This window comes from Thermobia domestica, chromosome 15 (genome assembly GCF_964235325.1).
Source record: "Thermobia domestica chromosome 15, izTheDome1.hap1.1, whole genome shotgun sequence".
Lineage (NCBI taxonomy): Eukaryota > Metazoa > Arthropoda > Insecta > Zygentoma > Lepismatidae > Thermobia > Thermobia domestica.
Genome location: NC_137468.1, coordinates 159781473 through 159853561, shown reverse-complemented (window position 1 = coordinate 159853561; position 72089 = coordinate 159781473). Strand labels below are relative to the sequence as shown.

The following is a 72089-nucleotide window of genomic DNA, read 5'->3' as shown; positions in this document are numbered from 1 at the left end:
GGCTGAAATAAGTAAAAAGAAATAATTAAAAGCACCCATGTGTGTAATTTAATATGTATAGAAACTATAAAATATGTATGTTTTCATTGAAGTCAATTTACCTTTAGCACAAGAACTGCCAGACCACGATTTATTTTGAGTTCCACTTGATTCGCGGGAATTGCATCGTCGTGGAATCAGACGATTATCACTAGATGACCCAGCTGAATACGAGGCAACACGGGCTGAAATAAGTAAAAAGAAATAAATAAAAGCACCCATGTGAGTAATTTAATATGTATAGAAACTACAAAATATGTGTGTTTTCATTGAAGTCAATTTACCTTTAGCACAAGAACTGCCAGACCACGATTTATTTTGAGTTCCACTTGATTCGCGGGAATTACATCGTCGTGGAATCAGACGATTATCACTAGATGGCCCAGCTGAATACGAGGAAATACGGGCTGAAATAAGTAAAAAGAAATAAATAAAAGCACCCATGTGTGTAATTTAATATGTATAGAAACTACAAAATATGTGTGTTTTCATTGAAGTCAATTTACCTTTGGCACAAGAACTGCCAGACCACGATTTATTTTGAGTTCCACTTGATTCGCGGGAATTACATCGTCGTGGAATCAGACGATTATCACTAGATGACCCAGCTGAATACGAGGCAACACGGGCTGAAATAAGTAAAAAGAAATAATTAAAAGCACCCATGTGTGTAATTTAATATGTATAGAAACTATAAAATGTGTGTGTTTTCATTGAAGTCAATTTACCTTTGGCCAAAGAACTGCCAGACCACGATTTATTTTGAGTTCCACTTGATTCGCGGGAATTGCATCGTCGTGGAATCAGACGATTATCACTAGATGGCCCAGCTGAATACGAAGGAACACGGGCTGAAATAAGTAAAAAAAAATGAAAATAAACAATTAAAATCATCAATGTATGTAACGTAATATGTATAGAAACTACTAGAATTTATGTATGTACCGCTACCTTAAAATCAATTTACCTTGTAGAAACATGTGGGTCTCTTTTCTTCTACTTGCCGAATCACTATTTCGTTCAACATAAGTAATATTGTTTTCGTTTTCAGTATGAGGTGTGTTGTTTTCTGACCTAGACGACGATTTACTTTTCTTGGACATATTTCTATGATTTTTTTCCATTTTGGAGTTTTATATTTTCTGGAAAATAAATAAAAAATCTTATTATATGGTTTGGTTTGGCTTACACAAAATATGTTACATGTGATTTAATCAGAGATCATGTTTCCATTAGAGTTTATGATATACGTGATGTTTGCTTAATATTATACTTTCTGGTTTGTATTCAGTTTTTTTCCTCTATAAAAGTTTTAGAAAATTGAATTTATAATTGTGTTGAATTTTAAATGGAATACATATATTTATTATCATTGGTTACTTTTTTTTATTAATTGTGTGCTTCTTCGGAAGATGTACCAGTGCGCAAAACGTAAGGACAAGATAGAGGAAGTAACACAAAATATTGCGTAGTCGGAGAAATAAATTAAGCCTGATAACATATTGCCAAAGGTCTGCCACATATGCACAATGAGGAAGGTGTTGCATAGCGTTACGTAAGCGTGACCATAGCGCAGAATGTTTGCTTCTCCAATACGAAGCAGTTGAAATGACATGGACGAAACCACTTGTGCCAGTCAGAGAGATATTACGGTGCATTATGGTGGTGTTACTCACAGTACCATGGTTCGGATGACTTCACATGGGAAAGAGGCATCGGGAAACGTTAAGAAGGAACGAAGTATGACGAGTGTGGCCCAGAATTTGATATTATTAACAGATTTGCAAATGACAATCATTGGAAACCTCAATCAATTCCGTGCGAATTAAAAGTGGTTGTCGACTACAGTCAACTGCAGCACAAAACGACCACTACGTTGTGAAACAGGCAAGAGAGACCAATGTCATACAACGGATACAATTGCAGATACATCTAAGAAGGCTGTAAATCACCCAATATCACGTTCCGCAGTGAAGCGTCTCTGCATTAAGTTGGCATTTATGTCCGACATGTATTAGTTGTGTTCCATTGACACACGCACATCGGCGGCATCATTTATGGCGATGTCAAGAACACCAGATTTGGACTGAGGAGGACTGGATCGCGTTCTCTTCTCAGATAAGATGAAATCCAGTCTGAGTAGTGATTCTGTACGTACACTCATCTGGCGAACACGAAATGAACATAACAACATTGTCTAGCATGACCACTTTGGTGGTCCGGTGTTCTTGTGTAAGAAGGCAAAATGTTATGTAAGCACACCGACCTCCCAAGTTCTGAATGCGATACACTCACCGGTCAACGTTGTTGTGACACGATACTCCTTTGTTTTTGTTTTTTTCCAAAGATGCAATCGGGTCGAAGCTCTCCTTTATGGATGATAATGCGCGACCGCGTCGAACAGCGCAGCTAATGGAGTTCTTACAATGAGAGGATATTCGGCGAATGGACTGGTTTGCCTTTCCCCCGAGTTGAATCCCATGCAGCATGTATGGGATACTATGGGGACACGTCTTGCAGTACTTCCAGATGTACAACAACTATCCATCATATGTCAACAGTGCAGATGGAGTAATAGAACTCAATACCACTACAAATCATTACAAACCTTGTGAGTAGCGTGGGAGCGTGCTGCAGAGCATGGGTGCTATCCGTGGCGATCACAAACCCTTTGAGGACCATTTCACCCCTTCTATAATAGCAGGGACATCATGAATGGCAGTATTTCCAGTGTAAATTATTGTTTCAGTAGAAAAGTGCTATTTTTTTTGTGCCTAATCACGTTTTTTTTTTTTTAAATAATAATTCCTGTTTCATGGAGTAGCACCACTTTGTACGTATGGTTCTAGTACATGAGGACCTATTTGGACGCGATGAACATACGGGGTCGGGTTGCACGGGCGAAACTGCTGATGAGAGACCAAATGCTTTAGCGAGACCCCTATGGTTCCATGAAATGAAACATGAACTGCTAATGACTAAGAATTTGTGATATGGTGGCATGAGTCATCCTTCAGCTTATTTCAATCATAGGCCGTGTTTATGTGTGTGGAACGCCCAAAAAAGCGTACGATCCGCAGTCTCTCCGTTCTACTGTGAAACATGGTTGCAGCTCTGTGATGTTGTGAGTAACAATATCTTGGTTTTCAATGAACGGTACTGAAGTTTACTGGTCGTCTGATTGCTTGTGATTATGCAATTTTCATTAAAATACAGTTAAAAAGCATGATTTGTGTAAAATACATGGTTGGATGAATTTGAGAGTAGCGTCTCTTCCAGCATCGAGGTTGTATGAGACGAGAATCTGAATCCGAGTCACACGATCTCCCACCGGAAATTATAATATTTTTGTGTATTTTATCTGTTGCAATTGATTTTAATGATTCTGCTCCAGTTTTCCAATCAAAATTATTCTGCGATACTATGTGAAATAATATATACTACATTTGTCGTACGTGAATTTTCAATATCACATATCTTCTGTTTTTCCCCTAAAGGTTTTCCTCTTTCTTTCTGAAAAACTTGACAATCCTAGTTATTATACCATTCCAGGTGCAGCATACCACTCAGTTCTATGAGAGAGGATGGACATATCTGAATTGGATTAGTGCCTCCAACGCGAACCTCAGATCTTCAATTATGTTCAGGTCCGGACTCCGGAGGTTAAGAGGCCTAGGCGAGATATTCAACTTCATTACGACGTTCCTCAACCGTCGCTACTGCTCTAGCAGTGTGATTGGACACATTATTATCCTGGAACATGGAATTATTGCTCGGAAACAATATCTGAATCATAACATGCATATGGTTCCCGATCAAAAGTACTTGCAGGTCAAATCACAAGCAAGCACTTGGAATTCTGCTTTCATTAGTTCTCTGTAGCTTCTGTTTCTGACATAAGCATATCACGAACGATCGAAACTGTAATCTGATCGAGACGATGTTCTCAGACGAAGATACTATAACCAAATTATTTTTAATCACAAGACTGGGGTAAGGCTAGAAAGGAAATAAAAGAAAAGCAACCTGTTGTATTTTCTCTCTGAATACTAAGTTAACGTTGCGTTAATAGTGTGTGAGTTCCTCTAATTAAATTAAAATAAAATAAAATCAAAAAAGACATACTAACAAAATCGTATAGAAACATTTTAAAAATATCCAGGGCGATCACTTCTTACATTGAAAAGGGAAGAAATCGTTTGAAGGGGAAATAAAAACGTATAACTTAAACGTGCCAGTAAAACGTAAAACTGACGGGAAAAACCTAAGATCTGCCAAGTCTTGGTGTAATATTCTGCTTGCTACCATTTTCGATCTTTCTGACTCCATTCTACGTCGCATTAGAGTTGTTCTGTGTGGGCGCGATAGGTTCTCTAATGCCATATTAATATAGTAAATTGCACTTTTCATGTGTTTGTATTAAATTGATAATTATTTATGGCGACAGCTATATTTCGCGGACTCAAATAAGACTCGTGAATATATATACTTGTAACTTGTACAAAATTTTAATTTTCCTGATATTGTATTTAATGAACTTTTGCCTATACGTTAGTTCTCTGGTGTTATTTTCGTTCGGGGTTGGAAAAACGTCCCGCACCTAATCTATTGTCATTTGCGAGACAAGAAAAAAAAAAAAGAAAAAAGAAAAGATATATGATAAGAATTTTTGATTCGCAAAACATGATAATGAAAAGAAGTCTGGCATCTAGGAAAGGTTTGATAGACATTAGTATAATATAAATTGTGGTGACGTAATCTATTTATCGTATATTTACAATCAAAATGTACAGATCTTTGTCTGCACATCAACCCATCAGGCACGCAGAAATTCAAAGATTCCTATGTAAATAACACATTGTGTTTTGTCGTAAGTTATAAGTAAGCAACATAGATACAAGTTATTTTCCAAATTTTAATTTATACTATGCACATTAAACACTTTTGCAAATCAGTTTTATTGGTGTTACGAGCCTAGTAGGTTGATTTGCCGGTGATAAAACTTTAGTATTCTTTGTTTTTATATGTATTTGCAACAGTGCTTCCCTCAATTGTCTTTCTAATTGCGATCTCTTCTATTTTTAGATTAAAAAATGTCATTCAAAACCAAAAGATCAAAATCGGCAGTTGAATCAGCTGGAAAAAAGTTAACACAGAATTTAGCGACATGTAGAAAACGCCGTCCCAGTATACCAGAAATGAAAACGAACGTGAGTGAAATGTGTAAAATGCCTACAAACAGAGACATAGTTGGTAGATATTTGGGGTTGTACGATGAACTGAAAGGGCAGTCGGATAGAATGAAGATAATCTCTTAAGAACTGTGAAGACTTTGGGAAAAGCTGAATTTTCTTTTGCTTACTATGCAGCAAATTTCAGCAAAAGTTGCCAAGCTGATACAGTTGTTCGTAAAATATAGAAAAAGGAGGAATGAGGTATTTGAAAAATCTCTCACTAGTGTCTTCGATATTACAAAAGAAAAAGGAAACTGGCTTTGCAGTGAAGACAAAGAATTGTATAGAAAACATCTTGAATCTGGTGACCGAGTCGGATACACTACCGCGAAAGTTGCCTGTATATCAACGATCCATCCTTCAAAAAGGCGAAGTAGCTCAATTGGTGGGTGTACAAGCCAAGTGCAACATGTGAGTATCAGTGAAACTCAAGAACGTAAGGTCAGTAGTGACTCTGAGTTTTCAGAAGAGCGTAATAAAACATAAGTATCATACTGCTTCCCCCTATGAAACGTAAGTATCAAGCAACAAAATCTGCAGCCAAACTCGTGTTAAAACTGTATCTGTCTACAAGATAAGCAGCGAAAGTTCTTCAGAACTTGGCTGAGGAAGAAATAAATGTACCCACACCTTCACAATCGGGGATTTTGCGTCGAGTGATCAAGGAAGCTGAAACAATGAAGAACCGACTTAAAGAAATTTTCGGTGAACAGGAATTCTGCTTGCATTTTGATGGGACCAGAATAGGAAGAAAAGATTATCAAGTGCAGAATTGTGAAAGAAGTCTTCGCCTTGGAATTTTGGTTTGTGAAAGCAGATCCGCCGAGAACATCTATATCTTGCTGCAAGCCTTGTTGGATGAGTATAATGCATGGATGAATATTAAAATGATCATTTCTGACACCACAGCATTGAATATAGAACACAAAAGTGTTGTTGTTGTTAGACTCCAGAGATATTTTAAACAAATGGGTTTCGATTAGCCTCAGTTTATAGGATGTCAGCATCATATTCTTGACCTGGTTCTGCGACAGTGGATGGATTCAGTATTCCCAATAAAATCACGGTCATCCAGCTTCAACTATCAATTCATTGAAGATGTTTTGGCTGGGTATGAGGACTTACAAGAAAACTATTCTGGCACAGGAAAGGTACCGCCACGTGAAAACCCAGAATGGAGAAATAATTTTCGCTTTCTGTTTGAACTTTGTGAAGGATATAATTTCTACCGGAAGGAGAACAAGTGGCCTCAGTTGAACTGGCAGAAGCTACCTTCCTCAACAATGATAGATGGACGTCACGTGCAATCTATGCATGGTTGCCTTTTTTCTCCTTCCAAAATGGAGAGATCAGCTACAACGTACTTGCGATTTCATCGCAACAAGATGGACAAAGATATGGTTTTCAATTCATCACTATACAGAGGACATATACAATGAATTGCATGCTGCTATCTCCGACCTAATGTGTCCTAAAGCTTCAAAGTGTTTTTCTGGTCACTTGGTAAAAGAACGTTCTATGCTGGATGTGCCTCGCTCAAATATGGTGGCCGAGCGAGCTGTGAAAGTGATGCAAGAGCATCACAACACTTGCAAAAGTGACAAATATCTCAACAGCAAGTTCATTAACAGTAATTCACAAATTTAAAACCATTTTACTAATGTACTGTATAGAATATTCAGTGCCAAATGCAGACTGTATAAGTAGGCCAATTTTCTTCTAATGCTAAAACAGCATCAATATAGGTAAGGGAGGTTTTTTTACAATTAAACAAAATCAGACATTTTCGAGGTTTGCAGCCAAATGTTCATTGTTTGCCTGGCTTTCCAATTTAAAAAAAGTCATATACCTAGTATATATATATACAGGGGGGACAAAAAATCTAAAACGTTTGCAAAAGTGTAAAAATCATATCTAGTACTAGCAGCGTTCACCCCGCTTCGCTGGGGTCACCCCGGAACGCAATAAACTTTGTTACTTAGATAATTTTTACTTTTTCGCTTTCAAGTGATATGATAAAAACCATAGAAGATTGCAGTAAATGTTAACATTATATCGCCTGTCATTTATGTTAACCCGCCGAGTGACACGGTCATGTGGGTTGCATATAAATACGGTTAGATTTAGCTATGATGAGCTAACAAAGGATTTCTACGTTATGGACACTTGAATGGTCAATTATCTCAAGACACTGGTAATTGAAAATTAAAGTGATATGATAAAAACCATCTAGGGTCCAAATCTTAATAACCCCCCAAAAATGAAAGAAATTGGTTCAGCCGTATTAGCGTGATGAGCTAACAAAGGATTTGTACGTTCTCTTTTATATATATAGATAGTGTGGGACCTCGTTTTGTGTCCGAAACAGCTTGTATCCGACGTGGAATGGACGTATGCAACTCCTGAATCGTGGTGTGTGGAATTTTGTACCATTATTCCTCCAAAACATGCTCCAGTTCCTTTAGGGATGCTGGTGGAGAGTAATGAGACAAAACACGCCTTTCCAACTTAGACCACAATGGCTCAATGATGTCCAGATCTGGTGATTGTGGGACCGAGTGGAGGTGTGACAGCTCCTGGTTATGCTCCTCAAACCATAATTTCAGCGTTTTTGCAGCGTGACAGGGTGCCAAAACAACTTGGTAGATGCCATCACCATCAGGGAACAATATTTGGGCCATGGGTAGAAACTGGCCCCCAAAATGGCCTCATACGCCTTAGCATTCATCATTCCATGCAGGGCTATGATGGGACCTGCAGAAAACCACGATATCACTGCCCATACTGTAACAGAACCACCCCTATGTTTTACAGTTGGGAGCAGACAGTCTGTATCATAGGCCTGCGACGGTGTTCTCCATACATAAACACGACCGGTTGTTGGAAACAAGGTGAAGGTCGATTCATCGGACCACCATGAATCTACGCCTTGTGTTCCTTGCACCACTGGATACGCTCTTCACATTTACTGCTGTGACCAGGGGTTTGGCGATAGCGCCCCTGCCATGAATTTTCATTTTATGAAGTTCCCGTCGTACTGTTTTCGACAAAACCGGATTTTGTAGGCTGGGATTGGGTTCAAGCGCAATTTTCATTGCACTGGTCTTCTTTTTAACTGCTACAATCCGTTTTAATGCCCTCCGGTCCCTATCTGACAGGATTGTCTTTTGACCACTGTTGTGCTTTGCAGACGTCGTTTGCCAATGAATTTTGCATGCACTCGTGACATTGGACACAGTGCCTTTCGACACCCCCACAATGTTCGCCACTGTTGTCACTGAAGCTGCAATCAGACGGGCAGCAACGATCATGTCTCTTTGGAAGTCTGTCAGGTCGCCCATTTTACCGCACCACTTTCACACGCGACACTCACAGGTGAATTGGTTATTGCTGAAGGAAGAGGAAGGTCCACATGACACATTGAAAAGAAAAAAACGATCGGCAACCGCAAAACGTGTTGCACAGTGGAGAGCCAAACTTACGTGTTCTGTATGAAGTGTTTTTAGATTCTTTGTGTTTCCCCTATATATCTATCTATCTATCTATCTATCTATCTATCTATCTATATATATATATATATATATATATATATATATATATATATATATATATATATATATATATATATATATATATATATATATATATATATATACCGTGAGCATAAAGTCTTGCCCTGATTATAAAAAATTATTACGGGATAACCGTTGGACAGAATAATGTAAATTCTGGCCCGTAGACCAATAGATTACACTAGTGCTACCCAAGAGTGACGCAGTACGTTACTTGGCGCGCGCGGGTTAGTTGGCGAAATGGCATCGAAGCAGGAGAAAGCGCAATGCGTGCTGTGATATCACGAAAGCAAATCGCCCATCAGTAACGTAAATAACATAAGTGGTCTTAAAAAAAAAAAACTTGTAATACTAACCAAACTGACTAGTATTTACATTATTATGTCAAACCGTTATTCTGAAATAAATTTTTGTAATCAGGGCAAGAGTTTATGCTCACCCTGTATATCTGTGGCTTGGGTCTAAAAGGGGCAATGTCGCTTGTTGGCAAAAAAGAGATGTTCGTCGAATTTTAACACCTATAAATGGATATTTTCTTGTGCAAGAAAAGCAAATGTTGATTTGAATTATATATATTCCAAACTATTTCGTATTTGGTGCACCCCCCTCATGTCCATGACACCCCCCCTCAATTGTCTATCCGTAGGTGTTCTTCCATAAAAAAATCTTATCGATTAATTTTTACACCCCCTCAAACATATTTATATAGATTTTTAACCCCCCCAATATTTCAATGACGCAGTTTGCGTCATAGCCCCCTTTGTGGGCACCCGTGCGTATTGACATTTGCTCTTCTCGCAGAAGAAAACATTCATTTATAGACGTTAAAACTGAAGAATATCTCATTTTTGCCAAAAAGTGACATTGGCCCTTTTAGACCCAAGCCACACACATATATATGTTTGTTTGTGTGTCTGTTCGCGGCTTGGGGACAAGACGAGTGGACCGAGACTTACCAAATTTTGGTCACAAGTACCTTGGTCCAGGCCGCAGGTCCAAGACGAAGCGTTTTTTTTTCTTTGAAAATTCGAACTAAAGGGTCTCAGGGTGGCGTTTACCGGGACATGTAAAGTTGTAGAAAATGAGCGATATTAGTGTCGAATTCATAGTTTTCGTGGTCGCTGAGATCAACGGTGAACCTCTGATCACATTAACTTCCAAATTCACCCCATTCGGCCGCGGGCCCGGGGTTACTGGGAGGAGATACAGAGACATGTAAAAATAATTTAAAATGACCGATATTAGTGTCAAATCCATAGTTTTCGCGGTCGCTGAGATCAATGGTGATACACAGGCGTTGACTTCTAAATACAGTTGCCATCAGCTGGGGGTCAGAGGCGTTTGTTTTTCAAAATTCGAACTAGAGGGTCTCAGGGGCGTTTACCGGGATATGTAAAAGTATCAAAAAAATGACTTTTTTTCTTTCGTTGTTCAGTTTGTTTACATAGATACGAGGGGGGATCAAATATAAAGGAGCCTTGTGTTGAATCAAAATATATATTGTAGGAAACAGAGACATTGCCACAAAATATTTTTCTACATAATCTCCGCCTTTACGGATACATTTTCCCCAATGTTTTGCTAAGTTTTTGATGTCGCTTTGGTAGAATGAAACTAGGCGGGTAGCCAACCACTTGTGCAGGAAGGTTTTCACTTGATCGTTGGTCGCAAATCGCTGGGGTGTAATTATGCACCCATGTCTCGTCAGAGGTAGCGATGCGATGCAAAAAAGCTTCCCTTTCCACGTCAAAAGAAGTGTAAAACACTCGAGCAATGCGAGCTCGTTCAGCTTTTTGATCATCATTCAGCATCTTGGGAACCCACCGAGCTGTGATTTTGCGGAAGATCAACTGCTTTGTGATGATTGATTTGGACACTTCCATAGCTCACACTAAGTTCTGCCGCAATTTGACGCACAGTGACGCGTCGATCCCGTTCGATAATATCACGAACACGTGCCATGTTGTCATTAGTTACACTGATGGGAACAGGGTGGGAAGACGACAAGGGTGAACTTCATTTGTAACATGTTCACGGCCTTGCGATGAATTCGTTGCACTACACTTTCACCCTTGCCCACGAAAGGGTATCATTCCCGAACTGGGCCTGCAGTCTGCGGTAAACTTCGACCGGTTTGACGTTTTCCTGGGTGAGAAACTTGATAATTATGGGTTGTGCAATAGACACTGGCACACTCTTCTCACTAATCGTGAGGGTTACCAAACGAAGCATGCGACAAGTCAGCTGTACTGGTTCCTGACTCTCGGCAGCCCCACCTACCGACCGCACCTGCCCAATCACACCCAGCTACCCGTTCCGATCTCTTTCATATTTGATTCACCCTCGTATTTTATCTGACCCATGCGAAGAATGGGTATTTCAGGTAGTATATATATATATATATATATATATATATATATATATATATATATATATATATATATATATATATATATATATATATATATATATATATATGAAGAAGAAAGAAACAATGTACAGTGAAGCAAGAAAGAATTCTGACTTGAAAGTCAGTCAAGAGGGTTTTGTTTACTCTCATCCTGAAGAGACAGGGAAAGCGAATGGGAAATGTCTGTGACATTTATTTAACATAGATAACAAAATAAAATATGATATTTAACAGCTCCTTGGCATTTAGCGTTTGAAAGCCCGTTTGGGAACACTACTTTTTGAGGTGAGTTGATTTTGGGTTTAACATCCCATTCAGCAGCGAGGCTATATGAAACGTAGACCTACTGATTAACGTGGAATCCGAAGCACATGAGCTCCCGCCGCGAATCGAACCCGGGTCTCCCAAGCCAAAGGCGCGTGTACTAATCGGTTAACCACGAAGGAGCTCTACCTTTCAATTCCCCTAAAAGAATAAAGGAAAGTGTGTAATAGTTCTTTGACAAAGATAACAATGTTGACAGTTCCATATGTTTAGAATTTTTTCTACACTTGAACACTTTGCATCTCCATATTAGCATTAGTTTTGAAGAAAACATTTTCAAATTTAAAAAGAATTTAAAAAAATTAAACTGAATAGCGTGTCAACACTCTATGATTATCGTTCTCCGAAGTCTTCTGTTTTTATCTATCTTATTGTATGCAAAAATTAGTGTTGCTTCTAGCACACTTCTGGAGGGGGTAAAACCCTCCCGGATATGGACAACCGCACCCTCCCAAGGAGTCAACGTAAATTAAATTGAGATTACTTGTCATTCTTCTCCAGCGCACGTTCTTTAGTGAATAATGTCCAATTGCATCCCTCGAACTTTCTGATTTTTCCTGTAAACAATTTTTTTTTTTTTTTTTGTGGAAAAAAGCCTGATTGTATTTCCAAAATGATTTTTTACTCTTCATTCCTTTGGCACTAACAAAACTCACAAGCAAGGTTTCCCAAGTGTCACACTCCGATTTGCTTGAAACTCCTAGAGTGAATAAAGAAATCAAAAGTAGGACATACTTGTCTTTTTATATCGGCCAACGTGGGAGATGAAGGGGGTAAATACCTCCTAAAGTGCGAACATAGGACAATATGACACCTTTTAGCAAGGTCATAACTAGCACACTGCAGGATCTCTGGAACTCAACTTTAATGTCATTCAATGCCCTCTGTTAAAGTCTTTTTACAATCTCCACATCATTAAAACGCTTCCATTTTTAGATGTTTTCATTCTCAGGAACATGAAAAAGTCCCACGGGGCTAGGTCTGGCGAATACGGAGGGTATAGTACGATAGCACAACGCTGAGAGCCCAAATATTGGTTCACAGACAGGGCCGTGTGTGCAGGGACGTTGTCATGGTGAAGGAACAATTCAACTGATCACCAGATTTCCGGGTGTTTCCTACGCACATGCTCCAGCAAATATCTTATAACTTCCAAATAAAAGTGCTGGTTAATAGTAGGACCAGGGTGGACAAATTCCCGGCGCATAATTCCACAAACTTTAAAAAAAGGAAATGATCATTATCTAAACATTCGACCTCACTTGTCTTTTTTTTCCGAGGCACATATATAAAACAATTGAGTGTACAGTAGAGACCTGCGCGGGCCGAATGTTTCGGCCCGAGCCCGGTCCAGCCCGAATGTGCCTAGACCCGGCCCAGCCCGGACCCGAAAGGTTTTGGAAATTTTTGGCCTGATCCCGGTCCAGCCCCATAAGTTTTTAAAAATTCTTGGCCCAAGCCCGGCCCGGGCCCGATAAATTTTAATTCTCATTTTGTAACATTTTTCACGGGCACACTTCTTCAATGTTATTCTAATTATCGTTTAACGAAAGCCAATAATTATTAAAGAATTGCAATTAATCGGCCCCAACCCGGCCCGACCTGAAGAGAAATCGGGCTTTGCACCTCTTGCCGAGCCCGGCCCGTGCAGATCTCTAGTGTACAGAAACCAGAAATTCTAGCAATACTGTACATTACTGCTATTTGGCTTAACTATTGACCATCTCTAAATTTGAACTGGTATGTAAAAATAGCATTATACTTTGTTAAAGTAAAAGAAATTTTGTAAGCGCAAGCATTTTAGTTACACATATCGTGTTTGTTGACAATTCTATTGAACTAATTTATCTATTTTCTTGAATAGAAGTTTTATTTTGTTGTATTTCATTTCTTACAGCATTCTAGTTGGCATATGACATCCAAGAAGTAAGTAAGCTTTTAGGTATCACTAGCAATGTGAAGTCCAAGCAATTAATAGAAAAGCACTAATTTAAATACGATTTAAATCTAATTATTGAGGCTAAACTAACTACCACGTAGCATATTTATATGTATTACTTATTTACCTTTAAGTGCTTCTTTTCTCTTTATTCTTTTCACTCTCTATTGGCGGAGCTATTCTCTCTATCAACCGTATCACACAAAACTATAGCGCTTTCTGAAGAAATTGTTATGGTAACAATTGGATCACTCATCGCTATGAAACAATAGCAACAATCACAATTCTTTAAAATATTTTAAAATTAAAAATTAATTAAAAATAAAAATAAATAACTTTCAATAAATTATATTAGAGCAACAAGTGTGACGGATGACCACTAGATTAGATTTATTTTTAAGAGGACGACCTGTAGGGGGGGGGATATGAAAGTGTGTTTTCCCTTTAACTTGATCATTCAGCACTTTAAAAGGAAAGAGAAAACTTATTAGTTGTCTATTTTTCAGTAGACTATCGTTTGAACACCTTCAAACTCAATCAGCTGAAAATTCGCTAACATCCAAAAGGGAAAAAAAAAATGAAATATTTAAGTTTTACGTCCCATGATTATGCCGGTGAGACTAAAGGAGGCGGTGATGATGAGAGATGAGTGAAATGGTGGAATGAAGAAATGGGAGGAAACGGGAGAACCCCGAGAAAACCCAGGAGCACGGTGTTTGTCCACCACAAAGTCCACACGGAGCAAGCTGGGATCGAACCAGGGACCCCAAGCACCGGATAACATCCAAAAGGGTCTTTGAATTCCCTCCTGCTCTGTCTTTTTCTGCTTACGGGGGTTGACACCAGTAGTTCTTTCAGAAAAAATGTTCCGGGGGGCACATTTGGTATTCCAGGGGGCACTGCTAATCCTATTCTATTTATTATTATATTGTAGATATATTATTTTGGTCTTCTCCGGGGGGCACTCCCAGAGCTCCGTGGGGCAGTGCCCCCTCACAAAAACATGTCTGTAAGAAACACTGTTTGACAGTTTTGACGATTTGCTACCATCAGACTGTCCCAAATTATCTTCTATTAACCCCTTTTCTCCTGTCACCACGGCATGGCGCGTCCTCAGGTTGCGGATCGAGGAGAAGGCCTCTAGATATAGAGGTTAGCTGCGAATATACTGAATAAGCAGTCGCGGACAGCCGACTAGGAGTGGTCCTCCAGCTTGGGGGTTTGGGTAGGGCTAACAACCTCATCCTGTAAAAAAAAGCACTTGTTCAGACTCATATTCACAAAAGCCTCGGACAAGGACTGATAACTTGGCACGACCTCAGCAAACGAAAATGGACATGAGATTTGGAACATGGAATATTAGGAGTCTTTATAGGGCAGGCGCGTTAAAATCCGTAACGAGTGAGTTAGAGAAATACATGGTGGACGTAGTAGGAGTTCAGGAAGTTAGGTGGGAAGGAAATAAATCTGAGAATTCCGGAAATTTTACGTTCTTTTACGGGGAAGGAAATAAAAGTCACCAGTTAGGAACAGGGTTTTTCGTTCATAAACGTATATTACCAGCAATTAAACGGGTTGAATTTGTCACTGACAGACTTTCTTTTATTACTTTTAAGGGACGGTGGTGTGATATTATTGTTTTAAATGTACATGCCCCAACTGCACTGAGAAAAATCCATTATCCGGACAGCGGTATATTGTACAAATACAAGGATTCGTTATGTTTACTAAGGAAATCTGTACGGAGCGTACTTTATCCATATATTACACAGGTACTGCCTTTTACCCGCTTAGATGTTACATCATGTGGCTGCAGGATGTCTGACATCTAACAATCTTCTGTATTTTACATACGTATACGTATGTTAAATACTTCAGCTATATGTTATATATTCTACGTCCATCTGTGTGTGAGATCCAGACTGCCTATAGACACTCTTTCCTTCTCCATGGCTGACGTCATTGAACTACCGTCTTTTGCTTACGAAACGAGGTTGTTTACAAACGGAGTAGAAGAGAGGAAGAAAACAAAAGCCTGGGTAAGTACAATAGTTAACTATTACTTTAGTTAAATATTCCATTAACTATATATTCTTTTAGTGTAACTTGCTTTAATATAGTACTAAGTAAGTAATGTAGTTTATGACTACAATTCTTACTATTGTAACTCGTTAATGATTGAGGAGAATGGAATGGGTGTATCTGAATTTTGAGAAATCTTTGAATATTAATGTTTTGAAACATTTTACGTTTCAAGGTAGCAAAATGAATGTTATGTGTTTATTTATTCCGTTTTATGTGTGACGATTTATTACTTGGTGCAGATTTTCTACAGGACTGCTTAACATAATTGCTAAGAAACCGTTTTCAGCGCGAAAATTTCCTTGTTTAGAGAAGATTTAGGATTTAGATTTCTGGGCTTTCGGCATCAATGGTTTTGTTAGCCCGTCACATATGAGGGATGACTTCCCTCGGTGAGCACACTATCCGGGGAAAGGAAGGGAAGAAAGGATTGGGGGAGGAAGAAAACGGGCTGGGATCTATATATTAGGTACCGCTCCGGCATTTGCCTGCTGTGAATGAGCAAAACCCAAAGAAACCTTATTCAGGATGGCTGGACTTCAAGTCTTTTGATACTTTTTTGACAGAGTTCCTCCACCGGGATCGAACCCGGGACCATTCACACCGAAGGCGAAAGCATTAGCGACTACGCTACGCGAAGCCACTTGTGTAGTCTAGAAAACTCATTTTTACTAGGATACTTGCAAGATTTTTTTTTTGCTTTTAGTTTAACGCCCCATGATTGTACATCAATGTAAGTGAAAAGGTGACGATGAGATACATGATAATGGTGGAATCAAGAAAATGTAAGGAAACTGGAAAGTCTTAAGAATAATCACACGCACAGTGTTCACCAAAAGCCTATTTGTCGGGAGCAGGAATCGAACCAGGGACCTAACGGGTCAGAGGTAAGCGCTCTACTACAGAGCTTTCTTTTGTTTAAAGAACTTGTTATATTGAAATATATATATATATATATATATATATATATATATATATATATATATATATATATATATATATATATATATATATATATATATATATTACGAAGATATTGACATATTTTACAGCCTCACTGAAATTTAAAAAAACAAAGACTCGTCAGGGAGAGCTTACTTGTCAGGTTTTTATTTTTTAAATTTAATTTAATTTAATTTTTATTTATTTATTTATTTTTGCTTGTATTTTCCCTAGTTAATTAATGTTTGGGTTACTGAGAATTAAAACCTTTTTAGTATTATTGTCATGTCATCACTTTGGAACCAAAAAGTTAGAATTTTTTTTCTTGTGTTTTCAAATAGGAAATTGGTGAGTTTGTGCCTTAGCATTGGTTTGATTTCTAGAACGTAATTGAAGGTCATGTTGAGTTGAGTCTTGGCGGGTTTGAATTCGTGAAGTGTCAGGCACTGCTTGTGTCCCTGGCTTCTGTCTGTGATGTTTCCTGGCTTTGGGCTGTGACGTATTTATGTTGAGGAGTACCAACGCAGGCCGCGTGATATAGCTACTGTAGCTACAACACAGCTTCAACAGCTACGAGTGCCAGGTGTTTGAATTTCAGCTTTCGTTACGACGTGACTAATGCAGTATAGTACTAGGTTCCAATTCTATGGCTGGTAAAAACAGTATATTACTTTCGTGGTGTGGTAAGAAATACAACATAATAGTTATTAGTTTAATTAGTGTTTCTTCATAGTATTGTTTCACTATTTCTAGAAGGAAATAAGTATTAACGAAGTAATGAATAAGCAAAAGCACACTTTGATTGACGTTTACTATTTCTCATACTCCATTAAGAATGTTTTGATCCTCAGTTGCGCAAACATCCAGTGTGCTTTTTTTTTGCTTACACTGCCTTACAGATGAGCTCCCTCGTGGCTAAGTGGTTAGTGTACACGTTTTTGGCGTGGGACACCCGGGTTCGATTTCCGGCCGGACCGTATGTGGTTCGGATTCCACGTTAATCTGTAGGTCCACGTCTCATACAGCCTTGCTGCTGAAAGGAACGTTAAAATCAACTCAGCACTGCTTTACAGATGCAATTGTTCGATTTCGAGTTCGAATGAAGCTTTTTACGGGCAGGGGGCGACTTTTATATATACAATCCACGCATTTTAGTTATCAGTTATCAGCATTAGTTATCAGCATTTTAGTTAGTGATGCAATATATATATATATATATATATATATATTACACAATTGAAAGTGACTATGTTTGTGACTCTTAATCTCTTAGGGCCGAGGTGGCTCAGTGGTAGAGCGTTCACCTCTGGTGCTTGGGGTCCCGGGTTCGATCCCAGCCCCCGCCAAATGAACTTTGTGGTGGACAAACACCGTGTGCATGGGTTTCCTCGGGGTTCTCTCGTTTCCTCCCACTTTCTTCATTCCACCATTTCATTCATTGCTCATCATCACCGTCTTCTTTAGCCTAACCGGCATAACTGTGGGACGTAAAACTCAAAGGTTTCATTTCATTTCATTTTTTCTTAATCTCTTGAACCATCCGACCGATCTCGATCAAATTTCCAACGTAGATGCGGTTCTGGACTGGGAGTGTTTTAGCTATTTACTTTGACAGTAGAACTTAGGAAAGGGGGAGGAGGGGGACAAAAAAATAAATAAGACTTAATTTACTTTGAAGTGTAAAAGTTCGAGCGTTTTCTTCTCTCTCTCTCTCTCTCTTTCTTTCTTTCTTTCTCTTCAGTCCTTCAGTCTCCTCTCACTTTGATGTAACGATTTCGCACTCTGATGAAAAGTATTAAATACCACCAGGAAAAGTACTAATATATAACCTCTCTTTTAGGCGCCCCTCCAACCACGCGCCCGGGGCACATGCTTTGCTTGCTCGCCCATAGCTTCGGCTCTGTGAGCTACATAAGTAATCAGGGGTGTAGCCAGCAGGTTTATGTAGGGGGGGCCCGTCGTTTTTGAGGGGGGGGCCAGCTACAAAGCCAAAAGAAATTATGTAGCAGCTAGTGTTTTTGAGGCATGAAAAAAGCGGCAAATTTTGGTTTCCAGCTTCTTCTTCTTCTTCTTCTTCTTCTTCTTCTTCTTCTTATTATTATTATTATTATTATTATTATTATTATTATTATTATTAATATTATTATTATTTTCCTTACCGGACCCGGAATATACCTTTTGCATAACTAGTTTAAGCCCTTGTACGCAGAACCTATCTACATAAGGCTAATTTTCTTTGAAATTTCACTTATTTTCTTTATTTCCTGACAAAAATAATTATTTATTATTCGTGACTAAAAAAACATAATTATTTTATTAACATCTACAGTACTGGCACAATTATTATGGATTTTTGATAAAGACAAAACTTTTGTGCAAAAATGTCTTGCAAACAATTTTATTAACTAATATTTTATTTACCGGTACTTTACCACACCAGTACCAAACAAATATTTATTAGTTATTTTAAGTTGGTTTTACAGTCTTATACAGGAGTGTCTGGCAATACAGAGAGAAAATGTCTGACAACCCTGACATAATCACTGCATTGTCTGGACAGAGCTCAGTAATAGTCTGGCATTTGCGTGGAAAAAATGTGTTTATTGCATTGTCCGCCTGCCATTTGCATGTTATCACTTTATTTTTGTTTTTTGTGCCTTCAAGTTTAATATCAACTTTTTTTCCCAGATTTTCTAATGTGTTTATGCAATTGAGCAGACATGGGCAAAGTTCGTGATTTGAGTCCTCGCAAAGTTGGACAGATTAGTGTTTTATTGAAAGAAACCACCTTAAAACAGAAAGAAATAGGGAAGAAACTTAAAGTTTCAACTCAAACCGTCAGTAATATCAAGAAGAAATTGGAATATGGCCACAGTTTGGCATCAAATATGGTTGGAAAATGTGGTAGACCTAAGAAAACAACACCGAGAATGGACAGAAAAATAATTAAAATGGCAATTAACAACAGAAGAGCATCTTGCAGAATGATTTCCAACCAACTTGCAGCAGAGGGCATTACCATTGCTCGCAGAACAGTAAATAAGAGACTACTGGAAGGTGGTCTAAAAGCATATCGTCCCAGAAAAAAGCCTCGCCTTACTGACAAGATGAAACAGGCTCGCAAGGCCTGGGCAGAGGCTCACGTTGACTGGACATCTGAGCAATGGGAGAAGGAAGGAGTTTAAAATATTCATGTAAAAACGTTAATAACACAAATAATTAAAATTATGCAAAATATTAAACTTAACTTCCAATTTTAAGACTTTCACGTCATTAAGCCTACTCGTTATTCAATTGCTTCCATCACTTTCTTCAGCTGTTCAACGCCTTATTTTGTGGCCTGTATTGTTGCAGATTGTGTTCTGTGACGAGTCCATCATTGCAGTGCTTAACGACCGTGTGCAGACTGTAAGAAGGCGATCAGGTGAGCAATTTACACCGGAATGTTTAAAGAAGACTGTAAAATTCCCTCAGAAGGTCATGGTCTGGAGAGCCATTTCTGTGCATGGAACAATTCGTTTGGAGATTGTTGATGGCACCATGGACCAGTGTAAGTACAAAGAAGTACTACAAAGACGTTTGCTACCTCAAACAAGGGACTGGTTTGACGATAGAACTTGGATTTTTCAACAGGACTCTGCCCCGTGTCATACGGCAAAGTCAGTGAAGACCTGGTTTGAAGAAAATGGTGTAGAAGTGCTCTCGTGGCCTGGAAATTCCCCGGATATGAATCCGATTGATAGTTTATGGTCTCTATTGAAAGATGAAATACATGAAGTTCCCATAACGACCAAAACAGAACTCATACGTCATATCAAAGTATGGGTTCATTCAGGTAGAATCAGGGAATTGTGCAGAAAGTTGACCACTGGAACACCCAGACGTGTTAAAGCACTTGTTAATGCAAAGGGTGGACAAACTAAATATTAAAATAGTTGTTTACTATTGAAGTACTCACTATTTGTGAATAAAATTGATTTGCATTATTATTTGTTTGCTTAAATGTCGTTTTTGTAAAAAAAAAAAAAAAAAAAAAAAAAAAAAAAAAAAGAAATGTTCTTTCCAAAAATCCATAATAATTGTGCCAGTACTGTATGTCTTATTTCCTGTTCTAGGGGCCGTCCACATATTACGTAACGCTATTTTTGACCAATTTTACCCTACCTTCCTGCTTGTCACACTTCGTAACGCAAGGCCGAGCCCTACCCCTTTGTTACGTAACACTTTTTGATCTTTATTTTTTCATTATTTTGATTATTTTAGAGGTTATTACAATAAAAAACTATTTTTAATGGTAGAACTTTTTATTAGAAAATGCTTATATTATTGTGAATATATTTATAGCGTTTTTCGCCAACAAATCAAAGTATTAGGAAAATGGTAGACTCGTAATAATCTTTTATCCCCATAAGGTTGTTTAATTAACCAAGGAGGTCACACCCATCATTTTAGGTCACTGGTGATTGGCAAGAAGAAAGTACTGCGGAAGATGCAGTTAAAACAGGATTTAAAGAAATAACATCGACCTCTTCTTCCGAGATACAGGGTGCTTCGTGCATTTGGAGTTCGCCAGTGTTAATGATGCAGAGTTCTGTTCCTCGTCGGCCACAGATTCGAAGTGGCTGCACACGTGAAGGAGCAGGGACATCTCGTTTGTAAACAAGCTTTCGAGCATCTTCTTTGCACTTCGGACTTCAGTTTACCACTATACAAATTCTTTTTAAAAAAAATAGTGCGAGAATGCGAATAAACTCGATTTCTTCAGAAATATTCAAATCCAAAAATAATAATAATAAAGTAGTACGACAATAATATCCGACGAATTAGGTTTTTAATATCTTTAGGTCTGCAAATCGTGCATTGTTCCGTCAAAAAATGTTTAAAAAAAAAGTTTCTTCTGTTTCACATGCGAAACTTCTTCGAAGGAATGAGTGGGTAATGATTCGAATCAGAAATTTTAAATAATATTCTCAGAAATAGCGATACAAGTGGGAACGCGAAGGAATTTTAAAGCGGTGGTTACGATCACTAACAACTAACTCCAGAAAATCGTGTGACGTAAATGCAATGCTGCGATAGCCGCAAAACCGAGTTTTATTGCATTGTAATACACACAGTTCTTCACCAGTCATGCTGGTGTCTAGTGCGTCTTCGAACAACTTCTGTATGATTCAATTTATATAGGCTATAGTTCGAAACTTTCCGAAATAATGTAATTATTTATTTATCTATCTATATATCTATATATACAGGGTGAACGGTAACTACGTGGACGAACTTGGACGGGTGATATTATATCTTTAAAAAAGCAAAGATGTCCTAGTGAACATGGGGGAAATTCCGTTCCGTTTAGGAATGACAGAGTGTTGAAAGCATGGGAACATGTACTTCAGAGGCCAACAGCTTAAAAACAAGTGCGGTTAAAAACATCACTTAGAAAGTCATACCTACTCTATTGAAAAATCCATATTTGAAAACGCAGCTACGTGTGCACACGGGATTAACAACGTGTGACACTTCTTTCCTTTACAGCATATCCGGGAATCCCTCCCTTCCTTTGGGGAATTCCGTGCGCACGCATAGCTGTGTTTCCAAACATGCATTTTTCAAAAGAGTAGGTGTGACTTTCTAAGTGACATTTTTAACCGCACTCTCTATGATGTATTGCTTTCGACACTCTGTCAGTCCTAAACGGGACGGAATTTCCCATGTTCACTACGACTTTTTTTTTTTTTTTTTTTTGCTTCTTGTTAGATGTACTATCACTCGCCCAAATTTGTCCACGTAGTTACCATTCACTCTGTAATGTATATATATAATGAAATTACTACATTTGTAACAACTCTTGAGACACCCGACTGATTTCGATTAACTTTTCAATGTAGATGAGTTTCGGGCCTGGAATGTCTTTTATAGCTTTACTTTGAATGTGCACTTTGAAGAGAAGGGGAAGATATACAAAAATGATCGAAAATGACCAATATTAATGTTGAATCATAGTTTTCGAAGTGGCTGATACGAACAGTGCCACTTCTGATGCCGTTTAAATCCAAATTCAGTCCCCATTATTACTCCTAAGGGGGATGGTGACATGTAAAAATAATTGAAAATTACCGATTAATTGAAATCCATACTGAAAAACGTTGTTTTTCACCAAATTTTTCATCTGATATAAATATGTTTTTTTTAATACTGGTTACAGCATATAAAAAATGTAACGCAGGCCTACTTAAAAATCAGTTTAGTACCATTGTTTTATGGTAGTATTTACAGTAAATTGTTGAAACGTTTGTTTTCAAAGTGTCAAATATATACCGCAGTAAACTGTGTGATCTGCTGTAAAAAAAATAATAAACCATACTGTTTTCCGACTGGTATAAGGAGGAAATACCATACTATTTTTCGATTGGTATAGTAAAATAGTATTTTTCCATACTGTTTTACCGTAAATTATCAATTATATGCAAACTTTGTTATTTTCAAGTGACTGAAGCGAGGTAATCTTACAATGATGTTTTAAAAGCTGGTCATTTGGGGGGGCCAGGAAGTCATTTGGGGGGCCGGGCCCCGATGGGCCCCCCATGGCTACACCCCTGTAAGTAATATACAATGCTTACGTAATACTTTGAGTTATAAATACTATTAAGAAAGGAAGAATTGCAATTTTTTAACTTTCGGGAAGAAGCTACTATGGGATTAAAGATAAGGTAGGAAAGGCAACACATTTGTATGCAAATGAAGAGAAACACATTCCAGTCTATGCTTTCACCCAGCAGATATTGTTTGGAACCAAAAAAATATTTTAATTTTTTGAATCTTGTACTTAGGTTCACAGCGGAAGCGACAAAATAACTTGACTCATCCATTGTAGTTCTCCCCGCAACCAGTGTTGCCAAAATGTTGACAATAAGTTTGCGAAACGAGAGGTGACGAGTCCAATTTTGGGTAAAAAGTCGCTATAAAAAATAATCGAGAAATTCATTGCATATAAGCATTGTTTTAAAGTTGTAGATGTAAACTAAACAATATGTTCTACTCACTGGCGCAAATCCCGGGGGGATGACGGATACATGTCTCCTCCAATCTTGGAACTGAGGGGGACTTCTCCCCAATAATCCGATTTGAAATGTGTTCTCTGGGAGAAATTTGATGATTTTTGTCCGATTCCTACAAAGGAACGTGAGATAAAATAGACGTCCCCCAGAATAAGCCTCAAATCTGCAGCCTCCCAACGCTGAAGACAACTCTGATCCTAAACAAGATTGTTTTTCAACTTCATAAGTATTTTGGACATCGCAAAAAAAAAAAGTATGGTAATGGTCTAACTCCCCCCCCCCCCCTAATGTTGAAGACAGATTTGCGCCGCTGGTTCTACTCACATCTTTGTAAACAGGGCGCAACCAATCCTTTAATTCAGAGATCATTTCAGATTGTTTCGGGTACTTTTGTTCATATTGTGGAGTCAAAATAGTTCCGAAATAATTAACACTACAGTACTTACGTTAAGCAATTTTTTTGTAAAAGAAAAAGTGCAGAATAATTAAAAGACCCCAAAGGACAAGTATAACAAACACCCACTTCGCCTTTATTCACGCATCTATAGCTAATCTTGTTGCTATCGGTAATGATGTATTACGTGTGCCTCTCAACGGAAACTCTGCGAACTAAAGGACATTAAGTTTGTAGTTGTTCTTCGTTAGAGGGCAAGGGTAACATAACAATGCAGGATTGTGGGGCAGTTGGTACGCTGTATTTCCAAACTTTTCATCAGTTGCGCTGATTAAAACTAACAAACAGAAAAAAAGAACGTAAAAACTGTTTTGAACTAATAATGCTTCTCTACAGATGAACATTTTGTTTGCAGCAAAAAGTCGCTAAATTTGTAAGTAGCCAAATCGCCATTTTAAAATCACCCAAAAAAGTCTCCAACCGGAAAAATTATTTTTTATCGCTATCGTAGGGCGACCATACGTCCCGTTTTGACCGGAACAGTCTCGTTTTAGGGGCGTGTCCCAGCCGTCCCGTCAGTAGATGGAAAAAAGTAGTATTCGTCCCGTTCTATGTAAATGAAAGAAGTAAAAACAAACCCAGTACCTTTACTCCTTTTAAAAGTATTAATAATTAATAATAACAAAGAGGCAAAAATTGAACTGAAATTCTCTATATTAAACATACTCTATAGTTTGCAGTACTGCTCGAAAGGCAGCAGAGGTTGTGTGTTGGTTGTGTGTTGAACAAACTTCAACGTGTCTTTCCTTTTTCATAAGTACCCGCTCTGTAACAGAGAGAGAGAGAGGGGGAGAACTCTGATATTAAGGCACTGATAAGAACAAAGATAGATCTAAAAGTCTAGGGTTGCCAGAACCTGTCCCGTTTTTAAGTGAAAGTTTTATGGTCACCCTACGCTATCGTTGAGGTCTAATTCCCCTGATTTAGCGACTTTTCCCAAAATTGGCAACATTGACCCCCACGGAACAACATCCCGTCATCTTTAGCTTAGCCAGCATAATAGTGGGACGTAAAACTTAAAGATTTCATTTCGTTTCGAACAACACCCCCAGAAACCTACTGTTATGCCATTCCCAAAACACCCTTTTGCACAGTTCTCCCTAATCAAAAAAAAAAAAAAAAAAGTAAATAGCAGGGTTCATACATAAATATGGAACTCAATTTCCCTGAATTTTCCAGGTTTACCAGGTATTAATTTGCAATTTCCATGTCTAGTGGAAGAAACTAATAATACGAGAACACACAAATTTTAAGAATACTATATTTATATATTTGAGAATGGCCACCCTTCTCCCTAATGAACGATTGCAATTAAATATTGAGTCACAAGAAAATAAATAATTAAAATAAATAAAATTTAAGTTGAAAAATATTAAGTTGAGAAGCCTACTAAGGGAATTAATTAAATACTTTTGTTCCATACTTGAATACATTCAAAATATACAAAAATATTGGGTTGGGGAAGAAAAAAGGGTCCGCGAGATTTTAATTGATTCTTGTAGTGCCCGACGACAGAAATCGACTAGTGAAGAAATTTTCAAAATCGGCGCAGGCAAACATGAAGAAAATCACATTTTCATGTACCGGTTCAAAATGGGGAAGAAAAAAGGGCCCGCGAGATTTTAACTGATTCTTGTAGTACTCGTCGAGAGAAATCGATTAGTGAAGGAATTTTCAAAATCGGCGCAGGCAAGCATAAAGAAAATCCCATTTTCATGTACCGATTCAAAATGGGGAAGGAAAAAGGGCCCGCGAGTTTGAACCGCTAAGAAAATTCTAGCCCGTGGCCATATGTATCACATATCTCACCAGTTCATAATAAAAGTTTTGAACACAAAATTACGGTCGTCCGTGTGACGTACTCCCAAAAGGCCTAATGTGTATCACCCAACTCACATTCAATGAAACCACATCCGTGTAGAATTTAGAAAGGAACTTCTTATGATGTATACAGGATGTCTCAAAAGTTCCCTGACATAGGGTAACTCTGTTATTATCAGAGTTACAACAAAATGTAAGAGGTAAAAACATCTCGAAATATGACGTTTTCAATCTAAAGTGAACACTTTTTAAAAAATCGGACGAGATGTTTGTGCTGTATACTCTTTATGCACCCAATTTTAAATGAAAATGCAACGTTGTCATTTACCTGGCCTGAATGAAGTTACTGTTTGAAATAGGGGCTGGCCATCGACATGTTAGCGTAAAAGACAGTAACCTCACTCACTTATGTTTTGGGTCTAGGTAAATGGCAACGTTGCACTTTCATTTCACATTGGGCGCATAAAGAGTGTACAGCGCAAACGAGTCATCCGATTTTAAAAATTCCTTCACTTTAGATTGAAAACATCATATTTGGAGATGCTTTCCCCTCCTACATTTTGTTGTAACTCTGATAATAACAGAGTTACCCTATGTCAGGGGACTTTTGAGACACCCTTTATATCTTATTTAATGTATGTTTGATGTCACTATCACTGTAGTATAATTTAGTTTGTTTAAATTTACAATTTAATACAAGTAGATTCGGATTTACATGCGTAGGATTTTGTATGCATCTAACTAATGAATTCTTTTATTTTCATGCTTAACTTAGTGACTTGGCTTTGGACTGCAACTGATTATTGTAACCCATTATTGTTTGAGAAGAAACAAGATATCCGAATCTTCATTTGGAGAAATCAAAGGTCTATTGGAAAGCTGGGGATTACAATCATTACTTTCTACATTTCAAGGTGCGTAAATTATATATTCTGTGTTTATTGTTAAATTACTATTACTAATATTGGGTTTAGAATCAATCAAGCACTTCATGATATTTTATGGGGATTAAGATGGGTGCCGGATAGATAAGTATTTGAGCGTCAGGCTCTTATTTCTTTTCAATTTAATATTTAATCAATGATTATTTTCTCCCTCATTATTCCACCAAATCGTTCCAAGATCATCAATTTTCATTACTCATTTGTGACCGTCAGCCTACATAGCATATTCGTAGGACGTAAAACAAAGATTTCCTGTTATTTTTTGTTTCTCTTTTCTCCATAGCTGTGAAAAATAACGCCTTCAGCATCATAAATTTGTATGCTACTTGCCTGCTTTCGCCTTCAGTCGTCTACTCTTCGGACATCACGAAACAAAGCAGGTCTACTTTGCAGTTCCTAGTTTTGAAAGGATGTGACATAACATAATGATATTGGTGTTGCGATGTTCAGTACCATAGATAATTAAACAATGCTAGTAAACAAATCGAGTAGCAATTGTATTTTTTTTTTATCTTACATGCCTTTCAGACCGGCCATTTTTTTTACAACATATTGTTATTTCTACTCTATATGAAATATATTCTGAGGTTGTGTTTTGGGGAGCGTTCACCTCTTCTGCGTGAAGTTCCTGGATCGATCCCAGCACGTGCTAAATGGGCTTTGTGTTGGAGAAACACTGTGTGTGGTTTTTCTCGAGGTTTTCCCGTTTTCTCACACATTTTTCATTCTACTATTCCATTCATTCTCACCATCGTCTCCTTTAGCATACCCGGCATAATCGTGGGACGTAAAACTCAAAGATTTCATTTCATATAAACTTTGTTGCAAAGTAACCTGATAGCTGAAGATACTTTGCAACACACACAAAAAAAAGTATTTTCAACATATGAACATAATGTTTCTGTGCAATGTTTTCTCTCCTCTATTTATACATTTCACTTCCTACACAATACTGCATGCAGTCTACAAATATTGAGGTTGGACTTACGGTACCGGTGTCAGTACTTAGTACGAATTATCGATATTTGTAAAGAAAATTATGTATTTTCTGGTACGGACATAGGAACCACATTCTGATAGTTTAGTATGTCCCACAAAAATGGCAACTCAAGAACAGCAAAAATCTCAGAGATCTGATTTGCCTTGGTTGCTCTTTATATCCAAGAATATCATCCCAACCGTAATCAGTGGAAGATTTACGTTATTTGGGGCTTTCAGGCTGAAGTCCACCCAAATTGCAGAATTTCTTTTAAAAAATCTAATGTTAGTCATTCCTATGCGTCTACGCTTCAAGCCCTTCAAAAAGTCTAGTCATTTCTAAATAAAGGAAATCTTTCTGTGTGAAGTCCCTCTCAAACTATTTTTCTGAATCCGCCGCTGTTCGTAATTTATTTCCCAACAAGAAATCCATTCCGACATCTACCTGAATAGGAAATTTTTCTAAAGTTAGACGGCAGGAGGTACCAGTAGTAATAATTTCCTATCTGAGGGGTTACGTTTGATCAGTGCAAAGTAGCCCCGATTAGAGGCTGAAACAGCCTTCTCCCAGTTTTATTTTTGTATGACTTTCAAACGTTTCACACTTCAATTTCAACTATTGTCTCAAAGTCCCATTATACACAGAGTATTCTACGAAACTGACTTTGACAAAAATTCTTGTAGGTGATATCTTTCAAATTTCGTCAGCCTTTACAGTTACTGCTTTCCATACCTCTATAACAACAAACCCTTCACTTAATTAGAACTGATGTTAACCGCCAACATTATAGTCAAAATCCAGTTAGATGTTCTATCTTACGGTGGCAGTTGAAACTTTCTCTTTAGTCCATTATTTTACCGACAGAGGACCGTGAAACTTTTGCCGTATTTTGTGCAAAGTTAATCCTGAAGTGCAAAATAATCCCGTCTTACGGTACTTACAGAAGATTAGTCATAAATTTTCACATTAATTTTAAAGGTAACAACAGTTGGAGCCTAGGGCTGTGTGATATTTAGATCGAACGATTGATATTTTCAAATACCAAAACATCGATATCGAAATTTTTGATCGATATATCCATATTTTTGATCTCTCTCATATTTCTATATTTTCGATTTTTGATATTGTTTATATTTCGATATTGCTGTATTTTTCGATAATTCGAACAAGTTTCGATAGTTTGTCGATATCGATTATCTATCTAAATTCGGATATCGGAAAGCCCTCCCTCCGAAATGAAGTTTTTGGCTATGGATCTGATTAGGGATGAGCACGAGACGAGACATAATTTTTGTCACGAAATTCGAGACGAGATAGAGCTCTTCCAATAGAAACGGATCCAGTTTTCGAGACGAGACATAACTTTCGCGTCACCTTTTCGAGAGGAGACAATTTCAGATCTTTTCTCTTGTGCATCCCTAGACTTGATCATGAGTTATAAAAAAAAAAAAAAAAGTTAATGAGAAATAACGTAAATACAATATAGGTAGCTAAAACATTTTTGTTTTCATTCTTCAGTAATGCATTGTTATTAATCTCAGTATTTTATAGTGTATTCTTAAGCTTTAGGTGATGTATAATTAAATTTTGAATTCAGTTAACTTATTTTGTTTCTCAGATTATTTTTGAAATGTATGTACAAACGCTTATTTTCATTCTTGAGTGTTTAAAGGACGTATAGTTATTACACATAGTATTTAATATTGTACTCTTAACGTGAAAGTGATATACAGTTAACTTTTGAATTCAGTTAACATTTTTCTTTCTGAAATTGCTTTAAAAAGTATGTAAAAACGTTTTTATTTTCTTTCTTGAGTGCTAAAAGTGATGCAAAGTTATTAAGCTTACTACGTTATATTGTGTTCTTAACCCTAGACTGATACACAGTGCGTTTTTGAATAAATTATGTCAAGTTATTTGAGTGACGAACACTGATAGAAAATCCTGACTATTACTGGAACATTTTGATTTTAAGGTGAGGACTACTGGTGCAAGGATTTTAAAATATTGTTTTTCCTTCAACGGCTACTCCTTTTTGAATTCTGACTACATGGTCATTATAGGAAGGATCAGTGTCTTTCCAACTACGGTATAGCTCCGACAGATCCACAATGCTCAGAGAAAAGACAAAATAGTATGTTTTCAACCTTAAAGTGAGAACCACTGGCGTTTTTACCCTGCTATGCAAAAGTGAGTGAGTACTCCAATGGGGTTCCAATGCGGTACCTAATTTCTGCATTTTAGATTAATGGAAATACATGTAAAGAACTGATTTTTTTTTTTTTACTGAAAACTGCAACTCGGTAAGCCTTATGGATACCGAGATATGGGAAAATAAAGAGCGATACTATAAATATGTAGGGCTTGCATACTTGACGCTACAATTCGGAAAATGAATTAAAATATGACTTACGGCTATCAAGATGTTGTCAAATAAAGGGAAGACCAACACAGTTAAGGGGTTTTCGTGTTAGATGCTAAAATTTCCGAAATCAGTCATGGAAAGTTAATAAATACCAGTAGCAATTTCATCTTAAAGTAATTAGATATCTTCATGGGGTGTTAGAACATCATGGAGTCTACCAAAATTAAATTTTAAAAGCTATTGAAAATATAATCTGACATTTGTAAACAGTATTTGAAATATGTGTTTACCCAAAACTTCCAGCTAGTACATCTAACATCTGGAGAAACACTGTGAAATAAAAGCGTATGAGATCCTGAAATTTCGGAAACAATTATTGATCGCAACAAAATTAAATAAGATGGTACTTCTATGGGTTAAATGAGTACTTCAGTACAATTTCGATCGAAAGATTAGTTCAGCCCTAGGTTTTCTTCAGGCAATTCCAAGGGTTCATCGAGCTGTGCAAAAGAATGAAAATTTGCTGTCAATATCTAAGATAGTAACCAAGATATAAGGAATTATATATTTTATGACGTAAAAATAGAGATCTTTATATATTTGTACTTTTGGGTCTTTCCTATAAGAAAAAAATTCAGAAAACTACAGTATATACCTTACTAGACAATTCAATGGGCGGGGATACAGTAGCTTAGTGGTAGGGTATTTAACTAATCTTTTTTTGCAGAAACTATTGGAGTATTCACTTAACCCATAGAGATACGATCATACTTAACTCGCCATTTAATTTAAAATTAAATAAAAGGAAATATTTCAGTGTAGCGACCCACGATTATGAATTTAAGTCTCAGGGAGATTTTGATTAAAGCAAGTGAATGTTGTTGACAGAATTGATGGAATGCAAAGGTGGGAGGAAAGAGAGTACCCCGAGAAAACCCAGGAATACGATGTCCACTACAAACTGACTTGGCTGCGGATCGAACCAAAAACCCAATACACCAGAGGTAAGCATTCTACCACTAAGCCACCGTGCCCCCGCCCATTTAATGGCCTATTAAGGTATATACGGTTGTTTTCTGAAATTTCTTCTTCTTACAGCAAACACTCAAAAGTACAAATCCATGTGGGTCTCTATTTTTACGACGTCATTAAATACACAATTCGTTATATCTCGCTTGCTATATTAGATATTGACAAAAAATGTTCACTTTATTTCAGAGCCCGATAAACGCTTGGAATTGTCCAAAGAAAATTTAGAGCTGAATTAACCTTTCGATCGATATTGTACTGACGAGTCTGAGGTACTCACTTAACCCATAGAAGTACCATCTTATTTAACTTTTGTTAGGATCAATAATTGTTTTCTGAAATTTCAAGATCTAATACGCTTTTATGGTATGGTGTGGTGTATCTCTAGCTGCTAAATGTACTGGCTGGAACTTTTAGGTAAATACATATTTCTAATACTTTTTACAAATGTCAAAATATATTTTCCAAAGCTTTTAAAATTTAATCTTGGTAGACCCCATGATGTTCTTAAACTCCATGGAAATACCTAAGTACTTTAAGATGAAATTGCTACTAATGCTTATTAACTTTCCATAACCGGTTTCGGAAATTTTACCACCTAACACGAAAACCCCATAACTGTATGGATCCTCCCTTTATTTGACAATATCTTGACAGTCATATTTTAATTAATTTTCTAAATTGTACTGTCTAATATGCAAGCTCCACGTACCTACGGTGTCGCTTTTTATTTCACCATATTTCGGTAACTGTTAGGCGTACCGACTTGCGGTTTCGGTAAACACGCACCTCTAACGTTCATTAAAACGTTATTAAGACATATTTCAGAATGTTTAGAAATGAGAGTTTTGCGAATATCATGGTACCCGAAAACCACCATCAGGGCGTGTGTGTAGTGTATTTAATTGAAAGTACTTTTGAGGTTGTTGTAAGCCCTCGTAATTACGTTTTCGAAACTGCACCATCTAGTACGCAAACCCCACACTTCTATGGTGTCGTTCTTTATTTTCCCATATCTCGATATCCATAAGGCTTACCGAGTTGAGGTTTTCGGTAAACAGATGTCAGTTCTTTACATTTTAGAGACATACATTTCAATATATCTAAAAAATACAGACATTAGGTGCCCCATGGTACCCCGAACACCATTGGGGTACCCACTTACTTTTGAATAATAATAAATTTTGAGTTGTTGTTCAGCATCAATAAACACTTCATAGTTTTTCTACGTGCAACCCAAAAGTCCATACCTGACCGAACGATTTTGTCCATTTAATCTCAAAAATGTTAAGATACTTTGTATTGTTAAGTACAACCAAATTAAGCTCACTGAATATAACATTTTAAATATTTTGTGATTTTTGTTGCAGGTATTTCGTGCATCAAACCAGGATTCTGCTTGAAAGACAGTCAAAAGAAGCAGTGTAGGTTGTGGCTAAAAGTACGTCCTTTCTGAAGACAGACCCAGTTGTACTTACATTCTTTTGTACGAATATACTGTATAACTCTAATAAAGATACTGTACTACAAATTATTTCTTTCTTCCATAAATTAGAATAAAATATTATCTCTGTTTAAAGAAAATGTTTGTTAATGTTAAGTCATTTCAACTCTTTTTCTCTGTAATAAGAACATTATCCCTCGCAATATTTTTTATCTTTGTGCTATTACGATTGGATGAAGTAAAATCCTATACGAAGTACTATTATTTCAGACATGCATTAATAACTAATGTATTGTTCTATATGTAAGACAATGTGTATACTGAACATGTCTAGCGAAGGTGTTGTTTTAATACAGAATCTATAACTCAGCTTTTCAGTAGTCAACTTTATTGGGAATCCAAAGAAAAAAGTAAAAAAAAAAAAGAAAAGAAGAAATGTTGGACTTACCAACGTATATGTGTTCGAATTCTGGACTAATCCAAATTATCCAGAGAAATCATTATATATTTCTTTGTTGCTATTTCAGATGTGTCCTTTATCCAAGTCGTATGAAACGGAGACTTCATACATCGCTATATTTTGTATGAACTATGTTCCGTATTTACTTAATCACTTTGTAACTTTCTCTAGTGTTGACAAGGTCGCAGGTGTAAATAGAATAGTTTAGTGTTTCACTCATGTCACCTTGAGACTAAGGTACGTCCTGTCGGTATATATATGATACTGGGTTCAATTAGCGATAAAATACATTTTTAGCATTAAACAAATGCAAAAATCTACACGAAATGAGATACCACGATCTCTGACTTACGGATAACACCAAGCAACTAATGGTACTGAGTGTGATTGAGTTTACTAGTTACTATCTGGCTAAAATCAGTGTTCCTTTAGCTATAGTTCTTTTCGTGCTCTGAATTGCAAAGTTTGAGATAACAGTTTTAAATTATAGTATATATATATCTTCCGAGTAATTCTGAGAATCATTGCTCTTTCTTTAAGCAATGTATGAGACTGTTAAACTGCTCGTTGCTTAAAACTAAGAAGGATGCATCCAGGAAAGTCCAAATTTGCAGAATGTCTAGAGCAGGGAAGGATAAATATGTTTAGTCGATGGCTGCACAACGCCTCCGCTGTCACCAAGTTGTCACACAGCGAATACAGCGGACGTTTAAGAGTATTCTGCACTTACTATTAGGTATCGGCCTGGGAACTTTGGCGCAGCTACCATGTCTCCTTCTTGGTGTTGCATTTTTAATGGCGAGTACTGAGTAGGAATCATCTTGTGAGCGAATACGTTTTCGGCTGACACCATACTTTTAATTATTGCGACATTAAAAAAAAAACTGTTAATTAAAATGTACAGAGAAGTTATTTCTGGAAAATTCTATTCAGGCCTCTTGTGGTAACAACTGCACTTTAGAAGAAGATACTATTAAGGAAAAGAATGAGGTAAAATAATCTTTATATCGTACAAGCAATGGATGATAACAGCTTAATAAATGATTGTACGTAAATCTTGTTTGAGTTTGAATATAGGATTGTATACGGCTGTGCATTTTGCATTATTATTGAAGTGCTGCAACTAACTAACTGCAAACCATGTGATAAATTCTTACAGTAATATATCATATTGATTTACTCTGTATGAAAACGAAAATAGTTTAACATATGGTTAACCTCCTTTGTGCCCATAATTTTAAAATTAACGCTTGTCACTTTTCAACACTTGGTTTTGCAGTAGCTTTCCAACGAATTAGCAGGAAGCCCAAACTCAGGCCCGTAGCCAGGGAGGGGCTAGAGCGGGCAATGCCCGCTCTAAAATATTTTTTGCCCGCTCTAAGATATTTTTTCGCTCTAAAAAGGACGTTGTCCAGAAGTTTCAAATTGTTTCAGCAAATCCCAAATAGGAAAATCTTGTGATTTTATTTACTAAATAAAATTGAACGTAGCGCGCATTTACTACTACTAACAAATGAAATTGAACGTGGCGTATATTTCTACGAAAAACAACAGTTATCCTTATTGCTAGATATACTCAATAATCTCCCATGTATTACTTTTCCTCATTCCAAGAGTTTGAAGAATCACAACCACGACAAGCATTCAAGGCGTTGGACAAGATGCCCTTCCAAAGAATACCCATATGAAAATTGACCCGAAAACAGGCTATGTTACATGAATGTGAGTACCTGGCTTGTGCATGTGTAACATTGCAGGTAAAAAACATTTGTTTCGCCGACTTGACAGTACATGTCCCATGTGTGCCTGTAATTAACGTGTAAAACATGCAACATGTCCATGTTCCTTACAGTGCAAGGAAAACGCATGTCTCATATATGAAACTGGTACCGAAACTGTGATGTCTGAAGAAAACGTACATGCGCCTCTAGAATAGTCAGATATAAAAAAAAATGGGGAATTCGCAAGTTTTGTTTATTGTAAAAGCGGCAACAATGCTTTCACGTGATTTGAGTCTTTGCGGGGAGCACCCAGGAAAATAAATCAATGATTGTAAAATTTTTCTAAATAGCAGTTTGCATCGGCTCACTTTGTGTTTTCTGAGTGGCCCCGAACCATTTGTTGTACGATTTGTTTACAAATAGACGGAATGAAGAGAACGTTAATTCCTTATATGCACAAAGAGAAAAAAAATCAAAACGGCAACAGAATACCGAACCTATTATTTTAAAAAGATTTTGTCACACACCATTATAATTGAGCGCATTAATAAGTAGCAGAGTACTTAGCGAATTTCCAGAAGGAAACAAAAACAGTAGAAAATGAACTACAAGCAAATGTACCTCGCCAGACGTTTCCAATTACTCTACTGACTATTATAACGCCATAAATATGAAGCAGGCATCCATCAAATCATTTTTGGTGCAAAAGTTATCGAAAATGAAACTAAGTCAGAAGCTAGATCATCTGTATCAATATGTGTAGAAGGTCAAGAAGAAACTAAACGTCAAACATCTAATTTCCAACATGTTGGTGTTGATCTCCACCATGTATCAGACCTTGGCGATACAAAACCCGCTCAGCTGCATCTTGCAAATTTTCCAGGTTCCAGCATTTCTGGTTCAATTCGAAGATTTCGTCCAATATCTGTTATGTTAGATGACGATTTGGTACAAAATGTGGGATTGGCTCGAGTATTCTGTTATGTTAGATGCTGCCTTTTGCTTCCCATGCCGGAAATATCCGTCAAGAAACAGTGATCCCTCATTTGTGCAGAATGGTTTCAGAGACTGGAAGCATGCAACCGAGAAAAATAAGGGATTTTCTCGTCACGCCGATTCTGAAACTCATAGGCTCGCTGTGGCTTGCTACTTGGAGCAACGGAAACGTGAGGACTCGGGCGAAACAGTCGTGAAGAAGGTGTGTAGTGATGTAATTATGAATAATAGGTACTATGTGAAAAGTGTGATGGAAGTTATTCAATTCTTGGCTGTGAATCAGTTGTCCTTTAGGGGAGATTCTGGGTGTGAGAAACTCGGAAAACAATCAAGTGGTTTGTTCTTAAATTTGTTTGAATTTAGTATTCGTAAAGATCCGAAATTAGCTGAAATTGTCAAAACTATCCCTGCCAATGCAACATACACTAATCCGGATATTCAGAATGAGATAATTCATTTCATTGCAGAATCTGTTAAGAGAAAAATAGTAAATGAAGCAAACGAAAATACATTTTGTTCATTACTTGCAGATGAAACCAGAGACAAGCAACGAATCGAAGATTTGTCTGTCGCAATTAGGTACCTTGTGAATTTTAAAGTGCAAGAAAGATGCGTAGCTATACTGAAGTTGGACAAACAAGACGCTGCCAGCATTAAGAACGCCATTTTAGATTGTTTAAGAAAAGTAGAATTCCAAACCGACACGATAATAGCACAGTGCTACGATGGAGCACCTGTCATGAGTGGACAGAAAAATGGAGTGCAAGTTCTTTTGTCTGAGGATTTCAAGAGGAACATTTTGTTTGTTCATTGTTTCAATCAGCAATTACATTTAGTTATTTGTAGAGTCATTGACACAATTCCTGAACTGAAAGAGTTCTTTGATATTTGTCAACAACTATATTACTTTTTCAGAAAAAGACACGTTGCAGAAGATTACGCATGAAGGAGTTTAAAGCGATTGTTGGAACAACGTTGGTCTGGACATCTTGACACAGTGACTGTAATTCATGACGACAGGTTTCATATATTAAGTGCACTGATGGCAATTCAAACTTCCCGTGAAGAACACGCCTCAATAAAATTTGAAGCTACCGGTTTACTATATCAGATCTCTACTAAGACTTTCTGTTTCCTTATTGAGCTCATGCTCAGGGTTCTTGGATATCTAAAACCGGCAAACGCACTGCTACAAAGAAGAGATTTGGACATTGATGCCACTGTGAAGTTAATAGGATCGGTAACGGAACAGCTCAGGCATTGCCGGCATGACGAAGGAATATTTGAAAATATCCTTCACGATGCAATGAAGGCATATGCCTTAAACACTTCGATTCAGTAACCATTGAAACGCAAAATGCACACTCCCCAGTCGCTTAGCTGATTCGGTTGTTGATTAGGAAGGCATAAATTTGGAGAAGGGAAAGGAAGACGAGAAGGAGCTGAAAAGATTATTCTGCGAAGTTCTCGATATCTCCGTCGAAGAAATTCGGAGCAGATTCAGTGAGACAGGGACAGCTGTGATTGGTGCCATTCACCACTTTCTAAGCGAGAAAAGAAGTGAAGAAAATTTGAAACCTCTGTGTGATGTTGTAAAGTACAAAGACCTGCATTGCAAAGTGCTTCAGAATTTGAAGCAGGAAATAGATCTAACAAATCGACTGATCAACAAGACATCATCTCTGGAAGAGCTCACAAAACAAATTGGAAAATATGGCGAGACTTTCCCGGGCCTAAAGATGCTTACAGAAGCTGATCTAATTATTCCGTCTTTTACGGCAACGGTCGAAAACTGCTTCTCACATCTGACAGCTCTCCTTTCACCTCAACGTCTGTCTATGGGACATGAAAGAAAATCGGACCTCGTTCTCCTGGCTTACAACAAAGATATTCTGCGTGCACTAGATCTAGACCAGATTGTAATTGAATTTGCGAAGTGCTCAAGTAAACTCCTTTTGATGTAATTACTTACATAAGGACTGTAAAAAATATTTATTTTACTTATGTCAGAGTTGTTTCTTAATTTTTATACATAAAAATATTCCATAATGTACTTGTAATAAAAGTATTGTAGTTCCAAAATACTAGTCTATAATTTAGATAACAGTTAATAAATGTTCCTAAAATAAATTATTATTTTTTACTTTTAGTACTACTTAGTGTATTAAAATATATATTGAATTATATTACATCATTTTAACAAAAAAATGTTAATGATGATATTTGATAGTCGTGGATTTGGTACTGTAATATTTATCAGCATAATACAGTGTTTCAACTTTCTTATAGATTCCATAAATAATAAATAAATATATAAGTGAACATAGACATTGACAACAAGAGCCTCAAGGAACAAAAACTATATATATATATATATATTAGAGACAGAAAGAGTCTTTATGTTCCTTGAGGTCCCTGCCATTGCCCCCTTAGTATTCATCATTGCCCGCCCTAAGCAATCAAACTGGCTACGGGCCTGCCCAAACTTATAGGACACCCTGCAGGTAAATACATTTCTTTGGACAGTTTCACTGCTCCAAACTAAGATTTGAAAAGTGTAGTATTGTTAATTTTATTATTACTGGCACAAAGGAGATCAACCATATTTTAAGCTACTTTTGTTTTCATACAGAGTAAAACAATATTTCACAACATTACAGTAAGAATGTATCATGCACTTTGCAGTATGTTGCAGCACTTTAATAATGGTGCACTATACTTACAATCTAGATCCTGCATATGTCCAATCCATATTTAACAAGAAGGCAATACGTATGCGATACAGGTAAAATCCGTATATTTCATATGGACAACCTATTAGCTATATACATCCAATCCATACATTACATATGGCTAACCTGTACGCGACATACGTATAATCTATATGCTGCATGCAGACAGTCTGTAAGCTACATATGTGCACTCTGTATGGTGCATACGGATATTCTGTATGCTGTATCTGGACAAGCTGTGTGCGACATAAGGAAAATCTGTGTAATATATACGTACAATACGTATATTGTATCTAGTCGTACGTACGGGGCACAAGTACGATATAGATGCTGTCTCGGGGTTGAACGCAAGAAACATACGTACAGAACGTATATTGCATACTTCTTGAAATTATGCTCCGTCCTGATAGTCAGTGTGTGTCGTCATTATTAACCCACATGCTACATACGATCCTGACGTCACAAAGCTAGATATCATCTCCGTATATACTTGTTACTGCAGATGACGTCACACGAATGACGTCATTGCACTTATGCAGACAGTACGTATAATACATACTTTTTCAGCTATACGTTTGCTGAAGGATGTTATATACGGTTGTACGTTAAGTCCAGAAACTACAGGAATTACGAATGTAACCTACGTTTTTAAGTATGCCACCTACATTTTTTTCTCTCAGTGTGAAGATAAGGATGACGATATAAAAGACAGTTTTCACGAAGAAGTGGAACGGATATTTGACCAACTCCCGCGATACCATATGAAAATTCTATTACTGGATTTCAATGCGAAGGTAGGACGAGAGGATATTTTCAAACCGATTATAGGGAACGAAAGTTTGCATAAGGATAGTAATGACAACGGTGTTAGACTCGTGAATTTTGCAACATCCAAAACCAAATCGTGAAGAGTACAAAGTTCCCACATCGCGACATTCATAAATACACTTGGACATCACCAGACGGGAAAACACATAATCAAATTGATCACGTTTTAGTAGATAGAAGAAGGCAATCTAGCATAATTGATGTCCGGTCGTTTAGAGGGGCTGATTGTGACACTGACCACCAGGGACGTAGCTAAGGGGGGGCCTGGGGGCACCGGCCTCCCCAAATATGTATTTAAAATTATATGTTACAAATTGTTTTTATCCGACAATAAATGAAAAAATTATCCATAGTAAACCGAAAGTATTCATACTTCTAAGAAAAGATTTTTTTAAAAATCCATTTATAGGTATTTCTTAAGCATTAAAAATGAACGGAATGACTTCTACACCGTCACTTCGTTAACATTGCGAGGTTCTTCCAGCCCTTAGGGTAATTACAGCCTTATAGTCGTCTTGAAGTACTAAGGCTAAAAAGCTATACGAATGTACTTTCTATAACCGACTAAGAAAAAAAAATGAAAAGTCGATTCGACTCAAAGGCTAGGAGAATACCTCTCCCATATTGCTGGGTTTTTCAACATAGTATCTTATATTTTAATTGTTTAAGAGAAGCGTACGCGCCTTTGGCGTGGGAGACCTGGGTTCGATTCACGGCGGGAGCTCATGTGGTTCGGATTCCACGTTAATCAGTATTTCCACGTCTCATATAGCCTCGCTGCCGAGAGGGACGATAAACTAAAATCAACTCAACTCAACTGTTTTACGAGAAGGTATTGAGTGTAGATTTACTTCCTTATTTTTATTACATTTAACAGCGATTCTGGCAAAACAGAGGAGGATAGAATATGTAAACTATTTATAGCCTACCTGTGCTGGCGCTGGCAACTGTGGCTGAGCGGGAAAGAATCTATTTTTTTACTGAACGTGGAATGCGCAGTGTTAAGTTTGCTATAGGGCTACATGTATTCTTGAAATTAAGTTAAATATAGAGAGATTTATAAAATCTGGATATTTTATTTCACACTTAAAAAGTGATAAGCAATTGGTGAGTACCTGCAGCGAAACTGATAAGGTGCGTGTTGTTGCTTAGGAAAATATTCATTCGGACAGTATTGATAAGGAAGTTGCTAGCATCTCACAGCAAAACATTTATGTAAATGACTGCTTTCAGAGGTCCAAAGAAACTGGAGATGTCCTGAATCTGCAAAATCACTCATCCAGAGAAGAAAAACTACCAATCGAGAATGCTTAAAGCGTATAGTGGTAATTGTGATCCATTTGGGTCGATAGGGATTGGCTTTCCGAGGCAACGATGAATATAACAGCAGTTTAAATAAAGGGAATTTCTTACAAACATTCGAGTTGTTACGACGTTTTGACTCTTTTTTAAAGAATTATACAGCGCCAGGGAATATCACTTATTTATCCCCAGAAATTCAAAATGAAGTTATCTTGTGCTGCGGTGAGGAAATCATCAATGTCATTGTAAGTGCCGCTGGAAAATTCATTGTTATGGCTGTGAAACACGAGATGTTAATGTTTCTGAACAACTTAATGTTTGTGTGAGAAATGTGAAAAATCCTAAACCGATAGAGCACTTTTTGAAATTTGTTAAACTTGGTGAGGTAAATGCTGAATACATATCGAAAACAATTATCGAAACTTTGGCTTCGGTACCGGTAGGTGTTATAAGGACTCAAAATGCATTGGGCAAGCTTACGATGGGCGGAGCGTTATGAGAGGCCACATAGGTGGTGTGCAAAAGTAATTTCGGAAGTCATCCAATCACTGTATATCCATTGCAATGCACATAAGTTAAATTTATTGTAGAAGTGTGTTCGTTCGAAAAAGCAAATACCTTTTTTGATTTATTGCAGACTTTACATAATTATTTCTCCGTCGTGAAACCTCATAGACGAATACAGCAGGCTCAGACAGCATTAGGTTTGGAGCAGTCCAGTATACCTGGTCTTTCAGGCATTCGTTGCGCTTCACATTTCCATTCACTGAATGCTATGAAAAAGAATGATGGAGCTATAATCTTTGCATTAGAGGGAAAGGATGCTAAGAAGACTACTGAAGCTGAGGGTATTGCGAACAAACTGAAACAATTTGCAACTGTTTCATGCTTGATTGTTTTTAGTAAGATCTTGGGAATTACTAGTGTCCTGAATAATTTTCTACAAGGATAAGATATTACCGTAGCAAACGCCCAGCTACTTATTTGTTCGGTTGTTGAAGCCATAAAAGAACTTAGAACAGAGGAATATTCATTGCGTCTCTACACTGAAGCATAGGGGTTTGTCAAACCAAATTGTGTAGAATGTTTTAATCAACCAAAGAGCAGAGAAAAGCGAGACAATAGTAGTATAAAAGATTTTCTGGTTTCGGGTAGTTTTCTGAAGAAAAGAAAGAACACAGGGTTATACTGAAGAGAATTTTCGTACAGAACTCCTATATCCAGTGGTTGTCAACATTTCGAACAAGTTTAACAGACGATTCTGTAAGGAAAATATACAGAGTGGCATTCAAGCGTGCCATCCTAAATTAGAAGTGTTCTTGATGAAGGAGGCAACGGAAGAGTCTGCTACACAATTCGAAATAGATTTTCCTGAACATGAATTAATTCTTATAAAAAAATATGTAGAATCTCTTATGAAGGAGAAAGAAATTACAAAAATCTTGGACCTGCATGCTGCTCTGCCCAAGCCAATTTTCCTCCAACTACGAATTTGGTGGAAATAGCCTTGACGCGACCTGTGTCATCAGCTTCTTGTCAGTGTTCTTTGAGCGTGCATAAAAGGTTCAAATCATATCTTAGTTGTAAGTCTGGTTATTATAGAACATCAGCGTTAGCCGCACTTCAAATAGAACAAGAGATAGCCTCTAAGCATGAAGAAGATAAAATTATTGATATATTCGCAAAGTCGTTGCATAGGCGTCACAGTTTGTGTTCAGCAAGTAATTTGTAAATATAGTGTGGCAAAACGTTGTCAGATGACGCAAGAACAACATAAAAAATAGTGTTGTTATATTAGGCCAATATTTTACCAATTATTATTTTATTATAGGACTTCGTTGATTAGATTTTTTTATGTTCACGGAAGTGCAAGTAATTGTAGGCCTCTTGGATATTGATTTATGTTTGAGACGCACGGAACCACGTTAACGATTTTGTGAACAATAAAATGTACTACACTATAATAATTACGATCACATTTATTGGCCGATTACCATCAATTCTGGCTGCCAACCGAGTATCCTAAAATTTACGGTATCAGTACTAAAGTTATGGTAATAGGGCATACATACGACCTTTTTGTGGCCTATAACCATAAATTTTACAATAATACTATAAATTTTAGGGTAATCGGTTGGCATCGAGAATTGACGGTAATTGGTCAGTAAATGTGACCGTAATTTTTTTACCGTATAATATATAAAGGAAGTCAGGATCTTTGAAAAACATGCTAAAGTTTGTGAATGCTTATTAAATGTACACGATAGCTAGTTGAAATTATATAGAAGTTTATTAGTCTAGTAAATAATGTTTCTTCAACTATGTAGAATATTACATTTTAACACTAAAATATACGTCTTGATAGCCTGTGTGTTCAGTTTAGGTAGCCTCATGGAACTCATAGCATTTTTTGGGTAGTGAACGTCTGTTACTATATTATTTGTAACTATTTTCTCAAGCTACAAAGTATATAAAGGTACAAGGCAAAAAGGTATGTATAAATGTATCAAAAAGTGTTTGTATGAAGTATTGCGTTTCATAATGTCCTTGCATAAGTAAACATTATTAATACATAATTTTTAAATTATTGTTTCATTATCGCATTTCGCAGGAAAAGTTCACATTTCTAACTTCCGAAAAAGTAGTTAAAGTTTAATTTAGGACAATCTATTGGTGAGTTTTCCACGAATTATCCTGAGTACTCTCTCTCTCTCTCTCTGTATATATATATATATATATATATAATATGGGTTATTCCATTTGCAAATATGCCCCCCCCAAACTCAAAACTCTGGTTACGTCCCTGCTGACCACTACCTGGTAGCAGCGATAATACGAGAGAGGTTATCGTTGAATAAAAGTAATATTCGTTGTCCGAAAACGGAGAGATTCAATTCAAAGAAATTAGAAGAGAGCCAGGTAAGAGATAAATACCAGATTGAAGTTTCGAATAGATCCTCGGGTTTAGAAGATTCGGAGTGCACTAGTGTTGATGATACCTGGATTGAAATTAGAGATAGCATTAAAATTTCAGCAAAAGAAAAATTGGGACACGCGGAAATACGTAGGAACAAACCATGGTTCGACAAGGAATGCATAAAAGTAGCAGAGAAGAGAAAACAGACAAAATTACGCTGGCTACAAAATCCGAATGAAATAACTACACAAAATTTCGCAGATATCAGGCGGGAAACTTCCAAAACTTTTAGAACAAAGAAACGCGATTTTCTGAAAGCTAAAATTAAGGAACTTAAAGAAAATAGTAAAAATAAAAACATCCGGGACATGTATAAGGGAATCAACGAATTTAAGAAAGGCTATCAACCTCGTGCTTATATATTAAAGAAATCTGACGGTACAGTTCTCACTAACACGGATAGCATCTTAAATAGACGGAAAGATTTCTTTGACGATTTTCTTAACACGCAACCGAAAACTAGTGTGCGTGGAGAAAAGGAGATACACACCGCAGAACCGTATACTCCAGAACCCAACCGAATAGAAGTAGAAACTGCTATAAAGAAATTGAAGAAACACAAATCTCCATGTGTAGATGAAATTCCGGCTGAGTTAATTCTAGCTGGAGGAGAAAGCACGAGAAATTTGTTGATTTTGGTTTAGCATCCCTTCAGTAGTGGGGCTAGGAATACAGCTTAATGTTAAATCTGAGCGCATACTGGGTGTTGAACCCGGGCCAGAGGTGCGTAACGCTAACCACTTAGCCATGAGGAAGCTCAGTTTCTGAAAGTTACCATTAACGTATACAAAATTTTAGTTTTTCAAAAAACTACGTACGAATTTGTTCCCCGAAAAAAAGTTTAACAGTGAGACGTGGACCTTCAGTTTAATGTGGGATCTGATCTCCCGCCGAGAATCGAATTCGAGTCTTCCTTGCCTTAGCTCGAGAAAAGCAAGCGCATGAGATTTTGTTTTCGTTTGATGTTCGTCATACGTTTTAAAGTTCAGTGTGAGGGGAAAAATGCTTACTACAATGATTCTCTCAGCACAGTTAGAAACAATTTCATTCATTCTTTTTATTACTACAGAAACTTAGGTCACTTACATGTTGATGTTGGTTCCGGATTTGATTTCCAGTATGACGACAATAAAATTTTTTAACAGTAGAACTATTTGAGATGTGATAATTCTTTTAGGATTGATCGTGTAGTCATTTTTGATACCGTTAAACGTGTTAGCGATCTCTGATTCAATTTTAATTCGTTCTTTTTTCGTTTTAGATATTTGTGTCTTTGCCATTCCTTTTTTGTTTTACCTTATCTTTTCCTATTTGAATATGGCTACCTCTGGGTTTACTGTCTTGCGAGAAATCAATAGACATTATCGGCGTTTTAATCTTGAAGGACGAATGCTGGAAATTCAAATCAATACTCCGACCAGTGACACCGATATTGTTGAGTGGGTTCAGACCTCCTTTCAACAGATGTTGATTTACTTATTGGAAAATGTTGACGAATTATCGATGGTTGGATTATCTATTTTATCTCATGATGAGAAGAACAAACCGTTTTATTTATCTTTTCGGCGTGCAAGTAATCCGATACTGGAAACTTTATGGGCTTCCTTTGATCGCATCATTCAAAGTAACGATAGTTTTCTCATGAACGAACCGTTCATTGTACATTTTCATCATCTGGATGTGCCCCGTGGATTTGGATTGGTGCGTCGAGGTCTTTTATCGAACGACGAGTTACTAAAACGCAAGAATGGTATTTTACGTGTGAAAAACACCGACAAGAAATGTTTGGCTTATGCGATTGTGATTGCTATAGGCCTAAAAAAATATAAGGATACGAACAAGAAACTGTACAGACAATATCAGGACCAAAGAAAGTGTGTCGTTCTCCCTGAGGTACATGAACTTTTGTCTAGATCCTCAGTGAATTTAGACCATGGGGAATCTGTGAAAGAATTGCGACAATTGCAACGCTACTTGACCGATTATAAACTTACCGTATACACCAGCTTTTCCCGAGAAGATATTCTGTATGAAGGGCCTGGTGGCGAAGACAAGATTCCAATCAATTTAATGTGCATCAATTCTCATGACATCATCACGTCATTAACGTCCGTTTTTTCTACTGTGTATTATTGTGTAGCATGCCACAAAAAATATAATAACAGGAATAGACATGTCAAGAACTGTTCGGCCATGTGTGAGAAATGTTTGCGGAAGCCGCCATGCAGTAAGACCAATACGGAGAAACAGTGTCCAGAATGCAATCGTGAATTTTATGGTGAAACATGTTATACCAATCATCTGACTGTACCATATCATAAAAGCCAACCAGTATGCAAGATGGTGAAACAGTGTGCCAAATGTTTACCCATTTATTCGTTTGTCCGTACAGGGGAAAGACAACATTATTGTACAGATTATTTTTGTAATGTGTGTCATAAACACGTTTTGTCTACCCACCAATGCTATATGAAGCCTGATACGACTCAATTAAAACCTAGAGTTCCATCAGTGTTACATGCCAAGAAGGCTATGATTGTCTTCTATGATATCGAAGCCACACAGGATATTTTCTTCGATGAAGACACGTTCATTCATAAGCCCAATTTACTGGTGGCCCAACAAGTATGTTACAACTGTGTTCAAGATGAAGATATACATCATCCGTGCGAAGTTTGTGGACAGCGGGAACATATTTTTCAAGATGATCCGATCAATGCATTTCTTACGTATTTACGTCAACCACGACCCAACATCTAGCTTATTGTATCTTTGGCACATAACTCTAAGGGATATGATGGTCATTTTATTCCTAAATCTTTAGTGGAAAAACATGAATTGAAACCTACTTCGATCTTGAACGGAGCAAAAATTTTAAGCATGAAAGTGAATCACTTATCGTTTATTGACTCCTTAAATTTCATGCCAATGTCTTTAAGTAAATTATCCAAGGCATTTCATTTACCAGCGACTAAAGGATATTTTCCACACTTTTTTAATACTGCTGCAAATCAAGCATATGTGGGAAAATTACCGGATATCTATTATTATGGTGCAGATGAAATGAAAATGGATGAACAAGAGAAATTCATGACATGGTACAACGAACACCAGAACGATACGTTTATTTTCCAAGAAGAATTGGTGAACTATTGTGTCCAGGACGTCAACGTACTTCGAATGGCTTGTATATCTTTTATGACCACTTTTAAACAAGAAACCCACGTCAATCCTTTCCTGGAGGCTATCACTTTGGCAAGTGCGTGCAATTTAGTATTTCGACGAAATTTCTTAAAACCCAATACTATTAGCATTCTTCCTGCACGAGGATACCGTCACAGAAATAATCAGTCACGGATTGCTTTGCAGTGGCTCGCCTACATGGAAGGAAAAGAGGGCCATCAAATTCTACATGCTGCAAGAGGAAAAGAAGTTTATGCTGCTGGTTTTCATCTGGACGGCTACTACAAACATCCCGACACTGAAGAGGAACACGTATATGAATTTCAAGGCTGCAGAATTCATGCCTGTACTCTATGCGTCCCTGCAGGCCGTGATCAGCCCACTTATGAGAACTCCGAAGAAACGATGAACTATCGCTACGAGAGAACACAGCGTAAAATGAAATTATTACGATCCATGGGATATAAAGTACATGAAATGTGGGAATGTGAATTTCGTCAAGTGTTAAAATCCAATCCAGCATTGGCCTCTTCTTTAAGCACACATCCTTATACTAATAAGACACCATTAAATCCAAGAGACAGCTTCTATGGTGGCCGTGTTAATGCCATTAAATTGTATCACGTCGCAAATGAAAATGAAGGCGAAGAAATTAAATTTTTGGATATCGTTTCTCTGTATCCTTATGTGAATAAATGTGGACGATATCCAATAGGGCACTCACGAATATATCTACAGGGAGATCCAGAAATGCTCGCCATTCAAGATGTCAACGGATTAGTCAAGTTAAAGATTTTGCCTAGCAGAAATGTGTTTCATCCAGTACTACCATTTCGCTCGAATATGAAGTTGTTGTTTCCACTTTGTGCTGCCTGTGCCACAGCATTAAATCAAGATTCTGAATGTACACATTCCGACAGTGAACGAAGTCTAACAGGAACGTGGGTGTCTTATTAAATTCAAAAAGCCATTGAACTTGGGTATCAAATCATTGAAATTTACGAAATTTGGGATTACGACATCACCTTATATGATCCAGAAACCCAGACTGGCGGATTATTCAGCGAATACATTACCACATTTTTGAAATCGAAGCTGGAAGCTTCTGGATGGCCCGCCAATTGCGTCACCGAAGAAGAAAAGGAGCAGTATATTCAAATGGTACAACAACGTGAAGGGATAACTTTGGATGCAGCAAATATAATGACAATTTCAGTACGTCGTAGTCTTGCAAAACTCTGTTTGAATGCCTTCTGGGGACGACTCGCTATGAGAGACAATTTCAGCCAAACGACCATCATTAATGACCCCAAAGAACTGTATCAAAAATTTACTGCTCCAGACATAAAAGTCAACCAAATTTTACCTGTTAATGATTCGTTGTTATACCTTTATTGGCAGTATGAAGATGATGTTCCAGTACAAAATCACAATGCTAATGTGCTTGGAGCATTTACAACGTGTCAAGCTCGTCTGGAACTTTACAAATATTTACAACTGCTGCAAGAAAGAGTACTATATTTCGATACAGATTCCGTGATATTCACGCAGCGTCCATCAGAGCCCACAAGAGAACCAGAAGTTTTTCTTGGTTCAATGTCAAATGAACTGGAATCAATTGGACCAAAAGCATACATTAAAAAATTCGTGTCTGGTGGCCCAAAACAATACGCTTTAGAAATCTACGACCCCGACACGAAATCAATCAGTTATGTACGCAAAATTCGTGGATTCACACTCAATTATACAGCAAGTCAAAAGTTAAATTTCAATAGTCTGGAGCAAATGATCGTTAATCAATCCAGTGAAAAAATCTCCATTAGCACGCCACACAAAATTTACAGAACCCACGATCATCAGCTTGTCACAAAACCCTAAGAAAAGAAATACAGTTTCAACTATAAAAAACGCCGATTAATACCAGATACATACGAAACATTGCCCTATGGGTATAAAAAAGCCAAAACAGAATAACAGCCATATTTTTCCCTAATCCCACCAACATCACTTCCCAAAGACGGGCAAAGAATCAAACGCACCACGGGACATGCTTCAACGATGCACGAACGGAGACAAACTCAGATGACATTACCTTGCAAAAACCAGTGGAGAAAAAAAGGAATTCAGGTACGTCACATTTGCTTTTCTTTTCTCATCTCACCCTCTCTTGATCAGTTAGTTTATGTTCTTGTTCGATGTTAATATGTTTTTCTTCTTTCACAGGAAACAAAATAAATATTACCACGTATATTCATATGTTTTATTTTCTCTTTACAGAGTTTGTACCCGTCACGGACACATCTTTCTTTGAAGAAAAATAAATGTACACAAAGATGGAGAAAAAGAAATTCTGTATTCTATTTCACATGCTAAAAATAAATGTAGAGAAACATAGGAAAAAAGTAATTCTGTGTTTTATTTCACATCCTAAATCAAATTATTTTTCTGTACTGCGATTTCAATTTCTTTTTTCTGAATCAGTTTACCGGTAAAATAAATTTTCTGAAATCAATGTTTTGCGGAAAAAAATCAAACTAAATTTTTGTTTCAGAACTTTTTTTCGTGTACGAAATAAAAAAAATTGTGTACAAAATAAAATTCTGTTTCAGAATTTTTTTGTGTACGAAACAAAAACTGATTCAGAAAATTTTTTGTGTACAAAATAAAATTCTGTTTCTGAAAATTTTTTGTGTGCGAAACAAAATTGGTTTCAGAAAATTTTTGTGTACGAAACAAAATTGTTTTCAGAAAAAATTTTGTGTACGAAACAAAATTCTGTTTCAGAAAAAAATTGGGTACGAAACAAAAAAATCAGTTTTTTCGTCACGAAACTGCTCCGACTAAATAAATCGATTCATTCTGATAGTGGTGGCAACACTGGAAAAATCACGCGACCATTGTTACCGATTCATTGTTGTTACAGCGAACACAGCTAGATTCGAACCAACTATCCTAAATGTCTGATTCAACACTAAATACAGCCAACTAAACAATAAGGTTATGTTTATACGTTTTAAAGCCAACGCCTAGCACTGAGTCAACAAGGTTTCCTTCAAGGTCAAAGTCGTACACGAAGTAAAAAAAATGATAACACAGATCTTTTCTATGTGAAACATAAACCTAGTGTGAGAACAGCTCGCACCGAGATGTGTAATGCAACATAATCTGTTTAAATCTGCTTGTCTTCTTTTTATACGGAAAACTGTTCGCACCGAAGGTGGGATGGTGGCTCAGCGCTTATTTCTGATGTGTGAGGTCTCAGCTTCAATCCGCAAGCAAGTAAGTTTATGATGTTTTCTCATTTCACCATTTCTCATTATCGTCGTTTCGCTTAGCCGCGAGGGGACGTTAAAATTTCCTAACACTAGCACCAAGAATTAAACTAGGACGATTGCAATGTTTATAACGTAATAATCAACACACGTGTACGGTCGCTTAGCGCTTGTCTCTAATATGTGAGGTCCCTCCTTCAATCCTCAGTCAAGTAAGTTCATGTTTTCCCCTGTTTCGTCCTATCATTTCTCATCATCGTTTCAAGGGGACGTTAAACTTAACACTTCCTGAAACTAGCACCAAGAATCGAATTCGGACGATTGCAATGTCTATAACGTAGAAATCAACAAACTAAAATTTCTCAATGGGGCACGGTGGCTCAGCGTTTGTCTCTAATGTGTGAGGTCCCTGCTTCAATCCTCAGTCAAGGAAATTCATGTTTTTCCCTGTTTCGGTCTATCATTTCTCATCACCATCGTTTTCGCGGGGACGTTAAATTCAACATTTCCTAAACTAGCACCAAGAATCGAACTCGGGACGATTGCAAGGTATCCATGTTCACCCCTGAAGCGGAACAAAATTGATCACCACAAAGTACTTATGAAATTTAAGGGAATAACGTAATAAGGCTCCAAAATCAATAATCATCAAAGGGAACGATGACTCCCAAATTTAAAAAAATACCATTGTACTCTATTATATAACGAAAATGTCTCATCAAAATAATAGGATAAGCCAAAAAAATGTCCAAATTTTAATATTTTTATACTCATCAAAGGGAACGAGGTCCTATACCCCCCAACTCCTGATGTAAATCAAGGTGATCTTATGTGTCCTGAGTGATACGTGGCCCCTGAGTAAACCTAAGCAAAATTTCAATAGGTAATGCAATCCCGGACCAAAGCATCTCTAACTCATTCGCTATGGTCCATGTGGGGTTCCAAATTGTATAATCAAGAGTGAAATAGGGTCACCCCAACGTCAAACAAAGACATTAGCTCGAACCAAATACCTCTACTTCATTCGCACCAGTAAGGGACGTGGTGTCTCAGTGGTAGAGCATTCACCTCTGCTGTATGGGGTCCCTGGTTTAAACCCGCGAAAGTAGTTTTGTGATGGGCAATATTATGCTAGAAATACTCCATTTTTTCTCCCACCAATTCATTCATTTTTCATCGTCACCGTCTCCTTTAGCATACCCGGCATAATCGTGGGACGTAAAACTAAAGATTTCATTTGCACCAGCGTTAGTCCATCTCATCAAAGGGATAACATTCTCCAAATTTTATGCCATAAAAGGGAACGAAACTAAAAAAAAGCATTCATAAACCTGTACTAATTCATAACGTAATAAATCATCAAAAATATGTTTTTAATAATTTTAAAGAATCATCATGACCTCTAATCCAAAAATCCCAATTCAATGACGTCATAGCCGGGTCAAGGTACCACTGACTCATTCGCACCAGTGTGCATGGCCCTGAATAAGCATAAGCGAAATTTCAATAGGTGACGCAATCCCGGGCCAAAGCATCCCTGATTCATTCGCTATGGTCCATGGGGACCCCAAATTGGATTATTAAGAGTGCGATAGGGTCACCCCGTTACTACTATATGTTTAAATGAATCCCAAAGTAAAGTCCGGGTAGGGAAATTTTTGTCCACGAGCTTTCACGTTGAAAATGGCCTGAAACAAGGAGACGCGTTGTCGACATTATTATTTAACTTTGTTCTGGAATACGCTATAAGGAAAATCAAAGATAGCAACCAGGGCCTAGAGTTGAACGGTATTCACCAGGTTATGGCATATGCTGATGATGTAAATTTAATAGGGGATGATAGGAGAACAATGGAAAGAAATGCAGAGATCTTATTAAACGCTTGCAGGGACACGGGTTTAGAAGTAAATGCAGATAAAACCAAATACATGGAAGTGCGTCGGGACCGGAATACAGCAAATTATGGATGCGTTAAAATATTAAATAATACTTTTGATAAAGTGGATAGTTTCAAATATCTAGGATCAATATTAACAGAGGAAAATCATATTCACGAAGAAGTTAAATGTCGACTAAAAGCAGGGAATTCGTGTTACTATTCGGTTCAAAATCTCTTGTCGTCGCGAATTCTGTCGAGGAATTTGAAGCTTAAAATATACAAAACGGTAATCATGCCTGTTGTTTTGTATGGCTGCGAAACATGGTCACTTACTCTGAGGGAAGAACATAGACTACATAGACTGAAAGTATTTGAGAACAAGATCCTGAGATGAATATTCGGACCCAAGAGGAACGGGAATGGGGAATGGCGGAAACTTCATAACGAGGAACTTGGTATATGGTTTACCCAACATTGTTAGGGCCGTGAAGTCTAGGAGGCTTAGGTGGGCGGGTCATGTAGCTAGAATGGAAGAAAGTAGAAGCTTTCAAAGTCTTGACTGGAAGACCAATCGGAAAACGACCATTAGGAAGACCTAGGCGTAGATGGGAGGACAATATTAAGATGGATCTCGCAGAGATTGGAATACAAAGTAGAAACTGGATGCAGTTAGCTAAGGATAGAAGTCAGTGGAGAGCTTTTGTGAACGCGGCATTGAACCTCCGGGTTCCATAGGCCATAGAGTTAGTTAGTTAATTAGTTAGTTAACCCCTTTTCTTCTAAGTTCGTAGTCACACAATCTATCCATCTTTTAGTCTTCCTCTTGCTATTTTACTTTCTACTTCCATCTTCACAATCTTCCTAGAATAATTTCTTCTCATAACATGATGATATCAGTGTAATTTTCTCTCTTGTAGTTCCTTCGATATCTCACGCTGCCTCTTATTCTTTCATTTCCAGCGGCGTAGCGAGCATTACAAGATTGGGGGGTTGATGAAACTTGAAGTTGCCAAATCTTGATTTAAAAAAATACCAAGTGTTTCGAAAATCTTAGTCTCACTTTTACCAAGATACGAATACGAACAGTCCTTGTTCCGCTTTTGAGCCCAGTTGAACGACCGAAGTAGATCGGATTCCACTATAATCAGTAGGTCCACGCCTTCTTTAGCCTACTCCGCATAAACGTGGGACGTTAAACTAAATCAAACCAAAAAAAAAACTTATCGCCCCACCCTTTAGTTAACAGCGTCGTAAAGGTCAGGGTTGTTCCCAACGGAATAATATTGCATACAAATACCTCCTTAGCTCATCTACTTCATATTTTAAGGACGTTTGGTAAAACGCTGGAGCTTGTTGGGTAGGGTGTGGAACAAGGCTCTGGCAGAGAAGGGGGAGAAAGCCTGAGAGAATGTATTTGTAGAATGATTTTTTACCAAAATGAATAATGTCTGTGATTAGAGAAAAGAAAAATGCACTATAACACATATTTTAATGTATAAGATTTGGTTCTACATTAAATTCATTATTTATTATCGAATTGAAATAGTGCATTTATGATGAAAAGCAGGGCGCGAAATTCTTGGGGAACGGGGAATTCCCCCACTAAATATATTTTGACAAAATTCTTCCACTAAAACCTTGCTGGGGAGGTGGTTAATACAGTGAAATAATGTCAGAATTTTGGAAAATAATTACAGTAATTCATATGTAACCAACGTGTATTTCATATTTTAATTATTACGTGAACTAGTGGTCAGCGATATACTCGTAATACCTGATTTTCTATAGTTTGCTACTCATGGATGCTGTATAGTGCATACATATACCTATTTTACATATCAACTTTTTGCCCTATTTGCATATGGGATATTTAAATTTTAGTGTTATATTTACATTTAATTTTAAAATAAAGGATTAGGTGTGGAATCATTAATCAGATTTAAATTTGTTTATATATATTATTATGCAATTTATCGTGAAGTGAAGCATATAATTAAGTATATTCAGTGTTCATTTAGATATTAATCGTATGTATCATGTATTTTGAAGAGAATCCAAGCTTCAGTATCTCGTTCTGGAAGAGCGTAGAGTTAAAAAAAAAATAGTTTCAAAGCAGAGTCTGTGTGGACGCAGAAGCTTGGTGGTCTGGAAGAGAACAGTGAAGAATAGTATCCACTAACTTTTCTGTTTATAGACGTACCTAGACGCATGGAGTATAGGTTGGGATATGGATTTATATATTTAGTCTTTTCTGCGTGAGGAAGTAACATTTCCGTTCGGTGCCGGAGTGCCCGAAAAATCTATTGTTACTTGAAGGAGCTGGAACCTAGCATGTACTCCCATGCGCAAAAAAAATTGCGCGTATACTGTAACTCACGATTTTCCGTATTTATTCCTTTTTCCTTACGTTTATGGGTAAAATTGAGTTATTAGTATGTGGAGATAATAGAGAGCAATCCATCTAAGGAGATATTTCCAAAAAATATAATAAAATAATAAAAATATAAACAAAAAACAAAATTATGCTCGGTTTTGTGTATACTGGCAACGATGATTTCTAGGGATTTTTTCAGTAGTACAGCACGATTGCGGAGGGAATTCAGTAGGGAAGTCGAGGAGATGGATCAAGGAACTGGATACTGAACTAAGATGTTGCATTTATTGGTTAAAACCTAGTGTGTAGATTGCCTGCCAAATATAAATTAGCTTCTGTAACTAAGATGTCGTACGAAAATATAGAATTAAACAGAAAAACTCTTATGTTAAGGTTCGAAGCGATACGCACCATGGTTATGAAGATTATTTCTTAAGAAAAAAGAACAAACACAATGTAGCCTCTGTGGTTAGGTGGATAGAATGGCGGACTCGTGGATATTTTATTATTTTGACACCACATCGAATCCCATCCTATCCCATCCCATTTTTTTTTAACAAAACATTATTAGAAGTGTATAACTTTGATGTTAATAAGAACCGAAACAGTATAATAAGGAAATAACTTATTGATAGTATCCTTTAATCGACGTATTTATTCAGTATTAGAATACGTGTACTATTGCCAACAGTTATTGTTTTCAGTTTATGGTCTTGTATGTTACCTGCCCGTTCTTGAACAGCAGACAACTCACTTCGGATTTGTGTGTCAAGAACAGGAAAAATAACATACGCGACAGTCTTCCCAAGTTTACCCCTTGTTATATCAACATGACGTTACATCGAATGATGCTTGTTGTCGTGAAAAAAAGGAAGAAAGGAAAAAGCTGATGTCAAATTATCGTTTGTGTGTGTGTGTGCTTGTGTTTTTTTCTTTTTAGAGTATTGACTTTCTCCCTCTCTCTTTTTTTTTCATATCCACAATTGCAAGAAATTATGACCGACCTTTGTGGGTTTATTGGGAATAGGACGATTTATTTTGGATTGCTAACAGACGACATTTTTTTAACCATTTGCTTTAAACTTTGGCTTTGTGGCTCTTAGCACCCACAAAAGGTCATTATAAACTATATAAGCAGTTCCCGTTTTCACTGGCCGCTGAAAAGATATTGGGGAAGAGAAAAGTGCTTGCCGTAAAGATAATGAATAAAAAAAAAAACAAATTAAAACAAATAATTTATAAATCTTTATAATACACTGTAAAGTTACGAGCGATTACGGCTAAGAATTTAACGTGAGATTAAAATTACGAGTATTATGTATTATGATTAAACAAATAATATACAATAAGTAAACTACAATCAAATTGTATATTTAACAACCTGAGTGCTTAAAAACAATTATTTTATTTTTAATTTTTATTTTTTTAAAATTATTTACTTTGATTAGATGGCCTTTTTGATTTATAGGAATGATTTTTTTTTAAAATTTATTTACAATTTGCGCTAGCGGCAACGAATGAGAGTAGGGGATAATTTATATAACACTTGCGTTTTATTATGCACTGCACAAGGAGGGTGGGGATTAAGTCAGCCGCAACTTTTTTCTTTTGGGCTTTTTTTTTTTTTTTACAGAAATTTGGTTTTCTGTAAAAGTCAAAAACTAATTTGAGTGTTATGCTTATATTTACTAAATTCTAACGACGACAAAAACACGATTTCAAAATGCAATCATAAGTCGGTGCAAGGAATGTTTTCGTTGAACAAAGCTAAATTATACAGATCTATGTATGCGGAACACGAATATTTCCAAAAGATAGCATGAATATGAACGATAATCATACCATATTTCTACATTATATAGTAGCGTGAAAAACTGATATTAAAATGATATAACAAACAGTCATAAGCTTTTTTTTCTAGCACGGCAACACATTAAACTTAACTCATTAAATTTTGGGAATTACAAATTATCACCTTACGTGTCGTTGTATTCCTATTCGTTTTCACGTTCGAGCGACGAAAGAAGAAATTGTAGTAATAGTGATAAAAATCGAATTCGAGATTTCAATGAATTCAAGTTTCACGCCCCCACATATCGAAAAAGTAATTTTGATGTCCATCTGTTCGTCTGTCGGTTCGTCACGCTTTTTCATGTATTCAAATAGAGGCCATACTGTTCGACGTATCTGGACCGAATTCTAGACATGAAGTTTTTATAACACTTTAAAAAAACTAACTAACTATATGGCCTATGGAACCCGGAGGTTCAATGCCGCGTTCACAAAAGCTCTCCACTGACTTCTACTCTTAGCTAACTGCATCCAGTTTCTACTTTGTATTCCAATCTCTGCGAGATCCATCTTAATATTGTCCTCCCATCTGCGCCTAGGTCTTCCTAATAGTCGTTTTCCGATTGGTCTTCCAGTCAAGACTTTGAAAGCATTTCTACTTTCTTCCATTCTAGCTACATGACCCGCCCACCTAAACCTCCTAGACTTGACGACCCTAACAATGTTGGGTAGATCATATAAATTGTGTAGTTCCTCGTTATGAAGTTTCCGGCATTCCCCATTCCCGTTCCTCTTGGGTCCGAATATTCGTCTCAGGATCTTGTTCTCAAATACTTTCAGTCTATGTTCTTCCCTCAGAGTAAGTGACCATGTTTCGCAGCCATACAGAACAACAGGCATAATAATCGTTTTGTATATTTTAAGCTTCAAATTCCTCGACAGAATTCGCGACAACAAGAGATTTTGAACCGAATAGTAACACGAATTCCCTGCTTTGAGTCGACATTTAATTTCTTCGTGAATATGATTTCCCTCTCTTAATATTGATCCTAGATATTTGAAACTATCCACTTTACCAAAAGTATTATTTAATATTTTAACGCATCCATAATTTGCTGTATTCCGGTCCCGACGCACTTCCATGTATTTAGTTTTCTCTGCATTTACTTCTAAACCCATGTCCCTGCAAGAGTTTAATAAGATCTCTGCATTTCTTTCTATTGTTCTCCTATCATCCCCTATTAAATTTACATCAGCATATGCCATAACCTGGTCAATACCGTTCAACTGTAGGCCCTGGTTGCTATCTTTGATTTTCCTTATAGCGTATTCCAGAACGAAGTTAAATAATAATGGCAACAACGCATCTCCTTGTTTCAGGCCATTTTCGACGTGAAAGCTCGTGGACAAAAATTTTCCTACCCGGACTTTACTTTGGGATTCATTTAAACATATCTTAATTAATCTAATTAGCTTTCTCGGTATTCCAAGTTCTGTAAGGACGTTGTATAATGTTTCTCTCCTAACCGAGTCGTACGCCTTTCTAAAATCAATAAATAGTCGATGTACCGAGGTATTGTATTCCCACTTTTTTTCGAGTATTTGGCGAATGGTAAATATTTGGTCGATAGTTGATCGATTTCGTCTAAATCCGCACTGATAATCTCCAATAATTTCATCTGCGTATGGGGTCAGTCTTGCTAACAGAATATTTGAAAGGATTTTATAGGATGTTGATAGAAGAGAAATGCCTCGATAATTATTACAGTTTTGTCGCCTTTCTAGTAAATTGGAACAATGATTGATTCTTTCCACTCTTGTGGCAATTCTTCCTTGTTCCATATAAGGAGAATGAGTTTGTGTATGTTGTTCCACAATTTTTCGCCCCCAGCTAAAATTAACTCAGCCGGAATTTCATCTACACCCGGAGATTTGTGTTCATAACACTATCGTTTCGAATTCTATATCCTCCGACACCTAAAAATAAGGGTAGTTTACTGAAGGATGAAAATTTAAAATCATTAAATTGTCTCAAAAACGGCTGTAAAGATTTTGTTTGTATTTTTACAAATATAGTATGAATCATTGCTCTGAAAAAATACGTAAGGTGTAATTTACTGTACGGGATGCATTTTTTGAACAATTTTCTCAATCACATTTTATAAATAAATGTATCATTAATAATCTGACAATATGACACAACTCATTCGTCCTGTAAACATTCAGAAGAGGTAGTTTAGACTACTCTTCGACGATTTTCCCATTAACGCCTGACCCAATTTTGTTCATATTTCATAAATAAATGTTACATAAATAACCTAACGATATGGTATAATTCCATCATCCTAAAAAGCTAGAAGTGGTATATTACTTTTCGGAGCAAGTTTTACCCTACGATTTTGTCGATAATTACTCTGGCAATTTTGTTCGTATTTCATAAATAGCATAACTCGTTTGTCCTGAAAAGATATACAAGGGATATTTTATTCTTGGGGATGACTTTTTTAACGATTTTCTCAGAAAGTACTCAAACGCTTTTGCTCATAGTTCACATACAATTATCTGCTTAATAATTCTAATGTATGGCATAAGTTATTTCTAACAGAAATATGACGAATGAATACTTTACTTTTGGACGTAAGTTGCTTCGAACAAAGTTTTCTAAAACACATTATTTTATTCGCATTTCCCAAATAAATGTTTCAGTAATAGCTGCAGCCTAACACGAGTCAGTTTAAGAAATTCGAGGGAGAAAATTCAGTGCGTTTCATCCGTACCCATTCTTAAATATATTTTTAAATGTTACACCCAATCACAATTTTCCTAAGAAAATCGAAACTTCTTTTTAAATGTGCCTTGCTGTGGCCAAATGGTTCAAGTGCATTGGTTCTGGTTTTGATTCCCGGTGAGAGCTAGTGTATTTTTATGAAACGTTAAGGAATAGGTGCAAAGAGAAAAGTGTTTAAACAAGTCTAACCAAGCTAATGAATAATACAAAGAAATAATACAATATTACGAAATTCTAGAAGAAACGTTGTTAATATTAGATATTTGCGTGTAAAAGTCCAACCCATGACTGTCAACTCCAAAGGTAAGAAAGTGAAACATCCAATACCAGGTTAATCAGTGGTCTCTAGTTAAAGCTATCCTACTAGGAAGTGATTGAGATACCAAAAAATATTGTAATCGCTGGGAGACATGTTAGGAGAATACATTGGGTGAGAGAGTTTAATACTGGAACTCATGAATAGTCTCTGCACTTTCGTTTAGTATTGAAGTGCGTAGGTCTATATAGGTTTGCATTGAACATTACGGGGAGCTTGCGGACAGGTTTGCAGTACATTTTACGGGGTTCGATATTGTAACGATCCTAGCAAACTCCTCAGCCTTTCCGCACTGTACTCTAATAAGTTAAATTCGTGCTTAATTAAAACTATGTGTTTAAATTTAACACTGTTAACCGTTAATACCTGTGCACAACGGGCAACAATCCGCCAGTAATTCTTTATTTTTGCCCTTTGTTTTAGCGCCATAAATGTCTTTGTTCATAAATTTCTTTGTCTATGGTTTTGCATATACGTAGCGTGGACATTAAATTTTGACTTCTACGCCATATGCATCTAATTACAAACACACCTATAGAACAAACACAACAAACTTGGAATATATAGTTTATGTATGGAAAATCATACACGAGGCGCTGCACGGGAGAGCAGTGTGCACACATATGGCAGTCAACTTCCTAAGAAATTTATAATAATAATAATAATAATAATAAAAACAGAAAACGAAACAGTTATTTACATAATGTATTTATTTAAGCATGGAAGTGCAATAGACTTAAGTTATTTCTCTCTCTCTCTCTTTGAAGGCAACAACCTTTAGGGTGCCAAGACGTAGAAAAGGACTTGTGGCACTTATGACTATAGAGTGGTGTGTGTTTGGCACATCGGGTTCCTTCGTTGTTAGCCCCAGCTTTCTAGACCGGATGCAGTTATTCCCGGTAGAAAATACAAGAAAACATACCTTTCTATTACTATTAAAGTAAATAATTACACTCATTCCCTCAACGTGATACTTGTTTAACTGTATACAGACAGCTGATCCATGGGAGAATCGTTGATAATAATAAATAAAATAAACTCGACAAATATTCTTGTAATTTGCTGGACATGCCAGTGTGCCTGTTATCCGGTTGTGGCACACTGGAATATAGGGTATGGCTTTGTAATTTTCCCCCAACTATTTTAACTGCTTCAATTGAAATTAATCTATAATAATAAGAGCGAATTTAGTCTTCTTACCCTTCGATTTAGAAATAAGGTCCGCTAGAATTGTATATTTAAAAAATAATAATACAGTACTCAGAATTTTATAGAGTAGTTTGTTTTATTCGAAATGACATACTTCCTGCAACTGTTTGGGTTGGAATTATTTGAGATCAAATCTTTAAGTTTTACGACCCATGGTTATACCGACTAGGCTAAAGGACACGGTGATGATGAGAAATGAATGAAATGGTGGAATGAAGAAAGTGGGAGAAAACAGGAGAACCCCGAGAAAACCCATGCACATGGTGTTTGTCCACCACAAAATTCACTTGGTGCGAGCTGGGGTCGAACCAAGGATCCCATGCACCAAAGGTGAACACTTTATCACTGAGCCACCGCGGCCCCTCTGAAATTATTTATAGGAGAGAGTGACTACTTTATGAAAACTTGATATCGAACACATTTGTTTAAAAATACCAGCTTTTTGTGAAATATTGCTTAATATTCAGGAAAACCTAAGTCAATAAAATAATAATAATAATAATAATAATAATAATAATAATAATAATAATAATAATAATAATAATAATAATAATAATAATAATCTTAAATTAAAAACTCTCTGGACCTAGTGCATTGGCACAATTCCACGAATTAAAAAGAGTTTGTTTACTTCTCATGTAAGTGTAGAAGGACTTAATCCCTGTTGCTTTCAATATACGAAGAAAGTGTCCAACTGTCAAATGATAAGCCCTATGCAACATAATGTAATATAGAGTCATCATTTCAGGTTGTCTAAAGAACACTTTCGTTTTAGCAAGAAAGGAAGAAAATAGAAAATACTCAGTTTTAACCTAGTAGAAAGTTTGCAGATTTAAGAGAAAATGTACAGAGTTGTTGGATATTAAATGTAGTTCGGATTAATGGAGTAAGACACCGTAGTTCATTGTATGAAATATACTGGGAGTGACCAAGCCATTGCCTATGGAAATATCGAAAGAGATACGTTAATGGTGTTAGTTGCCAACTGTTGTAGAAATGAAAAATTTAAGGAAATCTCTAAAACTCTAAAATCACAGATCCAAATTGACTAACTGCTAAGTAAAACTGCTAAATCTGACTAAAGCAAAAAAAAAAAAAAAGTCTTAATGACCTGTGTTACAGTTTCAGACACATCATTCTCATATCAAAACTACGATAGAAGTAAATTATGAATACAGGTGAATTTGCAGTTCTGGAATACCAACAAATGATTTTGCTAGATGTAAATTTTGGGAAAACATTTTTATAAGGTTTTAGATTTATTTATTGGTTTGTTTGTTTATTAGCTTCTCCATGCCGTAAACGTCGCCAACACCTAGTGGCCCACTTGCTGGTAAATGGCGATCGTCAATATAGCGACGCGTCGAAGGATTGCCGCTAGTGTGCCACTAGTGGCAGGGATTCGTCGAGTCGAAGCAGATATCTAGAATCGGGGATGTTGAAGTTACCACCACGTAACAGCGAGGACTTCATTTTGATCCCCGCTCCTTTGATTTGTCACGGAGAATCGCAAAGGGACCAACACGAACTATCCCAGTCATGTGCATGCGGTTATTATTATATATTACTTTTCCCTGACGAATTGTTATTATAAGGACAATACTTGAGCTCCGGGGGTCAAGAGTAACTCCTGCCTTTACATCATAAAGTGAAAAATCTTGAGATGGGTGCGTATAATTGTATGAATTTAGTTGGCAACTGTCGCCGATCACTAGCAAGTGAATATGGGAGAACTATGAAAAAAGTAAATAGACGCTTGCCATTTTGTTATAAAATTACATGACGAGTGCATTTGATCTGATTCCAAACAGTTATCGTCAAATATACACGGTTAATGGAGCACTCTGATTAGAAATATTAAAAATACTTCAACGATTTTAACAAAAGAGACACTGACCAAAGCTTAAAACTCTGATTCCAAACAGTTATCGTCAAATATACACGGTTAATGGAGCACTCTGATTAGAAATATTAAAAATACTTCAACGATTTTAACAAAAGAGACACTGACCAAAGCTTAAAACTACTTTATTTTAAATTATAATTTGTAACTTTTCGGATATCTAGCATATCCTTCTTCAGACACGATCGAAATTAATGAAAATACAGACATGTATATAAATGTTGTTATAATAAGGATAAGTCTGTATTTTCATTAATTTCGATCGTGTCTGAAGAAGGATATGCTAGATATCCGAAAAGTTACAAATTATAATTTAAAATAAAGTAAAGTTTTAAGCTTTGGTCAGTGTCTCTTTTGTTAAAACAATTAATCCAAAGCCATGAATAGTCTTACTATTTTCAACGATTTATCACTCTACAAGCTGTGTCTTCACAATCGCCTCCGTGGCGAATTCGGAAGAACACGCACCTAATAACCCTAAGGTTGGTGGTTCACGCCCAGCTCAGGGCACTTTATTTTTACTTTTTTAAAAATGTTTGTAGACTCACCTTAATGCAAAGGCGATTTAACGTATTTTAGGGGAACAATTTTGTGGTTCGTTGGCGTTCCGTCGCTTCTCTGCAAGTGGTGGTATAGTTTTCAAAGCGGAAGTGGGACCAAGTTTTGGCTGCGGGACCACCAATTTTTGGGGACAAGTCGCTAGTTGCCTATCGGTAGTCCACCGACGCTTACGGCATGGGGTTGTCCCCTCACAAGTGAGGCAGATTGTAATCGACCAAGAGTGTTTGGAAAAAATGGGAAACATCTTCCGACTTCGACTTCTGAATAATCCGTTTAGGATCAAGTCGAATCAAGGCTGAGTCACGGGAAGATAGAACAAGTGAGGCAATCTTTACAAGCACTACGCTGAAGAGCCTCTGTCTCATTCAAGACTTAGACTCTTCAGGAAAAGTAACAAGTTTATTACTTGTAATTTATTCTTTGAGTCAAAGTATTTTGCAATAAACCATCGTTTTGTAAGATATTTTTACGATTGTATACTATTAATTTCGAAAATTGTACACATAATATAATTTCCCATCATGGATTTGAAAAAATCAAAGTTCGAACAAAGAAAGATCTTCGATCCACATGTCTCTTTCATTATTGATCCTTAATTTATTTTAGTCCTAGTCAAAGCGAATCGACGGGATGGCTCTAAGTGAAAACATTCATTTAGATGGTTAAGTAATCTGGAAATTCCTGCTGTTATTTCACGAAACACAACAAATCTTGAGAAACAAAAACAATTTTGCTTACCAGGGGAAGGGAATAAATCATCTGCTTACGTTTGCTTAACTAGGAAGAAGGCAAGGGCGCCGATCCTAGGGGGCCGGGCCCCCCAAAGCTCATGTAGGCCCCCTTTGTATTTATGAATATACAATATTCGGCATAATTTGAATGCAATTTGCCTTAAAATCCTAATATATATCGTCTGCATTTGAATGCCCTCCCAGAAAAAAAAAAATTACAGAGAAATCGGCGCCCTTGGAAGAAGGTCTAGTGAAAGGAATAAAAATGTGATAACGTAATGCTTGAACAACTCTATCTAATGGAGAAAAGTAAATTAGTATTCAACACTTCTTTCAATTTTAAGCATTTCAAAGATTCTCGTAATTTAGTAGCGTCCCGGATTTGCATTTTTAAAGTACGGGTACTCTATCTATACCTTAACGTTTCAGACCACGCACTTAAGCCGCTTTGCCACAAGAGGCACATAGGAGTTTTTCTTTCGATTTCCTTAGGAATATTGAGAATGGTATGACTTTTAAAACTATGTTTAAAAAAAGAATACATATCGACACAATAAGATGATAATCTAATACCTAGAAAATATATTGAATTGTTTTCAATTTGTTCTCACGCTACCAAAACAGTATTTATTTTTTTTTTATTCCAGCCTTTTAATACAAGCATTTCACACTATTGTCTGTTCTAGGACAATACAATTCTAGTTCATGTATATGCTAGCTTCGGAAATACAGTAGAATTTCGCTTATCCGACATAAACAGGCAGGCAGAACGCTGGATAATATGGATATGTTAAGAACAGACCTGTTAAAAGTAAAACTTATGATATAATTTTACATATTACACATCTAATAATAATGTTTTATAACAAATAACTGCACTGCACTGAATCAGGGACGTATCCTGCGTCAGGGCCTGAGGGCTGTCCCCCTCCGAAACTCAAGCACTTTTTAATAAACATGCTTTTACCCTTTTGAGATTCTTTTATATCAGTTTACTAATAGTCAGTGTCCAAACTTTGGGCAATGTGCTGTTGTCTTGTTATAATTCTAAGAACATACATTAATGCCATTATACCATTTGGAATTAAAGAACAGGAATTAAATAGGATTAACATTTTGTTTCCGTTCTGTTTTTAACTTTAATATATTAGAACGATACACTCAATGTCTTCTTGCTATTTTTGTTATGTGATATATGTAGCAGACAGTTTTCTTTAGTTACATTTCTCTCGAAAATATGTTTCATTTTGTTTGTGCTATAATGCAGTTTCCAAAGTAAACCGGTTTATAAATGAAAAGTAGGAAAAAGTTTAAGAGAAATACAGAACTGTTGCATTATTATTATTATTATTATTATTATTATTATTATTATTATTATTATTATTATTATTATTATTATTATTATTATTATTATTATTATTATTGATATTGATATTTTTAAAACATTAGAATTACGTGCTTACGAGGATTCGTGTTGGGCACCCTCCGAATAGAAAACCTGGATACGTGTCTGCACTGAATGATAGATGTATGAGTCAACGTGTAGACGGGCGCGCTAGGCGATATACTCCAGAGCATGAAAAATAGATTAAGACCACAACTTGCAGTTCTTCTTGCCGATTGGTACTTTCTGCAATGATATATCGGATCATACGGTATGTGTAACAAAGGATGGTCGGATAAGCGGAACCATTGTGTATTGGTGTTTCACGCACCTAAACCTGTAAAATGTTTGTATAAACGATTATCTTTCACTCCCTAGCTAAATTTGTGGGTATGATCACACACCTTGCCTCATAAAGTATAGTCTTATAAAGAAAAAAAATATTTTTTTTAGCTAAAAGCTAAAGGGAAGTCAACTTCAGTAATTTACTTTAGTTTTTTTTTTTTTTTAATAATGGCAAACTAGTCCATTTCATCACGATAAATCACGTTTGATATTAAGATGTCTTTTCCTGTCCGTATATATCCTTTACATTTTGTTGGAGACAAAATTGTTATTTTCCCAAGAAAACAGGGTGAGAGAAGCTATACAACAACATGAACTGAAAACAATAGCTATTACCAATAATACCGTAATCCTGGATATCAATAAGTTGTCCTTAGTATATTGCTTCGGTTCTTATTAACATAAAAATTATAATGTTTTGTAAAAAAAAAAATAAAATAAAAAAATAAAAAAATAAAAAAAAAATTGGGATAGGATGGGATTCGATGTGGTGTCAAAGTAATAAAACAACTACAACTCCGCCACTCTATCCACCTAACCACAGAGGCTACGTTGTGTTTGTTCTTTTTTCTTAAGAAATAATCTTCATAACCATGGTGCGTATCGCTTCGAACCTTAACATAAGAGTTTTTCTGTTTAATTCTATATTTTCGTACGACATCTTAGTTACAGAAGCTAATTTATATTTGGCAGGCAATCTACACACTAGGTTTTAACCAATAAATGCAACATCTTAGTTCAGTATCCAGTTCCTTGATCCATCTCCTCGACTTCCCTACTGAATTCCCTCCGCAATCGTGCTGTACTACTGAAAAAATCCCTAGAAATCATCGTTGCCAGTATACACAAAACCGAGCATAATTTTGTTTTTTGTTTATATTTTTATTATTTTATTATATTTTTTGGAAATATCTCCTTAGATGGATTGCTCTCTATTATCTCCACATACCAATAACTCAATTTTACCCATAAACGTAAGGAAAAAGAAATAAATACGGAAAATCGTGAGTTACAGTATACGCGCATTTTTTTTTTTTTTTTTTTTTTTGCGCATGGGAGTACATGTCGAAACGGAGAATACAAAGACGTGTGACTTTTGCAAACCACGCCTACAAGTCACACATATTAGTATGCAAGCGTCTGTATACCAACGGACGCCTCTTGCTGGCGCAGCGAACCCCTAATTTCAAACTATACTTGAGAAGCTATGATTCGGTGCTATTCCTGTTAACAGTCTTCACCCCCTTTGTGTATAGATGTTCCACACATAATTCTTTATATATATGTTAAAAGTTCTCTTGATGTATTCGTTATGATTTTTGTTTACTAATTTAGGTCGTAGCTAGTTTTAGCATTTATTATTGTAAAATAAAAGGCTTATTTTGAAAAGGGTGGTAGCTCCCATAGTAAGTGAATGAAATAGGATACGTAAGAGCCATACCGCCATGTTCCAGCAGACGTTTTCCTGCAGGGGAACAAGATGATGGAAGGGAGAATTTTTCAGTTGTAACTTATTAACTATCAGATGACAGCACTTGGTATTTACAATATATGCATATTTTTACTTATAGAGTTATTTTGTAATGAGTTTCAACAAGTCATGTGCTGAAATACATTATAAACAAGAAAAATCAGTGCTTAAAGAACCTCTCTCTCCCCTCACATACAGGTGGAAACCTTTCGAAGTCGCTCACCAGGTGTCTCCCTGGGATGGACACAAGAAAGGGAGAGAGAGGACAGTCATTTTTAAAAGTTTCAAATGTTTATACAATGCTTTTTCATTCAAATTTAATATAAAATATCAATTAACAGGCATCGCTAGAAAGCTGCATGTTTGTACTTTCAAGTGATAGCAGCAACTTTGTGATTAGACATTACAGAAAATCACAATGATAATTAAAAGGTGAAAAAGTGTGTTTTTACGAAATAAGTAGGTCACAAGGGGTAGCTAAACACGCTTCTCTGATTCCCCTTACGTCCCCCTGCCCCGTCATAAGAAAACTTAGTATATGAGGCGCGAGCCTATATTTTTGTCCTGAAATGGAAAAAGATAAAAACAGTTGGCAGGGCAGAGACAGTTAAGTTGGTTTTCAAGACGCGAAGCGACAAGGTAGTTCATAGTTTTTTATTTCGATACGCGGAGAGACAGGATTGTTTTCTCTCGTCGCGAATATCGAAGGTTTGCGATATAGTGCTTATCATAACGGTGCACTTGGACAGTGTGTGTTGTGTTGTAACCAACTACAGAAGTGTACTAACGTGTGTTAATTCAAACACAAAACAATGTTATCAAAATTATAAGTTTCATACAGTTTTTTTTTTCTGAAACTTTCATACAAAACCGGCTCTGGACGCGAACACTTGCTATATATAAAAAAACAACAACAACAAAAACAAACTCTTTTTCGTCTAGCCAGTAAACTCTTCGCTAGCTAGACAAACTAGTACATACAGAGATATTCGTATTTATCTTCATTTATCTACATATTGAAAGTGTTTTTTTTATTCTTATTGTTGCAACATGTGTGTGAGCCGCGGTAATTAACTGTGCCATTACCAACCGCATCGGCGAACTCATAAACGCACTAACATGGTGCTACGAGTGTCTGTACTATAACACGAAGCAAGTGCTGATCAACAGCCAGGCCATTTAATTCCGCCATCTAGAAATCTTCAGGCGAGACAGCAACAGAGGCTGCAAGATTCTCGAGACCAGCAGAGATCATCTCATTATGCTGCTGCAGGTCAAGTGAGACGGTGAAGAGTCCACCAGAGGATTTCTACAGACAACAGAGCATGCCAACAGGAAGAGGTGTGCCGACCAGGGATGCTGACTTCCAGGAAGGACCAAGGATGAATACGACGACGACGACGCCGAATGTAACAGAACACTAAGATTACGTGCACGAACAATATCCGGTAAAACCAAAAGGCCTTAAGACAGTAAAAATTTCAGCGCTTTAAAATTGTTTTAATCTTATAAAGAAATTTGTTAGTGAGTGATATTTTGTACCGTGTGTGTTTCTCGTGTGAAATTGAAAATTAAATGGTTTCTACCAGGATCTCTTTCGTCATTCTTGGACTTCTCCAGGAGAACCAAGGTATGTGCAAGAAATTTATAAATGTGCCCTGTTTTATTTCAGCTGCTGGGAGTATGCAGAGCCTATGAGGCATGAAAGCCAGTAACTTTTTGTTGTTGTAGCGTGGGTAATCTATTTGGTGATTTCACCTGGAATTAAAACCACTTATGGCTTGAAATTTAGAGTCTCATGTTCACCAAAATTTAACGTATTATTTTATTTGGCAAATTATTTTATTCTTTTATTTAACTTTTGCTCTACCGACTAGTTGGTGTGTAAGAGGTATCTAAGTTTGGGCCTTCAGCCATCTTATTAATATTAATTAATCATAATCATCATCCCCCACTTCTCATATTCCTCCTCAGATACCTCCTCTGCACCCCACAATGCCCAAATACGTGAACTTTCGATATCGGAGTGCGCACCCCTTTTTTCTTCAGTCTTCTAGTCTCCTCCCACTTCGATTTCCTGATTTCGCACTCTGATGAAAAGTATAAAGGTCACCAAGAAAGTTCTGTTGCTTTTTGTGGAGGTCTGTGTTCCATTGGCTCTCACACCATGAGTTAAATGCGAATGGACATAAGGCGAAGGTAAGTTGTTGGTGTGAGTATATCCAAGATACTACGTGGTTGCGGCAGTTCAGTTACACCGTGAATTTGCATAAGGACCGAGTGAACATGGGACCTTCACAAAGCGTCATAAGGGGGTATGCTGTACGAGTTCAAACTGGAGTCAAATGCCGCAGCAGCTGGGCTGAAGATGTGCCAGGCCTTTGGCGAGAGTATCGAGACTACGCAGACAGTGCAGCGGTGGTTTAACAAGTTTAGAATGGTGACGAAAGGGATGAAACAATCGAAGACGCACCTCGTGCTGGAAGAACAACACATGTACAAAATGAAGATTTTCAGGCAGCAATTGAGACGAACAGTGGCCAGATACGGGACGAACTGGGACTACAATTCAGTGTGAGTGGAGAAATCATTCGGAAGCACCTCCATCAACTTGGGAAGCACTACATGTGGGTCGATGTGTTCCTCACGATTTGAGCCCGGATCAGAAGGTAACGCGGACAGACACATGTGTTTCTTTCTGTCTCGTCTGAGGAAGGAACCATTTCTGGACAGGATGTTGACATGTGATGAGAAGTGGGTCGTGTACGAAGCTCCACAGCGCCATCATCATTGGTTAGCATCCTATGAACCGGTTCCAAAACAGCCGAAACCAGCATTGTACCAGAAGAAGGTTCTTCTGTGTTTTTGGTGGACTGCTCGCTTCATCGTGAATTGCTATTAACTGGTCAGAGCATCAGTGGAACTGTGTACTGTCAGCAGCTGAACCGTGTTCAAGAAAAACTCAAAACTTTGGAGCCAGCACTTCTGAGTCGCAAAGGGATCCACGTATTACAGGACAACTCTAAGCCCCACGTGGCTAGGATTACCCGGGACACCATTCTACGCCTTGAATGGGAAAGAGTATTGCATCCGTCATATTGCCCGGACATTGCACCGTCCGATTATCACATGTTCCATTCCTTGGACAATCACCTTAGAGGACTTCAGTTCAGATCCGTAGTAGAGGTGCAAAATGCACTTGATACCTTCTTCGCTTCACGGCTCACCAAGTTCTATCGCGATGGAATCCATGGTCTTCCAGAATATTGGCAGAAAGTCGCCGATGCTGATGGGAAAAATTTTTGATCTTCCAGATATTCCTTCGATGGTATACCGATATTCGAAAGTGGTGGGTGGAAAAGCAACATAACTTTCCTTTATATTAAATACCGGCAGGAAAAATATTAACACTAGTATAGTCAAGAAATTGGTGGCAGGTACCCAGAATATATTCAACTAGTAGAATGCATGGTTGCTTTACTCGATGTGAACGTCCACACACACACACACACACACACACACAGAGAGAGAGAGAGAGAGAGAGAGAGAATTACACAGATCCACGTTGACCAAAATAGTAGAAGCACCATGTTCTCTTTTGACGTATCTTGTGTCGGGTTTTTGCGTTTTGGAGATGATGGCGATTTCCAGGTTGCTGCTTATCTCGTTAATTGTAGAACGTAGAGGAAAATCCAGGTTTCAATTCCTGTTATTATCCGGTTCAGAAACGTTCCATCAGCGTCAGCAGTTCTGATCGTTGTTCTTGTGTCAGAATACGTTGGACACGGTGCTGGGTGAAACGCGACATGTTCAAGTCATCCGTTGGAATGTTGTGAAACGTACCATGACTGATCCGTACTGCTGTTGGGATGTTATCTGCCGACTGGGAACAGTTAGCACGCACAACCATTGCAACCTCTTCGATCTTGCGTTCTGTTCGGACTGTTGTTGGCCGACTTACTGGTTCATAGTCCTTCTCTGTAAACCATTTAAACACTGCATTGCGGCCCGGGGCATTCCACTCTACACTTGCCTGATCACCTGCAACGTTCCTGCAGCTGATTTGCCTAGTTTCTGGTAGAACTTGATGTTTGCCCGTTGCTCAAACTGCGACATTCTCCAAGTCCTCCGCGGTGCAACCAACTCCTTTCACATCAGAAAGAGTACTACGTGTGTTTACACTCTATGCACAGACCTGCCTCTTACTGGGTCGAGAGATGAACTTTCACTGCTTCCTACAGGATATCACTTATCAGTTATAGTACACCAATAGAGCCACAAAGCGTCGAGTCCACGAACTTATTGACTGTAGTAGTATATAACCTTCCTTTTAGACGCCCCTTCAACCACGCGCCCGGAGAACGTGCTTCGCTTGTTCCCCCATAGTTGCTGCCCTGTGAGCTACATAAGTAATGCTTTGACTTATAAATACTATAAAAACGGAGGAACTGCAATTTTTGTTTAACTTTCTGAAAGAAGGAACTATGGGATTAAAAATAAGGTAGGGAAGGCAACACATTTGTATGAAAATGAAGTGAAAAGCACACCGGTCTATGCTTTCACCCAGCAGACGTATTGTTTGGAACCCAAAAATGTCTTTTGGAATCTTGCACTTAGGTTCACAGCGGAAGCGACGAAATGACTTGACTCATCCATTGTCGTTTTCTCTCCACCGAACAATACCCCTAGAAACCTACTGTGATACCATTCCCAAAACACACTTTTGTACAGTTCTCCCTACTAACTCCTGTAAATAGGAACTCTTACTTCAAAACAGAACTGAAATAAGCTAGTGTTGTTCTCTGTATTAATATGATCACCTTTTGTTTCAAAGCAAAAGGTCTATTCACACACAAAGCAAACACGGTTACACAATATATTCACTCTGGTAGCAAAATCTGCTTTCCTTTGACATTTTACTATTAGAAAAAGCTCTTAAACTTGTCAAATTTACATACTATACATAACAGAAATTCTATTTAACCAGTCACTGCCTTGTTCTTGTTTTATTAATATCAATTGAAGACCTTGGAGCAAAAACCCGTTAAGTCCAAAAAGTGAAAGTGTAAAGGAGATAACTTCACAAGGGTTTCTTTTCATCCGATTTTCTTCAAACTTGGCACATATATACTAGATCGGAAATAAATCGACACGTATTTTTTGTTTTTTTCCGAAAATATGTTAAAGGGGGCAAATTCCCCGTTTTCAAAAAAGGGTCCGATTGATTAAAAGC

At 37.1% G+C, this 72089-nt stretch overlaps 1 protein-coding gene across 1 annotated transcript; it reads left to right on the top strand.

Annotated features, from left to right (window-relative positions):
* The first annotated feature begins 35769 nt into the window (after positions 1 to 35769).
* Positions 35770 to 36756, top strand: LOC145671685 (zinc finger MYM-type protein 1-like). Its single transcript, XM_081740886.1, has one exon. It carries the CDS (start codon positions 35770 to 35772, stop codon positions 36754 to 36756), a length of 987 nt encoding a protein of 328 aa, XP_081597012.1.
* Positions 36757 to 72089: the final 35333 nt, after the last annotated feature.

What these genes read in the sequence shown, in the direction of transcription:
- LOC145671685 (XM_081740886.1), top strand. Translation starts at nt 35,770, where the DNA reads ATGTGGGATTGGCTCGAGTATTCTGTTATGTTAGATGCTGCCTTTTGC.